We start from the raw sequence: 72089 nt of genomic DNA on the forward strand, positions 1-72089 counted from the left end.
GGGGGCTGCTAAATATGACAGGTACTCGCACCAGTACGCCTTAATTAAAGCTTGCTATAGCAATTTTTGGCATCAAAATCCGACTCGTATGACCCGTTTTAGCCTAAAATCATTTTTTTCCAAAATTGTCCAGGGAGGCATTGGGGGCTCGAGGCTGTGTGGGAACAGGCTCCAGGCCACTTCGGGTCAGCTTTAGCAGCTAGGGGGCACCTTTTGTCCTTGTGGGAGTCTTGGGAGAGTTTCCAAGCTTGCAACTAAGTGTGAGAGCCAGTTAACCAAGCCAACTCGACACTTGGTGGGTAGGCAACTGGACTTGCCATACTTAACTGGAGTAGCTCCCAGATACAAATAGCAAGCAGGTTCGATTTTCAGCTTGAGGAGTCCTATTTAAAGGTGCACACACACACACACACACACACACACACACACACACATGCTCACACACACACCCAGTACACACACACACACCTACACACACCTTGGGGAGGTGCTGCCGACACACACACAGTTTTTGAAGGAGAAGCAAGGAGGGAGGTGCTACAAAAATTCTCATCTTGAGGATTCATTGGATCAGAAAAAGCAGAGGATTCTCAACCCCTAATCACGGTAATTATGGTTTAATTACGGCTCTTCTTAAATCTCATCATTACTCTCCCATATTCTTCGTCTACTATGCCTACTTTCAGCTATAATTCCCAATAGCTGCTCTCTAAGTTTACATAGCTATACTCCATTACATAATCATCATTCAATTAGCTAAATTATGCAACCATTCATCATTCTTAATCAAGGATTAATACATGATTAGGAAAGATTCTCTCTCTAGGCAGCATAGTTAATAAATTGTCAGCCAGTAATAGTGTAGATTTGATGAAATTCATTCTTTTATCATTCAATAGTATTGTAATTAAATTATAATCAATCTTATCTCACATTAAGATGTGATTAAGGCTAAAATTAAACTATCATTAGGCCAATAAGAAGAGAATTTTCTATCACACATGCCTGCGGTAATTCTGCATCTTCAAATTGCTCTAGGAAAGCAATTGAGCTTGCTTACTTCATCTCTCTTGTAAATCAATTAGTAAAATTATGAATTTCTTAATCATCTAAACCAAGTGATTAACTTTAGAGCCAGTTCCCATAAGGCAAGTAAAGTATTAACCATAAAATTGCTAAGTCTCGAAGGAAAAATCTAAACCCTCTTGCATATGGAGGATTGTTTAATGATTCTAATCTGCCATTTGGATTGTTATGATGCTCTTGGACCTTAGCTCTTTTTCTTCAAGTTTATCATTTAAAGTAGTGAGTATAAAATGGCACCGGTTAAGAGAACTCGCTTTGGTGGTGCCCACGACCGCGAGGCGGAAACGAGCAATGTGAATGGAAAAGGAAAAGCTCCCATGGACGAACAAGCACCGGCCATCTCACGAGCCATTGACGAAGAAATGGAAGAGGTAGGTCACAATTTTATTCAAGTTGTTTAATTTAACATTGCGCATGTTTAGCTAGGAAAGAACATACCCCCAAACATGTTGGAGAAATCCGACGAAAACCTCGGCAATGGAATTCATTTATATATTAAAGTCTAAAGTAGGAAAGAAATGATTGACGGATATACTGTCTGCATTAGGAAAGAATGTCTGCTCGGGAAAATTTAGCTCGGCATGTTGATTTCTATTTCCAATGTTGACACTAGTTCTAACCCCCTCCTGATCACAGGGGGCAGAGTTCCTGGTTAAGGGCTCTTGAATCCACCACTGCTGGTTAAGCGGTGGATACCCACACCTGCTAGTTAAGCGGTGGGAACCCACGTCTGCTGGTTAAGCGCTGGGAATGTCCATGTCATGCTTTCTATGCGGTGGACATACCTAGTTGTATGGGCAGCTAGGAGACAATGGGAGGAGTAAACTCTTGCTGGAGGGGGGATGTTGTACCTCCAGAACATTGGAATTTTAATGAATAAGTTTGAGTATAATTTTTACTAGAGTACTGTCTTGTTGCCGCTTTGCAATACTGATTGAAGGGCTGTCTTAACGAACATTGTGATTCGGAGTCTAATCAAGGAATGTTGATGTTGAACAATCATTGTGGTACTAATTAGGACACACAAGGAAGTGTGAGTGTGGGGGTGGAAAGTGGGGGCTTGGCTCAAGTTGCCAATGCCTATGAGAAGGGTGGTCGCGATTGGTCGGGAACTCTCTGTCCCCATAGTGTTTAAATCGATACTAGTAATACTCATTGCCCCTAGAGCGGCGAAGTCTCAAGTGTACGTGCCTCTGAAACATGGGGAAAAAGGCACTCAGGATTTCTCTCCTCTTGGAAGGTGGGTCTTAGGATCGCTAGATAGGTTAAGTACGCTTCCCCTGTGAGGTGGAGCTAGATCTCATTGCTAGTAGGCTCGAACTCGACTCACTCTATGATGAGAGATCGTCCACTAGCTGAAACCTGAACCACTTTGTTTGATTCCTCTATAGATCTAGTGGCCACCAGGTTCACCATCAGATCCTCCGTTTGATACGGCGGGGTGGGGACCTCACACCTGGTATTAGAGCTATTGGTTTATGAATTGGAAAATGATGTTGTTTGAAATTTTAAGAAAATAAGTGATAGTAGGATAGCTCGTACTCAAAGCTTGAGCATGATGTTTCCCAGAATAATGACATTGGATTTGTCTAGTGGATTGTCTGTTGAGTGATGTTAAAGAGTTTTACTCATTGATCTTGTTGGGATTCAGTGGGTTCCACATGATGTTTTTTGAGAAGTCGTTGGTGCGACTAGTGCTGCGGGCAGGTAGCCTGTTGATGCACATAAAGTTATAATTATGGATCAAAGCTCTCGAGTAAAGTTTTTACCATTATTTATCGGACAATTTTGGATGTATTCAATGGAATTTACACTAATGGTGGAATGGTTAAATCCTTTGTGATAGATGCATAGATTAAGTAGGCTCGTGAAGCCCAAAAGTTAGATTTCTTCTTGAGTATGGAAAAGCCTAGGTTCATTTGAGAAGAGTGCTATAGTAATGAGTTTTATACCATTGGATAGGCACCGCCTGCTGCTCTCTACTCGGAAGCACAAGAGAAGAAGCTCCTCCTTAAACAAGCCCAACCTCCACTCTTTAAGGGCGAGGGGGCAAATGTGGAGAGAGATGCGGAAGTGTGGATGGAAGCAATAGACGATTACTTTGAAGCTGCAGGAACCCAACCCGTGAATCAGACCATGCTTGCGATGTTTCGCTTGTCTGGCGATGCCAAGATATGGTGGAAGCAACATTGCAGGGATTTGGATATTAAGGGAGCTTCCCAATCCTGGGAAGACATCAAAGCTGCAATAATGGGACGTTATTAACCACCTGCCTATAAAACCTTAAAGATGAATGAGTTCTTTTCACTTCGGCAGCTGACTTCATCTGTCAAAGAGTATTATGCAAAGTTTGTCACTCTTCGGAGATATGCTCCTAAGATGACCTTGGAACAACAGGTGGCGAGGTTCTGCCAAGGGCTAATCGACCCTTTGAATATGCGGTTGGAAGCTCTTAGGCCGACAACACTACAGGATGCCTTGTTAAGGGCCAAGCCATTAGCCAAAGAGATTTAGAGGACTACCCAAGATAGTCAATACTATTTTTCGAAGAGGGCCAGGACAGACAACTGGAGTAACAGACCAATCAACCTTGCATACGACCATCGTCCGGTAGTAGCTACTACGACAGCTACTGAATTTCCCAATATAAGATGCTTTGAGTGCCATGAGTATGGACATTACAAAAGCCGATGTCCAAAAAGGATTTCCCAAGCATCCGGTGCTAATAATGTACCTCTAAACGTCAACGGGTGAGATCAACCAAACGGAAGAGGAGGCCGAGGAAGAGGAAACATAGGACAAGAAAGCGGAGCTTTCGCTAATGCCGCAGTGAGACAGCCAACTGTGGGTGATGAAGCTGATGAGAGAGCAGCTTTGTATGTTGCAACTGCTAATCTTAGTGAGCAATAACTCAAGCACCAGGATCTCATCAAAGTTCAGTAGAATAAGACGCATAAAGCTAAAGACTATTCTATTATCAACGGATATCTTTACTTTAGACAGAGGATATATGTACCTAAGTAGTTAGCATAAAATTTACCCAGATGTATTCTTCAGATGAGGACATCTCAAATTCTTCACGTTGGGGAGGATGTAAGGTCTTCGACCGCGAGCTAAAAGAGCACCATTGTACCACGAAAAGATCTTAATGGAAAAAGTTACTATTTTTAGCAGTTTTTTGAATTCTGTCAGTGCCATGATGTTTAGAATGTTTTAAAGCTTCAAACTGTGAATTAAAATAGCTTTTGTAAAAATTTTCCAAAAATAGTAAGTTTTTGGTCACCGGACCCGTCTAGTTTTGACCGTCTTGAAAAACTGCACCCATACCCCGAATTTGAAAAAATACATTTTCGGACCCTGAGGGCTGCTAAATATGGCAGATACTCGGACCAGTACGCCTTAGTGAGAGCTTCGTATAACAATTTTTGGCATCAAATTCCGACTCGTATGACCCGTTTTAGCCTAAAATCAAATTTTCCCAAAATTGTCCGTGGAGGCACCGGGGCTCGAGGCTGTGTGGGAACAGGCTGCAGGACACTCTGGGTCAGCTTTAGCAACTAGGGGGCGCCTTTTGTCCTTGTGGGAGTCCTGGGAGAGTTTCCAAGCTTGCAACTAAGTGTGAGAGTCAGTTAACCAAGCCAACTGGACACTTGGTGGGTAGGCAACTGGACTTGTCATGCTTAACTGGAGTAGCTCCCAGATGCAAATAGCAAGCAGGTTCGATTTTCAGCTTGAGAAGTCCTATTTAAAGGTGTGCACACACACACACACACAAGCGCACACACACACACACACACACACACACACACACACACACACACACACACACACATGCTCACACACACACCCAGTACACACACACACACACCTTGGGGAGGTGCTGCCGGCACACACACAATTTTTGAAGGAGAAGCAAGGAGGAAGGTGCTGCTGAAATTATCATCTTGAGGATTCATTGGATCAGAAAAATCAGAGGATTCTCAACCCCTAATCATGGTAATTATGATTTAATTACGGCTCTTCTTAATTCTCATCATTACTCTCCCATATTCTTCGTCTACTATGCCTACTTTCAGCTATAATTCCCAATAGCTGCTCTCTAAGTTTACATAGCTATACTCCATTACATAATCATCATTCAATTAGCTAAATTATGCAGCCATTCATCATCCTTAATCAAGGATTAATACATGATTAGGAAAGATTCTCTCTCTAGGCAGCATAGTTAATAAATTGTCAGCCAGTAATAGTGTAGATTTGATGAAATTCATTCTTTTATCATTCAATAGTATTGAAATTAAATTCGACTCAATCTTCTCTCACATTAAGATGTGATTAAGGCTAAAATTAAACTGTCATTAGGACAATAAGAAGAGAATTGTCTATCACATATGCCTGCGGTAATTCTGCATCTTCAAATTGCTCTAGGAAAGCAATTGAGCTTGCTTACTTCATCCCTCTTGTAAATCAATTAGTAAAATTTTGAATTTCTTAATCATCTAAGCTAAGTGATTAACTTTAGAGCCAGTTCCCATAAGGCAAGTAAAGTATTAACCATAAAATTGCTAAGTCTCGAAGGAAAAATCTAAACCCTCTTGCGTAAGGAGGATTGTTCAATGATTCTAATCTGCCATATGGATTGTTATGATGCTCTTGGACCTTAGCCCTTTTTCTTCAAGTTTATCATTTAAAGTAGTGAGTATAAAATGGCACCGGTTAAGAGAACTCGCTTCGGTGGTGCCCACGACCGCGAGGCGGAAACGAGCAATGTGAATGGAAAAGGAAAAGCTCCCATGGGCGAACAAGCACCGGCCATCTCACGAGCCATTGACGAAGAAATGGAAGAGGTAGGTCACAATTTTATTCAAGTTGTTTAATTTAACATTGCGCACGTTTAGCTAGGAAAGAACATACCCCCAAACATGTTGGAGAAATCCGTCGAAAACCTCGGCAATTGAATTCATTTGTATATTAAAGTCTAAAGTAGGAAAGAAATGATTGACACAAACCATTGAGAATCGATGCAATGACAGATATCAGGCAAAGTTGTACCCCAAAGTGGTTCCAAGAAACAAATATGGTCAAAATGAAAAAAACATGGCCATAAACTAAAAAATGTGACAGACTAAGAAAAAACATGTGCAAATCTGAAAAAAATTCACCAGTGTACTAGGAAGACCTATAGGAACATATGTGCAAAGAAATTGTATCAAAATTCCTCTAAACATGGATCATGATCCATGTACCTTTTGCAAAATCAAAGAAAATCCAATGCCATATGATCCAATATGCTCAAAGAAGCCAAGCCATGAAGTTTTAAGCCATTTGAGTTTCAAAATCCACTTCAAACTTCCATATTTCTCTATGTCTGCAAAAAGATCTCAAAAAATAGCACTAGACTTGTAATGAGCCACAAAATTGGCTAAAGCCACAAAAATGGCTCACATTGAAATTCTAGTAAATGAAACATAATTTTTGTATATGACATTGAAATTTCATGAAACTTCTTAATTATGGGTTCAAGATATGAAAAAGATTGCTAAATACACAAATTACAAAAATAAAAAAATCTTTTATAAAATGAGTAAATTTTACATAAAATTGCACTTCAACACTTAACTTGGAGAAGTAAAAAATGTCGGCAGTCTTTGTATATGGTTAAAAAAAGCTAGGTACATCTATCACATACCTATTAAGGGATTTTTCAAAGAAGTTTGTGCTTGCTTAACAATGATTTGATTTACTTTCAAACAAAATAGAAAATTTTTGTCCATCTGCACAAATTAATTGTAGAAGATGGCAATGGAAAGACACCTTTAGACCTTCATTTAGCTATGTACTATTTTTTATCAACTCATATTGAGTTTTGGTCATAATTCCCTGAAACCATTTTCTATTTAGATAACTAACATAGTGTTGAGAATTTTTTTACAAAAGTTTCAAAAAGCTACAAAAGTGGCTGATTTTTTATAGGAGTAGTCTTAGCCTAAGTACCAATCCTATGATCCAAATCGCAAAAATTTTGGACCAAGGCACCATCTAGATGAACCCTACCAGATGGTATCATCAAATTTCCAAAATGTTGTCCTACATGGATCGCAATACATGAACCTCCAACCCTAAATCAAGAGAAATTTTCATAGTAGCAGCACCATATGCTAAGGAACAACCTCCCCTAATAGTTGGATTTTCAAAATGCTTCCAAACATGGATTTTGATCTATGTTTCTTTTTTCAAGAATTCATATGTTACACTATATCCTGGTGCCTATAGTAATCCTAGATGCACTGGTGAAATTTGGGGTAGTTTTGAAAAAGTTAAGCTCATTTTTTATTTTATGGTCAAGTTTACATGTTCTTCCACTTTCCAGAGGTTCTGATCTTTTGCTAAACCCTATTTCCAATACTAAATTGACCACAAGATGCCTCGAAGGAAAGCACAAAGGGAGTGGAATGTTGCACCTTGTGAGATAACAGATACCTCCTCAAATGAGAAGGATCATATCACAGAACAGGTACTCGAAGAAATACCGGCTAACATATTCATCGGAAGGTTTCAAGCCACGGATGGAGAAATAGTGAAGGCCACTATCTTCCCACGGGAAATGTGGACACTGCACCAAAAGCCAGAAGTACAAGCAGGGGGAAGGTGCCTACAATTAGACAGCTTCCTACGATTACCATCCTGGGGAACGGACTTCAGACAAGCTCATGAACTCATAAGCTCTATTCAGTACAATGGGAAAGACACTTTAACTGACAAAGATGGGACAATAGTCAAGGTTTAGATCACAACAAAAATAATCAATGAAGCTCTCCACTTGTAGCAAGGGGCACATGGTGTATTGCAAAAGACAACGACAAAGCTTTCCTAAAGCAAAGAGGTCACAAGTTGACATATCAGGATCCGATATACTCAAAAATTGAATTGCCATTGCGCCTCATATTGGAACACTTCAAAGTGCAGTGTAAGGTTTTCAGTTTCTGAAACCTTAAAGATTGTATAAATCTTAATTCCACTGATATGATTATTGAAAAAGCAATGTAGAATTGTCTGACCGTGGCAAATATTGGTATTTTTGAAATCTTAAGCACATCAAACCGTGGCTAGAAATTTTCAGAATCAGATTCCGATAAAATTTGGAAAAGTTACGGGCTCTAAAAGGTTACACTAGGAATTCAATTAGTTAAGTAAAATTGGATGGTTTCAGTAATTATTATTAACAAAGACTTTCTTATCCTAAGGTTCTAGAAATTAATGATATTACCAATTTTCATCATTAAAAATCAGTGAAAATAGTAAAAATCGATTCTGGAAGTTGAGGGGGGCTGTGTGGGGTAATGATGAACTTGCTCAGGACTAGATTTAGCAGCAGGGGACGTTTTTTGACTTGTAGGGAAGCTTGGGATGCAAGTTAATTATTGCCATTTTCTAGCCTGTGAGTGCCCAAAAACCTATAAATATGACCCTTGCTTCACAATTTCGGACAGACTCGGAGCCTTGATACTCTCTCTCTCATCTAGAGAGAACACTACACAGAAATCACTAGAGATTAAGCTCTAGTTGATTAACCTAAACGATAATTAGTCTAATCCTTCTTAATTAGCAAGGCTAGATTAATCTATTTTGTTAATAAATCAAAGATTAGGCCTATGTATACTCATAAACCCTCTCTTAATTAATTATTCTCTGCTGATTGTTGTAATTAAACTTGGTAATGTTAAGCTAATTACTTATCCTATCATATTAGGACTGAAATTAGCCAAATTAACCATGAATTAATGGAAAATATATTACTTAAACTTAGATTATGTTGAGGTAATTATCAAAGCTACATCAGATAGTCATTAAGCTAGGAAAATTATCCTATAATTTTTTGAGTAATTTTCCTAAATAATTAGGTAGAATCACACTATTTTTTGAGAAAATTAAAGAGAAAAATAATCAAATTGATTTCAAATGCATTGAGTTATTTATCAAAGGTTAATTAGATTTTATGGAACCCATGATAATTAGGACAAGCTCAAATAATTAATTTAGCTAGTTACTATAGCAAAAATACTGTGTTTTTATGACAAATTAAATAGGAAAATTTAGTGAATTGATTTCAAATTCTTTGAGTTATTTATCAATGGTTAATTATATGTTAGGGAGCCCATGATAATTAGAAAAAGCTCAAAAAATTAATTTACCTAATTACTTTAACAGACATACTCTGTTTTTAGGACAAATTAAATAGGGGAAATTAGTAAATTTATTTAAAATTATTTAAGTTATTTATTAGTGGTTAAATATGTGCTAGGAAACCTGTGATAATTAGAAAAAGCTCAGATAACTAATTTACCTAATTACTTTAGTAGAAATACTTTGTTTTTAGGACAAATTAAATAGGGGAAACTAGTAAATTAATTTCAAATGCTTTCAGTTATTTATCAGTGGTTAAGTATATATTAGGGAACTTGTGATAATTAGGATAAGCTTAGATAATTAACTTACCTAATTACTTTAGCAAAAATACTCTATTTTTAGGATAAATTAAATAGGAAATTAGTAAATTGATTTGAAATGCTTTGAGTTATTTATTAGTGGTTGATTTTGTGTTAAGAAACTCATGATAATTAGAATAAGCTCAGATAATTAGTTTATCTAATTACTTTAGAAGAAATACTCTGTTTTTTGGACAATTTAAATAGGAGAAATTAGCAAATAGTTTCCAATTGAATTGAGTTATTTATCAAAGGTTAATTAGATGTCAAGAAACCTATGATAATTAGGAAAAGCTAAATGATTAATCTACCTAATTACTTTAGCAGAAATACTCTATTTTTTGGACAAATTAAATAGAGGAAATTACCAAATAAATTCAAATTGAATTGAGTTATTAATCAGAGGTTTACTAGATGTTAAGGAATCCATGATAATTAGGAGAATCGCAAATGAGCAATCTACCTAATTAATTTAGTAGAAATACTCTGTTTTAAGGACAAATTAAATAGGATAAATTAGCAAATAGATTCAAATTGAATTAAGATATTTATTAGAGGTTAATTCGACCTTGGGAAACCTATGACAATTATGTTACCATTAGAAAATTAGTTTACCTAATTATCCTAGTAAAACTACATTATTTTTAAGGGAAAATAAAAGAAGGAATATAGTAAAAACCTTTGATATAAATATCAGAGGTAGAACACACCTTGAGAAATCCGTGATAAATACCCCAACCTCAGATAAATAGTTTAGGTATTTATCTTCAATAAAAGTAACTAATTTTGCGTATAAAATAGACAAGGGAAATTAGTAAACAAATTTATCTAATTACCAAATAAATATGTGAGGTCCAAAATCACTATTGAAGTGTGGGAAAATTACCTCAGCATAAATGGATAGTATAACAAGTTACTATCAGTAAAATCTTACCTAAATTAGACCATAAGTATAGGAGGGAAAGGTTATAAATCAAATTTATGAAAATTCCTAGAGATTGCAAATTTAGGGTAAGTAATCCATTAGCCGATATAAATTTATAATTTACTAAGGCTAAAATGGAATATAGACTAAGGATAAACCTAGTTAAAGGGCTGCCCAATTAAAAGGTAATTATGGGAAATTACTTATAGCATAAATAAGTTACAGGAGGAATATCTCATCAAATTGACTATCAACGATACCTACTTACTCCAAAACCCTTAATTTTGGATTTAAGAAAAAGAAAAAAGAAGATTATTCAATTAAACTTTTAATTGCTTAAGTCTTTTTATAAGGCTGCTGACATGGCTCCAAAGAGAACCAGGGGAAATCCTCTTACCGAGGAAGAGGATGTTAGCAACAAAAGAAACAAGGTCACTAATAACCATGAGGCTGGGCCTAGCCATAGGCCGACGGAGGAAGGGTTACGGGCTCCAGCCTAGCAGCACATGGACGATCAATCCCAGGTGGATTTCTATTTTGTTCAATTAATCTTTTAAAGTTCATTTTTAAGTTAGCATTGCATACGTAAGGGGTGAGTACGAATAAGAAAAAGAAATAATTGACCAAAAAACGGAGGGTAACTTCCAATGTGCATTTGTTTATAATGTAGGACACAATTGTTTGGGTTAAAACTGGTTGAATTAGGAAAGATATGATTGATCATCCTTAAGACATCTTGTTTCAAGACACCTCCGACTCCTTAGTATAAATTGATGATAATGATTGGCTTTCTAGCCACGGATAAGTCAATTACCCCCATGAATGTTGAGTTTCTACTCCGTATCATGTCTTGATGTTTCTACATAAGTTAGGATACCATTTTTTAATCCTAGGGGAGCCGCTCAGTTGTATGGGCAACTGGTTTGGTGTATGGGCACCCGGAACCTTGGGTGGGGGTTATCCACTCCGGATTATGAATAAGGAATGGGTGCCGTTTTTCACCCTTAGGTGGTCTTGAGACAAGAAGAGTATTGGTCATGGTTATTATGGACAATGTCTTGATTGATAGTACCCTGTCTTAAGTTTAAAGATGTCTGTTTTCTAAAAGAATGCTTTCAATGATGTCTTCAAGGAATTACTGTGATGGAACGTTAAAAGAAACCATTATTTTAAATGTTAAAACAATGTGATAATAAGATAAATGAATCTTGTGTGAGTGCGGGGTGGTAAGTGGGGATTGACTAAGGTTGTCAATCATGGACGGGTGGACTTGATTAGTCAGGTAACTATCCATCCCTGCGGACTAAAACGTTTAGAAAACTTCTTCACTTGGAAGAGGAGTCCACCAATGACTGTGCCCTCACATCTGTTAGAGGGAAAAAAGCGTTGGTTGAGGATACCTTAGCCCAATTGTGGCAGTTATAGGGCCGAAATAGTTTTTTTGAACTTTTAATACGTTGTCCCGTTTCCGCTGCGAGACAGGACTAGGTTTTCTTCTAAGGCTATAGACTCAAGCCATTGTCAACGGTAAACGTCTATTCCTTGGATTTTTCCTGTTTAGAGACTCTGATTTTTATCAGACCTAGAGACCTGTCAAGGATCCCATCCCAATCTCGGTATTGGCGGGTTGGGGATCTCACATGCAGAAGCCACCAAGATATACAGAACCGTTGTTGAACATGGCAGTAGTAATGGTAATGGGCTTGGCAGTAGAGAGAAGAGTGGTCAGCTGCAACTTCGAAAATTACCTTCTTGACAACATCGTTGAAGCAAATTTCAAGGGGAGCCAAAAAACTAAGACCTACTTGAACGGAGGGCCAATGCTGACGCGGATTGCCTATCAACAATCATTGTTACCATATACATGTGCTAGTGCTGTGTGTGAACACACTAGGACCGCCGGGGCATTTGTTTCCCTCTTTAGGAGTTTTTTCCCCCCGTGCATTGTATATACGCCCATCACTCTAGGGCTATCTATCTCTCCATGGCACACTAAGTAATACACTCTCTATCGTGTGCCTTGAGCTTCCTTCGTCTTCTCCAAGCTGTGTGTGTTTCTCTGCAACCCTAATCCCAACAAGCATTGGGGGTGATTGATGATCTACCACCCGCAAAGGTGCAGATAGATCTAATTCACAAATCTAAAAGAGCAGTAAGACCTGTGGGCCAGACCATCCACAAGACCAAAACTGGAAGCTAAACAAATAAGGCAAAGTGCAACCATAAAGGACTCTGACAACAAAAAGACAAATTCGGATGCTCAGAGTAGCTAGGAAGCTGGGTCCCAACAAAGAGATACCCCTTTGGAGTACCAACCTTCATAAGAGAAGCATGACAGCTAGTTCTCCCTGGTGTACAAGATTGAGGAAGAAAACTACCCGTGTGGCAGAAGCCATCCCAGAAACTGAAGCGAGGAGAACAATGGAAGAAGCGCAGGCATTGAGGGAAAGGATCCACCAACAAAAGCATAAAGAAAAAAGAAGCTAAAGAATAGAAGTTGATGATGAGAAAGAAGAAGAAGGACAAGAAAACATTCTATTGCTACACATGCAGATAGCGGCTCTGGAATGGATCAAACAATAGAAAAGACAAGAAGCCGAGGAAAAACAAGAGATTTCTAGTGCCATGCGACAATGGATCCATGACGAGCTCAAATAAAAGATGGAGCTAACAGAGAAAGAAGAGGCAAAGAAACCATGCATTGACGATCTAGAATCATCTAATGAATCCATTCAAACCAAAAAAGAGGAAGATAACTCACTAGGGAAGAAAGAGCAAGACACTCTTGACCACCAGAGCCAGGAGTTTGATTCTCCCAAGGACATTGAGGTACCTTCAAAGAATGCAATAAAAGAAAAAGAAAAAGTTGAAGATGTCCAAGAGCAAGGAACAGAGAAGATGTAGTCCGAACAAAAGACGGATCAAGAAACGGAGGCAACATAACCAAAGCCTACCACAATTTTAGCAGCTATAGAAGAACTGAAAGTGAAGGAAAAAGCGATAGATGAAGCTGGGACGTCAGATCAAGGTCAAAAAAGCCTACAGAGGCCAAGATCGCCTTGATCACAAGCTGTAATAGAGGAGAGAGCAAAAATGATCAACTCATTTGACATTGATGCTCATTTAGAGTAGATCAAGCTCCAGTTCCAATGACAAAGGGCTTGAAAAACCTGTGCAAGCTTGAACTCAAAGATACTAAAAGAGACACATCTAGGTAAGTTGAAAACACCTTGCAGCTAAAACAAAGAGTAAAAGAGTTGGAGAAATCACAGTGACAAGTCCTATCCGAGTTGCTAAGAGAACAGGAAAATGCAGCCTACTATTACAAGGAGGTGCAACAATTTAATGAGGCCAACTCTACATTGCAAGTCTAGAAGCAATGCCTTGAGGAGTACCTAACCAATGAAAGGGAAAATAATGAGAAGCTGCAAGGATCATAGGATGTGGTTAACAAGACTCTGACTCAGCTCTTAGCCATACAAGAGACTCCCACCTCCTCAATCGTGACTGCAAGATCAACCTCTAAAATAAGCCCTATCTCAAAAAAATTATGATTAAAAAATCATGACAGCACGACATAGGGCCCTGTAAAGAGCCAAAGAAAAAGAAATTGAAGAATTGAGGAAGCAATTGGCTGAGGCACGGGGGGACTTGGAGACTCTTAGGGCCAATATGGAAAAGCATCAACAAATAACCCAAGTGGACTTTGAGCAAGAAGGAGGATTTGAGCAACCCACATTTGAGGCTCACTGAATAGAGGTGCCAACTACAAGCAATGGAAAAGCAACACAAGAATCTGCAGATCCAGCCACAACATCCATTTTGGACTCGGCCAAGGGTGAGATTCAGTGCTAGATCTCAGAAGTCAAAGACCCCTCCCACGAGGAATATCTACAATATTATTGAAAGTGCTGGAATCGGCTGCCCTCCTTCTGATTACTCCAGATGAGGTGGTAAAAATGTTGGGCATGAGATGATTGCCATGCGATTTTTGTGGCATGAGGCTACATTATGGCAGCAAAGAATGCTACCAGACCTTGAACCAAACAGCCGAGGGGATAACAGGGATGTTCCCGTCACTACAATTAAGATTCAGACCATAATTGACAATCAACCCCTCTGGCGTAAGAAGTGGTTTGAGCAAAGATTAATAGACAAAAACCTACTACAGGAACGCTCCACAGCACCTTAGGATCGACCCAACTTATTGTCCCATCAACAGACGTCAATTCTGGGATAGCTTTTACTCTTGGCAAAGCAAAAGGCCGGCGGTGCTGAACTACCCAATTATCATAAAGCCAATCACTAACAACCCACCGATCGAGAAGTATATGGTTCAAACTCTCAAAGGGGTCATTAACATGATGAAGGAGAACCCGGATCTTGCATGCCAGATGCTCGTAAAAATTGCCAAGATGCAAATCACTTGCATAACAGCTTTCAATGATATAGAGGTAGCAAAGCATCCCTGGCAGATTTTTGTGGAAGGGACAAGAGGGATTTTGTGGAATATGGAGACAGAAATCCCAAGCAATAACGTCATCATGGGACTCTTTGCAAGAGTCAGCTTCCTATCCTCCCACTACATGAAAATTTTTGAGGAGGCGTTCATGACCAACGTCTTTGAAGTGGACTCCTCCATATCCAATCCCATGACTAAAGATCTTCCAACACACCATATAGAATATCAAAGTACTCTCAGCAAAAACCCTTTTGAAGAGTTGGCCACAAAAGTAGAGATTGAGGCAAGAGCGTAGAAGTTTAATCACCTCACTGCAATGCTCGAGAGAAGACAATAGACTACACTCAGAGATAGATTGCACGAGGATGTGCAATGAATAGGAAGGGGGGAATGTTTGGTGGACACCACGGACTGACACATAACAGGCGAATGAACACCAAACCTTGCAATACTCGCTCATTTTTTGAACAGAGCGGTGTAATTCAGCCCATGAATATGTTTTGACATACCCTCTCAGCCTCTCTAATTCTACACCCTTGTAAATGGCCGGATGGCGGTGGGAAAGCTCCCTTAACCTTTTAGTCAAAACCCTTAGTTTTGGATTAAAAAGAGATCATTAGCAAATGGATTTTTGAATGTTCACTTTGAGAGATTCTTGCTGCTACAAATTGTAATCCTCTTTTCTCCTGGACTGATAACCAGAATTCATTTCCAAATATCACATTGTGTTCCTTGTATCTCGCTCTATAATTTAAGTATAACCATTCTCAATTTTGTTGTGGTTTGTGAGGTATTGCTTGTGAGCTAAATGCATTGATTTGAAGGTTAAAATGGTTATTTTTTTATGTTTTGACTAGGGATAAGTGTTTTTATGCTTAAGTGGGACCTTTTCGAGTAGTTTTGTTTCAACTTTTTGCACATTTTTTGTGATGGATCATGATTTACGTACCTTCCCAGATGGTTACAAAACTCAATAGGATTGTGTTCCTAGGTGTTGTAATACTTCTCCTAAAGTTTTGTTGCATTCCGAATTAGTTTGGATGCCGAAAAGGCCTGATGACCTAGAGTGGTGAGATTGGATGCATATTGATTTTCTGACTAGGAATTGGTTGGTTTGCTTTTGTCGCAGTATGAGTAGCCCCCTGAGTTCACTTTGATGAGATTGACACTCTCATTAAGTCTTCGTGCCCCATCTCGAGTCGCTTCCTTGCATACTGACATTATGTTAGTACAAAAGAGCTATGTTGCAGACGTCCATTGCAGTGACCCGCTAACATCAATGAATGAATAGCTAAAATTTTTAGTTGAGGAGATAATGTCTCCATAACTTCAATGCATGGACGTTGATAAGAGTTTCAGTCATGGATCGGGTAGTTCTTCTCCTGATTTTTGAGCTTTTGAGAAATATAGGCTATAGGCCTACCTTGTTGAGCAAGTACTCCCCCTAAAGCAAGTTTGCTAGCCTCTGATATAACTTCAAACTCTTTGCTAAAATTTGAAATCTTAAGAATGGGGGCTAATTCTAGGTAACCTTTTAAGTTTGCAAAAATGGCCTCATTTTCTGCTCTCCATTTGATCCTTATTACTTTCTTTAATAGATGTATTAAAGGTGCTGCAATAAGAGCATAGTCCTTGAAAAATATCTTGTACCATCCTATCATCCCAAGAAATCCCCTTATTTCACCGACGAAAGTAGGTTGAGGCCAATCTACAATGTCCTTGACTTTATCTAGGCTGACTAAGATACACTTGGAAGATATAAACGAGCCAAGATGGTTGACTTGGGAAGAACAAAAGGTACATTTAATCTTCTTAGCATAAGGTTGATGCTGATGTAAGAGCTACAATACTTTACAAACAAGATCTTCATGATTTGCCTCATCTTTAGAATAGATCAGGATATCATCAAATAAAACCAAGACAAAATCATCCAGGTAAGGTCTAAAAATATCCTACATTAGTGGCTTGAAGCTTGTAGGAGCATTAGTAAGACCAATACACATTCCTATGAACTCATAATGTCTTTACCTAGTATTGAAATCCATCTTTGGAATGTCTATTTCTTTGATCCTTATATGATAACACCGAAAGCAAATATCAATATTTGGGAAGATCTTAGCCATGTGTAGCTTAGCTCATCAATCATAGAAATGGGATACTTGTTCTTAATACTAACTGGATTAAGCCCGTGGTAGTCTATGCAAAGTCGTAAAGAACCGTCCTTCTTCTTTTGGAAAAGGAATAGAGCACCCCAAGGAGAAGTACTTGGCCGTGAAACCTTTCTTGATAAGTTTCCTAAGTTGATCTTTGAGTTTGACTGCTTCAGGGAGTGACATCTTATATGATCTCTTTGAAATAGGTTCAGAACCAGGGATAGTCTCAATTTTTTGATCAACTTCTCTAGGATTCTTGTAAGATCCTTAGGGAACAAATTTGAATACTCTCTCAACCAATCAAGCTTAAAGTTTGAGTATGTGTCTTCTACCTTGTTGAGTTGAACCGCATAAATCTACGGACCCTTTTGTAAACCCGTAAGAAGTCTATTAGCCTTGACTAAGTGAGATTTAGGTTTGCCATTCTTTCCTTGAACTAGAAATTCATTTGCTAGTTTGTCTGCAAAGGTAAAATTACCTTGTGCATAGTGAATATGAGCATGGTTTTGTTTCAACGAGTCCATCCCTAATATCCCATTGTAAATCCCTAGAGGTAAAGTGAAAAAGCAAGCAGAAGTAGAGTATCTCCCTAGTTCAAATTCTACCTATCATGTTTTATACTAAGTTAGGAATTCCTTTTCTTTTGCTAGTTCTACAATTAGCCTTTTAGCAGGATACTGGTTTAGTTTCAATTTTCTCATGCATTTAGGAGAGAGAAATGAGTGTGTTCTTCCACAATCAATTAAGAGTTCAATTTGTTCACCTTGGCAAGATCCTAGTGCTTGAATGACTGCATATTGTTGGAGAGCACTAGTGTTCTCAATTGCAGCATGTAGAGTTGATCTCTCTTCAGCTTGGTATCCTATTGTTGGCTCTTCCATAATAATGGCATGAGTTTGAGCAATCGCTCCTCTTTAGCGTCCTCTTCATGTGTTCCTTCCTCCATAAAGAACACGTTGGCCTCTACCATTTGGTGCTACAGGAATGACATTTGCAAGTTTTTCTATGTTTCTTCTATGAAAATGATTCTTATAATGACCTAGCTCATTACACTCAAAGAAACAAATATTTGGATGCTGCGAATGAGTTACTATAGCCGCTACTGCTATATGGAAAGGTTGATAAGCCTGATTAGTAGATCTGGGGCTCCAATTGTTTGTCTTGGCGCTTTGGTTTTCAAAGCTTCCTCTTTCTTGACTCCTAGACATCTCTTTAGCTAGAGGTGTTTCCCTTAAAAGAGCATCCTAAAGTGATGTGGGTCTCATTGCTTCAAGATAGATATCCAAAGGATGATTCAATCCTTGACAGAATCGTGCTACCTGCTGCTCAACAAACATTTTTGGGGCATATCATCACAAGGTTACAAATTTGGAGTAGTACTCTTCTATCGATAAGAATAGGTGTTTTAGAGCAAAGAACGCATTCATTTTGACGTTTTGGAATGTTGTTTCCCCTATATTTGTTCATCTTTAGTAGGGCAAAACATTGCAAGCATAGTTTGATTTACAGGTTGGGTCCCTTCAGCTTCAAAGTAATCCTCCATTGCCTCCATCTAGGCTTGAGAATCACACTCAATATGGGTTCTCTTGCCTTTGAATGTGGATGGTTTGGTTTTTTTAAAGATAATTTTTTTCTCTTGTATGGTCGTGTATGGAGCATTTGACGATACCTACACAATAATATGCTTGTCGATGGTTTAATTTAAAGACTTAACACAATATCAAGTGCTTTAAACTTCCACAACTCAAGACAAATTCTAGAAAGAAACTATCATTATTGTCCTTGCCAAGTGAGGGTGTGTGTGTACTGACTGCCATGTCACTGGTTTGTGACACCGCGTTTCACCATTCTACCTCATGTTCCACCCTCGTTCTGGTTACACCCGGTTCTAAATTGGCGTTCCGTTCCTAACTCCGTTTTGAGAAGAGGACTTGTTTGGAACACCGTTTTGAAATGTTTGAGCTGCATTCTGCCCATTCCGTGCTACATTGGTGCAAGGGCCCTTTCTCTCACAGTGCTCCCAAGCTAATCTTCCAAGAAGTGAGGCAGTGACACACTTAGAAATGTTTTACAGTGGCCTCTATCACAGGTTAGTCATGTGGCGTCAAGATATGTACAAATTTGAAATCTCATTGAGAAACTAGATGAGCATATTCTTATTTTACTATGATATATACAATTGTTAGTTCTGCTAAAAAGCTATATGGTTCTTAGAGCCGGATTACCAGGGACATAGTGGTACAATTGATAGGTATTTGTAGTTAAGTTCTGACAATCCATTGTTTTATTTGAGTTGTAGCTTTTACACACATATATGCAGGGTTCATAGAATACAAGACTCTTATTTCGAGGAAAGATGTCAGGGAGAGAAATGGGTTTGATCCTATAAGTAGGGATCACTTTCACCACTTGATTGAAAACCCATCCATTTAAGGTCATGTCAAGGCCATATTTAGAGATAACAATGTAGTCATCCATAGTAGTACCAAGAAAGTAGTAAAGCTGGATAACGCGTAGCTCTTGCCCCCATCCAATCTTCTTTAGATTCGAGAAGTTCCCATCCCCTTTGGATTCTTGTCGATGGAGGAGAGAAAGCCTTCATCAAAATCTTAATCATGTTGCATCAAAAAGAAAAATTTGAAGAGAGTCAAGCCTCAAAATACATTATTTCAAAGGTCTTGAACTTGAGATACTCAAAATCGGTATCTTCTTGAAACATTGATGCTGGTAAGTTCTCAAACTTAAGTCTCCAATTCATTTTTCTAGATTTTCAACCAATGACAATTCTTCTAAATTCCTAATGTAAGCTTTGATACCACGTGTGAGGTCCCTCCCCATTACCATATCCATTTGGCAACTTAGGAGGGTATTGGATAGGTCACTAGGTCCTAATCAATTGAGGAAAACATAGTCAAGATAATAGACAAGATTTCTTATGGACAGGCTCTCGTCACCAAGTAACTTGAGTCCAAGCCATTGAAAAGGTTTCCTGGCCTTGCCTCACAGGTAAATCATGAAATAACAAAATAATCTAACGTTTCTAATTCTCACCTTCCAAAAGAGAGAAAATCCAAATACATTTTCTCCCATAGCTTTCAGGGGCACGTGTATTTGGGACTTCTCGACTCTTGGACACCATCCTTGACTGGCAATCTGATTCAATCCTCACTTTCCACCCCACACTCAAACTTTTTTCTTGTTTTCTACTTACTACCACATGATTGGTCATACACAAAATTCCTTTTTAAGGGTTCCCGTCACAAGTTTGTTAAAATAGCCCTTCAAACATTATAAAATTGGCACCAAGACAATCTTTTGTAGATAAAAACTCGACATACAACATTACATTATATTCCAATAGTATGGAGTCGTAGAAACTTATTCTAGCAGATGTCCACTCAATCTGTTGTCATTGGATGTCCATACAACCAATAGTGGTACCCCCTAGAGTAACTCTCCGGTCTGCCACCTTTTTGTTGAAATAAACCAAGTTGTCTCATTGAAATGGATCCAATCTCCCTATGATCAAAGGGGAGTTTGGACTAAGTCAATATTGGAATAAAACGAAATAAGGTTGAGAGAATTCTTTCTATGCAAACAATTCTTTCCTAATTTAGGTAGTATATCCTCAAACAATCCTTCCATATTAATACAACTTAAAGGAATTTAACAAGTTCAATTGATGCGGTTTAAAATTGGGACTTGTCCAATGTCTAGGTAGTTTTCTCCTTCCTAATTACTCACAATGCATTCAACAAAAAAGAAGTTTGTACCTGTTCTCGAACAATAACATCACTTTGTAGGATAAGTAGCACATCCTCATTCATTGGGGCTTTCCTTTGCCTTTACCATCACTGGTTTTGGCTTCATGATTGTGTAATCCACCACATCCAGTTCTCTTGGGTGCCATCGCCATTACTAGCTACTAAACTTAACTTTAGAAGTTTGTAAGCTAAAGTGTAAAGAACCCAATAGAAGTAAGGTAATTGATTTTGAGTGCTTCAATATGGAAAACTTATGGTTATGACATACATACGCTTACAAGGCTCCATCCAAGAAGTCATTCCACAACTTTTTCTTGTTTTGCACCATCCTTCTAGTGATGCCTACAATGACACCATTATCATTCCCCACCAAACCATTTGACTGTGGGTAGTAAGGTGTGCTATGATGATGTATAATGTGAATCTCTTCACAAACTTCCATGAGTAAAGCCTTCATGAACATTGGACCATTAGCAAAAACAATCTCCAAAGGTGTGCCAAATTTGCAATAAATATCAGTGTAGACAAACCCGATCACTGTTTTTTCCATTTACCCTTGTCACACTTTGAGCTTCTACCCACCTAGTCATGTAATCTACTGAGGTGGTCCGGGATGGGCAACAAGAGAGGTGACCTTTAAACACCCTCAAGGATCCCGTGCTACTCAATTGGGGTTGGGGCAACCACAAAGAGGGAACAACAACAAACCCACATTCAAACAAGTGAAGGGGAACCACCTAGTTATGGTATGCAAACTAGGACACAAGAGAGATTTTTTCACACCCAAGAAGATACTCCACAAAACACACACAAGAAATCTCACACCAATACACACACTAGATCAAGCAGAGAGTGCTAGAGCAAAGGAAAGAGAGAGAGGAATGGAACTTGCATAATACCTTTTTTGTGACTTGCAAATGGAGATCGTTCATTATGATGCTATCATAGATCTTGTTCAAAGTAACTCATGCTTAGTAAATGCTAAACATTGCCAACACACACAAACTGTCTTAGGGTATGGGAGACCTCTCAGCACAATACCCTCTTTCAATGGACACAAAATTTGCAATGAAAACACACTAAAACACTTCCTTAAACAAGATCAAATGATAGAAACTTAAAATACACAAGTCACCTTAAATTCACCAAACTGTATTGCAAAAGGGGAAGGACAAAGATTTGAACGTCGAATCATGCCTTTGATGCACCAAACCTCAGTTTATTGATGATGGAGGAACATATACAATAGTGGTTTTGAGATTTTTGAGCTCATGCTCTCTCACTTGCAATGTGTAGCTTGAAAGCTTCTCTCACCTTAAAAGTGAAACTCACAAAGTGGTTGCTACGCCTAAGTCTCTACTCACAGATAGAGTGTTGGGGTGCTATGTGAGATATTGAAGGTGATTTAAAAGACAGAGAGGAGCCTAATAATAGGTTGGAGACCTCTCATTAAGATTATTGGAAATCGTAATTTACAAGCTAACAAATTAGGATTATGTTTTTTTTTAAATATCAAAACATTGCAGGACTTCTTTGTCTGCTTGAGTCATGGATGTGGGCTCAAAAGAGAGCATTATTGATGGTAGATAAGGTGAGAGTAGAGCTTTAAAGAAGGGGAGAGAGAGAGAGAGAGAGAGAGAGAGAGAGAGAGAGAGAGAGAGTTACTATGCACATGTAGGCTTGAGGTGAGGTGTCTTTTATGGTTAGGTCAAAAGATATTTTGTGTTAGTATGTTAGTGGTTAGTGTTAGTAATTTTTCGTTAAAGTAGGATGGGGTAAAATTACATTGCATATGCACTCAAGATGCATTATATGATTTATATAATGATAAAAAGTAAGATAAGGATTAGAATATACACAATTTTATGGAAACCACAAGATGGAAAGGGAATTTTCCTCATATCTCCTCGAGTGAATGAGCGATTGTAGAACTCTGCTGGTGTAGTTCTTGTGACCATGGAAAAGTTGAATTTTACATGATCAAACTCGTTTTTTAGAGCTTGAGCTTGGTTATTTTCTAAATTTTTCTCTTTCTGTGAAAGGATGAAGAGGTTATGGTAATATCAGTTTGATTCTAGAGAGATAAATTGACCTATATGTGTCTAAAGATGATAATTTTGAGCTATGGAGAAAGGGAGAGATGGGAGTGGTGAAGAAGATGAAAGAAGCCATCAAAGTTACAGGTTGGAGTGAGGCATGTAGAGGAATGAGTGTGTGTGTGTATGTGTGTGTGTGTGGAGTAGGAAAGGAGGTGAGAGAAGACTAAGGGTTACTTTGTGGAGAAAAGTGGGCAGATTGGGGTCCACAGAAAAAATCCTATCTCACCGATGGTAGCTCCAAAAGTTGTACAAAACATTGAGGTGATTATTCAGCTTGTGGGCTACATTTGAGCGGAGATAAGCTCCGAAAAACTTACCAGAACGCCTCTTTTTAATGCCTGCAAAATTCTTTTAGTGGCTCCCTCGTTTGTTGAATTTGCACAATGCATCCAAGAGTGAGCCCCTCCTTTGTCATATCATGATACAAAGCATCCAAGTTATCTTTACACATGCATGGAGAAGTATTTTTTGTGAATAAAGAAATATGTACATGGTGGGACTACTGTATGGACTATTCATGGATTTTAGCTCACATGGTGCTAGAATATTTAGTACGTAATGAAAAAATATGGAAGAATTATGGATGAAAATGTTGAGCTATATATAGAGACACTATATATAGCTCAACAGAGCTATATATAGTGTCTCTATATATAGATAAACAGAAAAAAGATATAGGAATCATATGATATAGTCCCTCTTTTGTATTATTTTGGGTGAAAGAGAAAAAATATGCAAGTACATGGAAATTATATAATAAAGTGACTAAGGGAGTAGGAGTCGGGTTTTTTGTTTTCACAAGGGTGAGGAAAAAAATGTGGAGGTGATCTGTATAAAAGAAAAAAATATTTTTGAGACTAGAGAATATACACATTGGCAAAAAAAAAAAAACATGTGGTGCAAGACGATAGAAGAAGGCATACATAGCCTAATAAAACACACACCTAGGTATAGATATTTAAATAAATTACCAAAATAATTATAAAAAATCTCTATATTTAGGCCCTATATACAATGAAATATTTACACACAATGAGGTCATAATATACTTTTCTTTTTTATTTTATTTATTTTTTTGGTTCAACTAGCCCAATGACTAGCTAATTGAGGGTTTTTAAAGAGATATGGGGAAAGTCCCCTAACTCACACATGCCTATGTTCAGTGAAATGGTAAGGATAACCATAGTGTTTGATTGATTTGACAGGGTGAGGTAGCACACTTTGGCAATTTTGAATAGCCAAAAAATGGCTATCATTAGCCCTTCCCCGGGATGATGGTATATTCATGTACCATCATAAAAGCATCTTTTTCAAAGAGAGTGCTTCAGATTCCTTGCCACGATTTTCATTGTTTGGCCCCTTGGCATTTTGGCTTAAGTTACAATCATGAGATAGCTGCCTTCTGACAGATCTTTGGTAGATCCTTTGGTAGAAGGTGACTCAAGTAGGGCTTTAGCCGATACCCGTTTACCTTCCTAGAGTGCTCTTTACCATTCAAGTCCATGAGTTGGTAATAACTTGAATTGAAAGCCTTTTGGAAAATGTATGGTCCTTGCCATCTAGTCTCAAACTTGGCATCAAAATGATTATCAAGTCAATTGTCATACCTTAGCACAAGATCTCCTTCCTTGATGCCTTTGTCCTTTAGTTTTTTGTCGAGATTTTCTTTTGCTTGTATAGCTTTCTCTTGTAGCACTCGTTAGCTGCTTCTTTTTTCCATTCAAGTTCTACTAAGGTAAGAAGTCAATCCATCCATGCTTCTTGATTATCTTGTGCTGCTTTGCTATGAGGTCTCATTGTTGGAATGTTGAGCTCAATAGGCTGCAAAGCCTCTTGACCATAAACCAAGTGAAATGGTGTGAACTATGTGGCTTCACTATATGTGGTTCAATACGCCCACAAGGCACCATCCAAGAAGTTATCCCATAAATTTTTCTTGTTTTGCACCATCTTTCTAATGATGCCTGCAATGACACCATTAGCCTTCTCCACCAAACCATTCGATTGTGGGTAGTAGGGTGTGCTACGACGATGTAAAATGTGAAGCTCTTCACAAACTTGTGTGACTAAACCTTTCCTAGACCCTGGACCATTATAAAAAAAAAACTCCAATGGTGGGCCAAATATTAGTGTAGACAAACCTCCTCACTTTTTTGCCATTTACCCTTGCCAAACTTTGAGCCTCTACCTACCTAGTCATGTAATCAGTAGCCACTACAATGTAGAGTTTATCTTTTTTTGTTTCAGGTAGAGGACCCATAGCATCAATGCACCACTTTTCAAAGGGTCCATTTGCAAGTACAATTTGCCTTGGACCATGTAGCAATCTTCTATTCCCATTTACGTGACAATTGTGACAGCTTTTACACCAATGATGGACATCCACATATACAGGCTTGGTCAAACATACCCCGCAAGCAAAATATTTTCACAGTTAACTCTTGGGAAAAAGGACCACCACATGCTTCCTTCTGAAAACCTATTAGAATGGCTCGAATTTCCTCAATAGCTGGTACTCTTCTACACATGTGATCCTTCCCTCTTTGATAGGGGGAGCCTTCTAGAAAGAGATAGACACTTGCCTTCTTCATAAGTCTCCTCTTTTGAGATTTTGTGAAATCTTGTGGAAACTCACCCTCCAAAATGTAGCCAATAATGGGAACCAATGAATCCAATCCCTGTTATCTCAGTTTCTTGACAGTTGCTGCCACCATGATGTCTTGCACTTCTTTCTCAACACATGTAACTTCTTATTGTGCAAGTAACTCTGCATCTTCATTTTGTTTCTCAAAAATAAGATATAGTATAGCACTTCTTCAAACTCATTAAACAACCTACACATGACATGAACTTTTGTCCTTAGGCTTTCATTCTTGCATGCCCAAATGTCTGAAATGTGCTTCACAATGAGAAATGCATCCCCCTTTACCATGAGATGTTGTATACCTTGGACAATGCACATCTTTAAACGATGAAGTAGTGTGGTGTATTTTGGTTCATTGTTGCTAGTTGAACCTCGTAGATTGACTTTCTCTTTCATGACCACCTCTCCACTTGGGTTGAGAAACACTAGCTCTCCCCCTGCTTTTCCTGTGGCTCGTCGAAAAGCTCCATTAAAGAGCAAGGTAAAAGCATTAGGAATACTTTTTAGTGGTGTCAATGGTAGGGTCTTTACTTCAAAAACCTTAATCTCCTTCTCATGTACTCTATAAGTGAGAATCCCTACCAATTGTGCACGCACACTATCTTATACCTTGAAAGTGTATTGGAACTCTTGAAACGTCATAATTGAGTTTGAGATCCTAGTACTAAAATTCATTTGAGATGACACCCAAGGGAGCAACTTTTCTGTAGTGAGAATTACAAAAGGTTTTGGTAGCAAGTAGGATCTAAACTTTCTCACCGCGAACATGAGAGAAAGCATCATGAGTTCTACCTCCCTGTAGCCTCTCTCCAAAGCATTTATGAATCTACTAGCAAAGTAAATGAGGTGAATCATGGTACTGTGGGGATCTTCTTGTAGAAAAATAGCACCAATTGTTTCTTTTCCAACCTTAGAGCTAACAAAGAATGTGACTCCCAACAAGGAGGCATGAGTGTTGGTAGTTCTGACAAAATGACTTTGAGGTTACAAAAATATTCTTCAAGCTCATTAGACCAAACAAACTCGGCTTGTTTGTGTCAATTTTTGCAAGTGGTGAAGTATCTCCCAGGGTAAGTGAATGAAGCATGACATATACTTTATCTTTCAAATGAATGAGATGACCTCCTTAATGCTCTTCTACCTTTTGTAGGTGCAATGATTTTGATCTATAAATGCAAAAAGCATCAATAAAAACCCTAAGAAATTTCCAAAGAATGCTTGAAACACCATGTTCATGAAATGTTGAAAAATTGCAAGAGGATTTGTCAGGCCAAAAGGCAAGAGTCTAAAAGCATAACAACCCCAAGGAGTGATGAAGGTTGTTTTAGTGATGAAGGTTGTTTTTTTAATTGATCCTCCAATGCCATACCTATTTGGAAAAGTAACTTGAGTAGCCATCGTACACAGTATACTTCTCGTGACCAGTTACCTCATTTAGTATCTCATCCTAAAATGGAAGGGGAAGGTGATCTCTTTTTGTTGTCTCATTTAGTGGACGATAATCCACACACACCCTCCACCTGCCATGCTTATTCGGACTGACAACAACGGGAGAGACGAACTCTGAATCCTCCACTAGATAAATGAAACCTGCTGCTAGAAACTTTCTTACCTCCTTGAGTAAAGCCTGCTCCTTGATGACTCCTAGCCTTTGTAGCTTTTGAGCCTTAGGTGTGGCCTCTATCTTTAGCTGGATCTTGTGTTGAATATCATCTACTCCATGCACATCAATGTAGTCTCTAGGAAAAAGCCTAAGAATTTTTTTTAACACACCTTTGAACTCCTCTCTTTCATCCTTTGTAAGAGTTGTAGACAACATACCTTCTAACATTCTGTCTGTCGGCCACTTCTTCAAATTCTAAGCAAAGATAGGCTCAAAAAATCTCACCAAAAAGCCTTGTTTTTTATGCCTGCAAAAGTCTTTTAGTGTCCCCACGTTTGTTGAATTTGCACAATGCATACAAGAGTGAGCCCCTCCTTTGTAATATCATGATACAAAGCATCCAATTTATCTTTACACATGCATAGAGGATGATTATTGGTGAATAAAGAAATATATATATGGTGGGGCTAGTGTATGGAGTATTCATGGATTTTAGCTTAATGAGCACATGTGTCAGAATAATGAGTACATAATGAAAAAATGTGAAAGAATTAAGGATGAAAAAAGATATTGGAATCATATGACATGGTCCCTCTTTTGTATTATTTTGGGTGAAAAAGGAAAAGTATACAAGTAAATGAGAATTATATAATAGAAGTGACTAAGGAACTAGGATCCGGTTTTTTTGTTTTCACAAGGGTGAGGATAAAAATGTGGAGGTGATTTGTGTCAAAGAAAAAAATATTTTTGAGATAAGAGAATGTACCCATTGGCAACAAAAATATACTTATGGTGCAAGATGATAAAAGAAGGCATACATAGCCTAATAAAACACACACTTATGTATAAATATTCAAATAAAATACAAAAGTAATTACAAAAAAATCTTATATCTAGGCCCTATATACAATGAAATATTTACACACAAAAAGGCCATAATATACTTTTCTTTTTTACTTTACTTATTTTTTTGGTTCAACTAGCCCATTGACTAGCTAATTGAGCGTTTTTAAAGAGATATGGGACAAGTCTCCTAACTCGCACACGTCTATGTACAGTAAAATGATGAGGATAACCACACTGTTTGAGTGCTTTGATAGGGTGAGGTATCTCACTATGGCAGTTTTGAATAGCCAAAAAACGACTATCATTAGGTCACCCCCAGGATGATGGTATATTCATGCACCATCATAAAGCATATTTTCCAAAGAGAGTGCTTCGGAGTCCTTGACACGATTTTCATTGTTTAGCCCCTTGGAATTTTGGCTTAAGTTATACTCATGCTTCATGCAACAAGACTTACATGAGATATTTGCCTTTTGATAGATCTTTGGTAGAATGCGACTCAAGTAGGGCTTTATCCGCTTTACCTTCCTAGAGTGCTCTTTACCATTCAAGTCCATGAGTTGGTAATAGCTTCCTAGAGTGATCTTTACCATTCAAGTCCATTCAAGTCCATGAATTGAAAACCTTTTTGACAATGTGTGGTCCCTGCCATCTAGTCTCAAACTTGGCATCAAAATGATTATGAAGTCCATTGTCATACCTTAGCACAAGATCTCCTTCCTTGATGCCTTTGTCCTTCAGTTTTTTGTCTAGCTTTTCTTTTACTTGTATATCTTTCCTCTTGTAGCATTTGTAAGGTGCTTCTCTTTTTTACTCAAGTTCTACTAAGGTAAGAAATCAATCTATCCATGCTTCTTGATTACCTTGTGGTGCTTTGCTATGAAGTCGCATTGTTGGAATGTTGATCTTGATAGGCTCCAAAGTCTCTTGACCATAAATCAAGTGAAATGGTGTGAACTCCGTGGCTTCCCTATATGTGGTTCAATACGCCCAGAAGGAACCACCCAAGAAGTTTTGCACCATCTTTCTAATGATGCTTGCACAATCTTTCTAATGATGCTTGCACCATCTTTCTAATGATGCTTGCAATGACATCATTAACCTTTCTCCACCAAACCATTTGACTGTGGGTAGTAGGGTGTGCTATGACAATGTAGAGTATGAAGCAATTCACAAACTTATGGGAGTAAAACCTTCCTATACCGTAGACCATTATATAAAGACAAGTCCAATGGTGTATCAAATCTACAACAAATATTAGTGTAGACAAACTTGCTCGCTCTTTTTCCATTTACCCTTGCCACACTTTGAGCCTCTACCCACCTAGTCATGTAAACAACAACCACTAGAATGTAGATCTTACCATTTTTTTTCTAGGTAGAGGACCCATAGCATCAATGCCCCACTTTTCAAAGGGTCCATTTGCAAGCACAATTTTCCTTGGACCAAGTAGCAACATTCTATTCCCATTTACCTGACAATTGTGACAGATTTTACACCAATGATGGACATCCACATATAGGCTTGGCCAAACATACCCCGCCAGAAAAACCTTTTCACAGTTAATTCTTGGGAAAAATGACCACCACATGCTTCCTTCTGAAAACCTATTAGAATGGCTGGAATTTCCTCAATAGTTGGTACTCTTTTGCACACGTGATCCCTCCCTCTTTGATAGGGGGAGCCTTCTAGAAAGAGATAGACACTTGCCTTCTTCATAAGTCTCCGCTTTTGAGCTTTTGTGAAATCTTGCGGAAACTAGCCCTCCAAAATGTAGCCAATAATGGGAACCAATGAATCCAATCCATTTTATCTCAATTTCTTGACAGCTACTGTCACCATGATGTCTTGCACTTCTTTCTCAACACATGTAACTTCTTATTGTGCAAGTAACTCTGCATCTTCATTTTGTTTCTCAAAAATAAGATATAGTATAGCACTTCTTCAAACTCATTAAACAACCTACAAATGGCATGAAACTTTGTCATTAGGCTTTCATTCTTGCATGCCCAAATGCCTAAAATTTGCTTCACAATGAGAATTGCATCCCCCTTTACCATGACACATTGTATACCTTTGTCAATGCACATCCTTAAACCATGAAGTAGTGTGTCGTATTTTGCTTCATTGTTTCTAGTTGAACCTGGTAGATTGAACTTCTCTTTTATGACCACCTCTCCACTTCAGTTGAGAAACACTAGACCTCCCCCTGCTTTTCTTGTGGCTCATCAAAAAGCTCCATCAAAGAAAAAGGGTAAAGTACTAGGAATACTTTTTGGTGCTGGCAATGGTAGGGTCTTTACTTCAGGCACCTTAATCTTCTTCTCATGTACCCTATAAGTGAGAATCCCTGCCAATTATGCATCCTCACTATCTTACATCTTGAAAGAGTATTGGAACTCTTGCAACTCCATAATCCACTTTTAGATCCTAGTACTAAGATTCATTTGAGTTGACACCCAAGGGAGCTAATTCTGGAGTGAGAATTACAAAAGGTTTTGATAGCAAGTAGGATCTAAACTTTCTCACCGCAAACATGAGAGAAAGCATCATGAGTTCTACCTCCATGTAGCCTCTCTCGAAAGAATTCATGACTCTACTAGCAAAGGAGATGGGTCGCATCCTCGTACTGTGGATGGGTCGCATTCTGGTAATGTGGGGAGTCTTGTTGTAGCAAAAAAACACCAACTTTTTCTTTCCCAACACTAGAGCTAACAAAGAATGTGTACTCCCAACAATGAGGAATGAGTGTTGGTAGTTCTGATAGATGAGTTTGATGTCACATAAATATTCTTCAATCTCATTAGATCAAACAAGCTCCACTTGTTGTGTCAATTTTTGCAACGAGTGAAGTAACTTTGAGGCTAAGTGAATGAAGGGTGACATATAATTCACCTTTTGAATGAATGAGATGACTTCCTTAAGACTCTTGGGTGATGGTAACTCAATAAGAGCCTTTGCCTTTGAAGGATCCACTTTGATGCCTTTGTAAGAAAATTTATGACCAAGCAAGATCACTTCATCCTCACCTATGTGGCACTTGTCGAGGTTGAGTTAACCTCCCATGCTATAGAGTATTCTCAAGCCTTCTTCTACCTTTTGCAGGTGCAATGATTTTGAGCTATAAATGCAAAAAACATCAATAAAAACCCTAATGGACTTTCCAAAGAATGCTTGAAACACCATGTTCATGAAATGCTGGAAAGTTGCAAGAGCAGTTGTCAAGCCAAACGGTATGATTCTGAAAGCATAACAACCCCAAGGAGTGATGAAGGTTGTTTTTAACTCATCCTCCAATGCGATAACTATTTAAAGTAACCTAAGTAGCCATCACCCAACGTGTACTTCTTGTGACCAGCTACCTCATTTAGTATCTCATCCTCGAATGGAAGGGAAAAGTGATATCTTTTTGTTGCCTCATTTAGTGGACGGTAATCCACACACACCGTCCACTTGTCGTTCTTCTTGGGAGTGACAACAACGAGAGAGACCAACTCTGAATTCTCCATTGGATAAATAAAACCTATTGCTAGAAACTTTCTTACCTCCTTCAGTAAATCCTACTCCTTGATGACTCCTAGCCTTCATAGCTTTTGAGCCTTAGTTGTGATCAATGGCTTTAGCTGGATCTTGTGTTGAACATCATCTACTCCACGCACGGCAGTGTAGTCTTTAACAAAAAGCCTAGGATATTTCCTTAACACAACTTTGAACTCCTCTCTTTCATCCTTTATAAGTTTTGTATACAACAAACCTTCGAACATTTTGTTGTTGGTCACTTATTCAAATTCTGAGTGGAGATTGGCTACAAAACTCTCACCAAAAAGCTTGTTTTTTATGACTAAAAAAGTCTTTTATGGCCCCCTCCTTTGTTGAATTTCCACAATGCATCCAAGAGTGAGCCCCTCCTTTGTCATATCATGATACAAAGCATCCAGGTTATCTTTACACATGCATGGAGGAGGATTATTGGTGAATACGAAAATATATACATGGTGGGACTAGTGTATGGACTATTCATGGATTTTAGCTCAATGACCACATGGTGCTAGAATAATGAGTATATAATGAAAACATATGAAATAATTAAGGATCAAAAAAGATATTGTAATCATACGATATGGTCCTCTTTTGTATTATTTTGGTTGAGAAAGGAAAAGTATGCAAGTAAATGAGAATCATATAATAAAAGTGACTAAGGGAGTAGGATCCGATTTTTGTGTTTTTCACAACGGTGAGGATAAAAATGTGGAGGTGATTTGTATAAAAGAAAAAAATATTTATGAGATAAGAGAATGTACTCATTGGCAACAAAAATATACTTATGGTGCAAGATGATAAAAGAAGGCATACATAGCCTAATAAAACACACACCTAGGTATAAATATTCAAATAAAATACCAAGATAATTATAAAAAATCCCTATATTTAGGCCCTATATACAATGAAATATTTACACACAAAGAGGCCATAATATACTTTTTTTTTGGTTCAACTAACCCAGTGACTTACTAATTGAGGGTTTTTAAAGAGATATGGGGAAAGTCCCCTAACTCACACACGCCTATGTACACGGAAATGGTAAGGATAAACACAATGTTTGAGTGATTTGATAGGGTGAGGTAGCTCACTATGGAAATTATGAATAGCCAAAAAGTGGCTATCACTACCACCGCTAGAATGTAGAGTTCACTATTTTTTGTTTTAGGCAGAGGACCCATAGCATCAATGCCCCACTTTTCAAAGGGTCCATTTGCAATCACGATTTGTCTTGGACCATGTAGAAATCTTCTATTTCCGTTTACCTGACCATTGTGACAACTTTTACACCAATGTTGGACATCCACATGCAGGCTTGGAGAAACATACCCCAAAAGAAAAATCTTCTTCACAGTTAACTCTTGGGAAAAATGACCACTACATGCTTCCTCATGCAAACTTTTTTGAATGGCTAGAATTTCCTCATTAGTTGGTACTTTTTTGCACACTTGATCCTTCCTTTTTTGATAGAGAGATCCTTCTAGGAATAGGTAGACACTTACCTTCTTTATGATCCTCCTGTTCTAAAGCCTTGTGGAAACTTGCCTTCTAGAATGTAGCTCACAATGGGAGCCAAGGACTCCATCCCTTGGTACCTTTGTTGCTTTACCACCACTACTCTCGTTATGATCACATTGACTCTTTGGCACCACATGCAATTGCTTTCGCTGCAAGCAAATCAACAACTTCATTTTGTTTCCTAGGAGTATGATACAACTGCACTTCTTCAAACTGATTGAATAGTTTGCGGATGGAATGAATCTTTTGTCTTAATATTTCAATTTTACATCCCAAATGCCTAATATTTTCTTTACAATGAGAAGTTCATCCGCTTTACAATGAGACATCGTATCTTTTGAGCAATCTACATCTACTAGCCATAGAATAGTATATCTTACTCTGCTTCTTTGTTGCTTATGGAGTCTAGAAAACTCACATGTTTTTTCACAATAGCCACACCATTTGGAGCAAGTAGCACAAGACCTCCCCTTGATTTTCCTGTGGCCTTCCTAAATGCTCCATCAAAGAACAAGGTGAATGAATTAGGTATGCTTTTAGGTCCTAGCAAGGATAGGATTTTCACTTCACACTCCTTAATATCCCTTTCACGCACTCTATAGGTGAGAATCCTTGCCAATTGTGCACGTAAACTATCTTCTACCTTGAAAGAGTTTTGGATATCTTGAAATTCCATAATCTGCTTTGAGATCCTGAAACTTAGTGTCATTTGAGAGGACACCCAAGGAAACAAGTAGGTCAATGAGTGCTTTTTCCTTGGAAGAATTTACTTCGATGCCCTTGAAGGAGACTTTGCGACCAAGCAAGGTCACCTCATCCTATCCAATGTGGATTTGTTCGGGTTCAATTGTCCTCCTACATCATAAATCCTTTTCAAACCTTCTTCAACCTTTTGAGCATGAAGAGACCTTCAACTATAGATACAAAAATTGTCAATAAAAAACAAATAGATTTTTCAAAGAACACTTAGAATACCATATTCATGAAATATTGAAATGTGGCGGGAGCATTTGCCAAACCAAATAGCATAACTCTAAAGGTGTAGCAACCCCAAGGTGTGATGAATGTAGTCTTGATTTGGTCCTCCTTTGCAATTGTAATTTGAAAATAGCCCGGATACCCATCATATGCAGTGTAATTTTCATGACCAGCTACTTCATTTAGGATCTCATCTTGGAATGAAAGAGGGAAGTGATCCTCCTTGTTTTCCTCATTGAGTGGCCGATAGTTGACACATACCCTCCACTTTCCATTCTTTTTTGGAGTGACCACACTTGTAAAGACCCACTCAAATTTTTTTATAGGATGAATGAACCATACCACTAAAATCTTTCTCACCTCTTTGAGTAGTGCTTGCTCCTTGAGGACTCCTAGATTTTGTAGATTATGTGCCTTAGGTTTGGACTCTGGATTTAAATTGATCTTGTGCTAAACATCATCTACTCCTTGCACGTTTGTGTAGTCTTTAGTAAAAAGTGTAGTAAACTTCCTTAACACAATTTTTGAGATACTCTCTTTTGTCCTTTGTAATTGTTGTAGACAACATACCTTCTAACATTCCTTCATCTTCCACACCTTGGTTCTCTTGAGGGCCTACCTCTTCCAAGCCTTGACAAGAGGTCTCTTGGTTACTTGGCTTAAAAATTACCCCCATGACTTTGATGGAAGACTCCTCTTCAATAATGTTGCCACTACTTTCTTCCTCTGAGGTGCTATCAGTCCTCTCTTCCTCCATCTCACTTTGAGATAATTTTTTGGGGTGCTCATGTTAGCATGGATCCTTCAATCCAAAGACAACCATATTATGATTTTTAATCCTGCAAATCAATTTTTTGCTCTCCTAATCGTGCAAGGCTTGAATTTTCATTAGCCATGGCCTTACTAGGATAAATGAATAACCATTTCATTTGGTAGACACAACATACAAATAAACATCCCTCTTAATGCCAAAGGCCTCCACAAAAACATTTTTACATATGCCAAAGCACCTAGCTTTGCTATTGTTTGCCATCTTCACTTTGATTTTAGGTGTCTCATGGATGTGCATGCCTAGTCTTTGCATGATTCCTTCTGTCATGATGTAAATTTGTGCATTTCTATCTACTAGACCTTTCCTAACCATACTTCCTTTAATGTAACAATATAGAACATGTGTAATATCCTCATTCATTTCATCTTGTGAAATCTTTACAACAATGGTTCCATTCTCTTTTACATTTCTCCTAGTGCTAACCACCTTTGCTAACTCCCTCCTAACTTGTAGACACAATGCAAGAAATTGAGGCCATGAGATATCAGGGCCCTTACCTCTCATGTCTTCCAATAGGTTGTATGGATCCATACCATGTCACAAGAGGGAAGTCTTGGAGGTTGATACAATGTCAAGTCCTCTTAGCTTGGTTGGTCTCCTTCGTCTTTTTACCTTGTCCATGTTCACTTTGCAATGTGACTCCTTCTTTCTCCTTACCTTTTCCACGGCCACACTTGATGACATTTTCTTTTGTGTCCACCTCATTTGAATTTATCCCCTCTACAATATGCACATTTGAATTTGGAAAAGGTGGAACTCCTTCCACTCCTCGTGGAGGTGGAATTACCCTATTCAATATTTGTAGCTGCCTTGGATATTGTCTAGTTCCTTCACCTGCATTCATCACTTGGTAATTCAAATTAGGTCTCCCTAGATCCCCATGGGGCCAAGGACAATTATACATGCCATGTCCAGACTCTTCGCAATTCCACCAGTACAAAATTTTCCTAGGTTGTGGATCCCCCCCTTCACCTACATCTTGTGCAATGTGAATTGATAATCACCTCAGTTGTTACCTCAGGATTCTCTCTAGTTGTTGATGCTTACATTTTTCCCTTGGTTCTAGGATCCTCTATTGTAACCTCTCCCAGGCTCTCCAAAAAAGAGACGATATCTTAACATTTGGCGTTGACCCTCCATTGAAACAGTTTCAAAGTGAAAAAGTGTTTCTTTTTTTCTTTTATAGAAATATTTACACTATAATTTTTTCTAAATTGCAATCTATTCTGCAACAAAATAAAATGATACACATCAAATGATCTAGGATGGTCAAGAGGCAAGATGACAGGTTTTGGTGGCGCGAGAATTTCTCTTACTCTTTGAGCACCAAACATGAGCATCATATGTTGCTAAATATGGTTCTATCTACTAGTTGCAATGTTTATTATAATTTGTGGAGTGAAATTGAAAAGAAAAAACTCTCTTCCTCGGCCATTATCCATGGTCCATGCATGACCTAATGCTTTTATAAAAAAAAAGATGTCCAAAATAAGGGCATCCATAATGAGAGGCAAAATAAAAGGATTTACTAAAGTGTTTATCTCGGACAACCTAAGAGGACCCAAAATTCTATAAATTACTTATTGAAATTGTAATTTAGTGCTTACAATGATATGCACCCTTTGCCTTGCAATGAGAACAAATGGGTCATATAATGTTTTGTGATTCGTGCAAGATACTTGATTGCTCTAAAGGTCGAGCATTCATACACAAGCTCTCCTCAATAGGGGCACCAAATTTGAGGTGGTCCGGGATGGTGGGGCACAAGAAAGGCAAACTCTAAACACCTCTCAAGGAATTGTGTTGCTCAATTGGGGCTAGGGAAACCACAAGCAAGAGAAAGAAACAACAACTCACAACAAACAAGTGAGTGGGCCCCACCTAGTTATGGGATGTGAATTAGTATGCAAGAGAGATTTTGTCATGATGACCAAGTGCAGGCACAACAAACACACATAAACAATCTCACATAAACAAGTCACTTTGCTTTTGCCAAAGAACTTTACACAAGTGGAAGGACAAAGATTCAAAAGCCAAGTATGCCTTTAAAGCACCAAAGACTCAATTTTTGATAGTGGAAGAGCATGTACAATAGTGGTTTAAGGCACATGCACTCTCTCACTTTGCAATGTGTAGCATCAAAGCTTCTCTCACACCAAGTGTGAAGCTCACAAGGTAATGAACACGCCTAAATCTATCCTCGCTTATAGAGTGTTGGTATGTCTGTGAGATATTCGAGATGATTTAGAAGAGCGAGAGGGGTCTATTTATAGGTTGGATACCACTCATTAAGATTATTGGATATATGGATATGATGGAAAAAAACAGGCTAGTATATATATAATTCATGGAATCTGGAATAGTGTAAGTTGTCTATAAATATAGAATAAAAAGCGATATATGAAAATATAGGAAATCAAATGAGGGGGCCCTAATTTGTTCTTATTGATTTAGGACTATTTACAAGAAGTAAGGAAGAATGCATATAGAAAAATGGTAATTTAGTAAAAGAGAATGACTAGATGAAATGTATTTTTGTGATTTTTTCTTGGAGATGGTTCACACCAAGATTTATAGAGTCTTGCATGAAAGTAATTATTTATATAATAAAGTGTATGTATAGAGAATCATGATAATAGTGAATCAATGTACATAACATACTTAAGTAAATAACACCCATCTAGGTAAAAACATTTTAATAAATAGAAAAATAATTATAATAAAAATCTCTATATTTAGGCCCTATATACAATGAGATATTTACACACAAATGGGCCATATTGTTTTTTGATTTTATTTATTTTTTTGGCTCAACAAGCCCAATGACTAGCTAGCTGAGGGTTTTAAGGAAATATGGGGAAAGTCCCCTAACTCAGACACGCCTATGTACAGTGAAAGTGAGAAGATGGCAAGAGTGTTTGAGTGATTTTGATAGGGTGAGGTAGCTCACTATGGAAATTCTGAATATCCAAAAAATCACTATTACTATATATCATTGTCTCTTGTGCAACATATTTTAGTTATGCTCCAACAAATATTTTTTGTCAAAGATTTCAAGGGAGAAGTCTTTGCCTCCTTTGTAGCTCTTTGTATTACTACCACACCCAACAACACAACCAATTTTGGATATGGTCAACAACTTAGCGCTAGAATTTTCTCACAAAAATTAATATCCACACTGGTCTTAATTTATAATATCCCTACAAACAAGAATTGGGGAGATAGTGGATGCGGCTAATGATATTCCTTTTCTCCTCTCTTTTTAAAACTTTGTCCCCTTTCGAGAACTGCCCATTTGGGCTGCTTTCCTTTGATTGTATTTTGAACTGCCTTTGACCGTTCCTTGAACCACCCTTGGAACCTTTTTAATGTGGCGTCTCCCTCTCTCTCACATGATAACTCCCTCCCACTTGCATGTGCCTCCTCCCCAAGCTCTAGAGAGGTTTCTAGTGGGGGTGGGGCATTTTCTCCTCGCTCTCAAAAAATGTGGGCTCTTGGCCAGCCTTATGAAACCACCCCATGGAACGTGACTCTGCTACATCATCACGCACACGTGCCATACCGGCTAGTGGCCACTACACTTCGACCATATCATCGTAGCCAAAATTGGTCGCCCACTAGGACGCCACATGCCACATGTAGAACCAATTCAACACCTTCCATAGCCTTGAGAAATTGCCCTCTATCTCTCTCAACTTGTGCTCTATGAGAGGGCATGTTCCCTAGCCCATAAAGGCCCCCATCCCAACTCTAATTTCCCCATGTGGAATTTTGTGGCATGACATGTGGTGCGTCCACGACACCCCACCCCTTAAGGATTGCAAAAAACCCCATAAGAATCCCAAGAAATAAATAAAATTTTATTTTTTGTGCCACCTTAAACATCCTCTTTATCTCTTCTCCTCAGATACCATGGGTAGGTTGTGAAGCCATTCTAGATCCCCACCTTCTTGCCTTTGAACTTGCCGATCGTTGCCACATCTTGGCTTTGCCAAGCCCAAAAAACAAGGCCACAAATAATGTAGAAAAACATATGACAAATTTTCTCTAGTGTTTGCTACCAACTTCCTCTTGACATATCTTCCCCAGTAGGAATCTGATTGGCAAACCATCACATCATATCAACTCCACATGACGTGTACTACCTTCTCAAACCTTGTCAAGCCCAAAAAAGTCAAGATGGCACAAATTCCAATCCGGTCAATAGTGTATTTTGTTTTGGCTAAATATCGCTAATTTGGCTAAAAGCACAATTTGAACCCAGGGTTTTGGCTATAACTAGGAGTAAAATTTTATATATTATGTCCAAAAATATCAGCAGTAGCTAAGATGTATAAACTTTTATAGCCAATTTGTAATGTTTTATCTAGAGAGCATATTATAAATTAGAAAAAATATGCTAAGATTTCAAAAATTACCCCTTACATATAAAAATCATACCACAACATATTAATCATTTTGACTTAAATAGTGTCTAAGAAGCTAATTTTGTTTCTAATGCTATTATAAGCCTTGAAAGTTTTTTGACAATTTTTCTCCAAAACTTATAGTTTATTGCCAAACAGTTGAGCAAAAATCTTAGGGTCCACCCCCAAAAAAATACAATGCCGGTCAAGTGGGCACATAGCTAGCCCATAATACATTTTTGATTGACGATAACTTGACCATCCAAGATTTGATTAATGATTGAAAAGGACCAAAATGTTCCACAAAACGAGTACTTCATGTCTATGGAATCACCCTAGGTTTGGTCACATGTCCCTACATGTCCAGTTCATTAGGGATCTACAAATCACTCCAACTTTGAATTACCATATCTTTCACCTTGTAGCTTGATTTGAAAAGCCGTTTGGACCGCCATCTAGACCACCTTGAATACCACATTCATGGGCATCATTATTGCACTTCGCACACTTGAACCTACCATCCCATTTGAACCACTTTGGATCCCTTTTGGCCTGAAAAACCCCATCAAGCATACACTCCTACTATCACTTGCCAACCCACGTCTTTTGCGCTTGCTTTAGCACTCCTCTTTTCACATGTATACACCAATAGCTCTCTAATGCACACTTCACATCTTGGACCAACTTCTGTTGCACCCAAAAGTCTAGAATGGATAAATAAAATACATGTGATCAAAGATTGTCTAAACCTCTAAAGCACATTGTATGTATGTATATAAAGAAGGGGGTTTGATTTTGTTGTGATCCTTCATTCATTAGATTTTTTGAGAAATGAATAATTTGTGCGAGCTTCTTTACTATTGAGGAATTTTTTATAAATAACATACTACTATCAAGAGTTCTATAAATCATGGAGGTAAAATCATAAGTAACAGTTTATACAAACCCATCAAAATTATGGTTGGGTGATGCCCATGTTCTAAATTTTCCTCCCTACAAATGAAAAAAAGCCAATTGTCTGAGTTATTTCATGAGATTTCTCCAGGAAGTTAATTCCCTCTGGTCAATATTTTGACAATCGATTACCTCTTTGGATATCAAAGACATTGTATGTTTTAGTAATTTGTAGGAGAAATAAATTTACATGATTCTTGTTTAGTGCATTTTTGTGTGCTCCATACAAAGTCCACTTTTTCCAATAGAAGAACAAAACATGGGGGAATTATATAATGAACTACTCAGAGGGTTACATGTCCTTTGAGAATTACATAATGAACTATTCAAAGGGTTATGTGTCCTTACAAAAAACTTAATCATGAAAACTTAATTATGGGCACAAACTTTGTTGTGAGTACGTGACAACATATTTAAAACATTGTCTTGTGACAGTGTTGGTTAGTGTATGAGCATATTCTCATTGTTTTGTAAGGTGAATACCCTTAAGTAGACAAAATAGAGATGTTTACATGCAAGACTGAATCATCTTATCTTATCTCTGCATGAAATCTTGACATGAACACCAAGGTTCTACATTATTATGCATAAGATATTCCTATCCCCTCTAACATGCTAAATGAAAAACACAGTGTGGTGGGGGATCCGTTGCATTCTCCTTAATGACTACTCTTAGCATGGAATCATCACTAAAAACCCTATTCTCCACCTCTTGGGAAATTTCATGAAGCCACTTGGTTGACCTCTTGATATTGATGATATCATGTTTTTCCCTCTTGTCACACGGCATTTCGCTTGTTTCTTATCTAGAGAATTTCCTACCCCTCCCACAATAGGTGGATCATGCTTGACATCCACATTGAAACCTGCCTTTAGTGATGTTTCTATCTCTTTAGAAGTGATGTTTGTGCCCATGTCCAATTTCCACACATTTGGGAACTCTGGCCTATACATTATGTTTGGATCCACATGCGATGTGTGTGAAACGTTCATTGAGACTTTGGATCTCTAGAATGTAGTCATTCTAAGAAGAAGGAATGGGCAACTGCATCAATAGAGCTTCCTTGTATGTAAGAATTGCACTTATTATTTCCATCAATGCTTTGTAAAAATTTGATCTCAGAGTTCAAAGGGGTTCATTTTATGGCCCACATTGTTTGACCAATGGCCTCCTCTTTTACCCAAATAATTTATCCACTTATTTTACCAGCATAATTTTGTGTGGTTTCTTCATGACCTTGGTTTCTCCCTTTGTGGATCCTAGTTTCCCTTCGCTTGAGGCCTTGGTTTTTCTATTTTTTGTATGGATCCCTACAAAAGTTAATCTTCATTACGTTCCTTTGGTCGCATGATGTCTACTCTCTACGGCACACCCTGGGTGATGTGAAAATTGTTTGATTTTGTTTAACCTCACCCTCTTTCATTGGATAGTCTACTTATCTCCATGTAGATGGTTAGTTTCCTCATACATCGATGTACCTACCACTACTTCTTGGACCATCCGGGCAACTCAGGGTGGGATTGGTGTTGACCTTGCCACCACCCTCCCCATATGTATACTTAAGATTGGTCCATGACCTTTGTTCTTCCGTGTTTGATATGCATATTTATTGGAACTTTATAGAAAATCATTGGCCCTATCTAAAATGCATGCATCATACAAGCTACTGTTTTCCTTGTATCCTTCTCCTACAAGCCAGCTCCCATGCTCACTTTCAAAAACGTTTGTATGGGGATTATGTGCTAGCTTCTTTGAGATTAAGATAACCCACACACATAGAGATTCCTATCAAAAAAAATAAAGATCATTCAACACTGTATTTTCAAAAAAAAGTCTGTAATTAGAAATGCTCACCCTTGAAATGAAGTTTCCCCATTGTACAATCCATACTTCAAAGCAACTCATCTGCATATCCAACAATGATATGTTTCCCTACTCTACATGTCACTTGCACCACCATTTATGGACATATTTGGTTTTTGATGATGGTTCCTCCTTATTTGTTTATAATTGTCATTCTTCACATAAGTTAATATGTTGTTGCTCACTTCCTTTCTTCACATATCGTGTAGTATGTTTAAATAATCTCCATTTCCAACGAAATAGGAATGTGTGCTTCCTACACTCCATGATGTTTGTTGGGACACCATTGAAGATAGTCCAAAATACACACCAATTGGCCCCTACTTTATTGTCCATAAACCCATGGAAGTCAGTAAGTGAATAACCACATTGATCTCCCAAAACAATATTTGTCTCTTGGTGTCTTCCTATTGCATTTTACATGTGGCTATGGTCAAAAGCTCTTGAGCACTAGCAAGATAGAGATCATTCTCTTATACGAGGGATTAATCATTATAAATTATCCAAAATAAAAAAGAAAAAACAATTTCTAACCTTAGGTCATAAACATGACACGCCATAGTTGACCAACCTAACACACGTATGTATGATTAAACAAAATCCAAGACTTGGGCAAGACACCTCCTTTGTTACTTTGCATATGATTGACTAGATCAACAACTGGTGTTGGTCCTAGTACATACATCTTGAAGAAATAACATTTCTCCTCACACCCACCTTGAATGGAAAATGGATCGCTTGGATAAATGAATAGCGACATTTACTTTGTAGGAGAAGGATGCTATCAAAGCTTTCTTTGGTTGGCATCAATCTTCTCTTCTTGTAAGATACAACTTCCCCCACCAAATATATCAAGGCAAGGGTTTTCCTTGGTATAGATACTTAAACATGATAGTTGGAGAAAAGAAGAAAAAAAATATACCTTTGGTTTTTCACTAAAGGATTCAAGCCCTCTTAGAAACTACATAGCTCTTGATCTCAAACATCAATTGATATTTCCTCATTTTTAGTCATCATAGAGGAAAAAAGCATTCATTTCACAATATTCATTTGTATCTTTCCAAGCCCAACACTCCTTTGGATCTTTAGCGTTTGAGAAACAAGTGATCTTACTCGCTCAATAATAGATACTGGATGATCATGAATGACAAAATGTAACATCATTCTTCTGATATTAGTATCATTTTGCATCACATGGTATACTACACACCTACATGTTTGAGCACATTATTGGTCTTGCACCAAAAGTGGAACAAAGTTTTACTTCTATCATCTTATGTTAAAATTCCCATAGCAGTGTTTTTGAAGAGATGTCCTTGAAAGAAGGTGTTGTTGATTATCTTATTGATCAAGTAAAAAGGGAATTTCATCCTATGGCATTTAAGAGCACCGATGAAGTAGCTAAATCATGCAATACATTTTATGGACATGTTAGATGTGACATGATGTTTTGCATAGGTGATTATCATATTTTTGTTCCATGTGTAGAAAATCAATCGTTATCACATATTATTGCAAAAAAGAAAACTGACGTTGAGAAGGGGTCTCGTGTATTATAAAGATGAACAAAATAAGGATATCAAACTTATTTACTCAAGTGTCCATGTGAAAAGGGCATATCCAATACCTTTACACCCAAAACATTGCCATGGGAAAAAATTCACTCATTTTCGATTTAGCAGGTTACGAATCTCTTCTCCACTTCATATCCCAAGCTATCATCCCTTTTGCAGCAAGGTATGGTTTCATCTATGCTCTTCTCCTCTTTCTCTTAGAAGCCCACCACATATAAAAAGGGATTCTATGCTTACACCAAGGGACCCTCTACACAAAAAAACCTCTTTATGCATGACAATTGCTATGAAAATAGGTTGCATCTCTACAATTCTTAGAGCTGGTAGACCTTGGCAAAACATCACTTGGGCAAGGAGGTCATCTGCATTAACACATATGACCCCCTTGTGCCAACTAATTATATCCTTTCTCCATGCAAACCTGTTACAAAAAATGGCTGCATTTTGCTACTTCTCGGGGTTGGAGTAGCTTGGAGAAACATCACTCGGGCAAGGAGTCCATCAACATTAATGTGGATTCAGACTGCTTCATGCTAGCTAAGTATCTCCATTGCTCCTATAGCGTGTTACAAAATAAATCTTAATTTCACACTTTTTTTGGAGCCGATCAAATTGGGAGTGACACCACTTGGGCAAGGGGGTCGTCCCCATTAATGCAGAGGACCCCCAACTAAATCTCTCCATTATTCCTACAGGTTGTTACAAAAATGAGTTGAATTTCATGATTTTTGGAGTCGCTCAAGCTGGGAGTGGCACCACTTGGGGAAAGGGGGTAATTCCCATTAACGTAGAGGACCCCCCATGCTATCCAAGTATTTCCTACTTGGCTAGCATGGGGGGGAGGTCATCCGTGTTAATGCGGATGATACCCTTTCCCAAGCGGTGTCACTCCCAACTCTATTTTAAAGCTGTTCATTGCTCAATAGACCCCCCAACCTACTGGAAACCTTTGTGAGAAAAGGGAAGACCTAGCTCGCATGGGGGGTTCTCTACATTAACGTGGGTGACCCCTTCCCCGAGTGGTGCCACTCCCAACTCGACCGACTCCAAAAATGGGTGAAACTCAATCCATCTTGGGAACATCTAGATTCAACAAGGGAAAGGAAAGGGTTGTTGTCCCCTTCACAATAGAAAAAAAAAATCACAAACTTTTGGATGCACCCAAAATAGATGTGCACTCATGATTACACATATTATCACGTACATATTTTCACTTGCATGCTACATAAATAGACATTCAGTTTTTGAGAGGAAGTGTGTGTTCTAGAGAATTTTACATTTTACAAACTACATTGGTTTAAGACTAAATTATCTCAGTTTTGACAAGCTTTTTGGTTTTGTAGGCCTTGTGAACAAGCTATGGCTTCAAAGAGTAGAGTGCAAAAGCAAAAAAAATGTAAATAAAGGTTTGTTTTAAGAATTCCATTTCTTATATATCTTGAGTTTCAACTCATACATTGACCAAAAGATTTGATCTTGAAATGTCTTGCACTATAAGAGGAAAAATTGAGAACCGCCCTTAGTACCGCAGAATAAGAAATGAAAAAGGAGAGAGGAAAAATTGTGTTGGTGGTAGCAGCAACAAATTTGTGAGCAATGTACATGCTAATAGTCTCAGATATATCTCCAGGACTATTATTGTGTATATTGCCGCACCTTTTATCGCATAAAACATATGAAGCACCAATTGTTTTTTGGAGAAGTGTATAGAAAAAATAAACAATAGAGTTTGAATATACCTTACCTTGACAATTTAAAGTGCAAAAGACCAGTAATTAAGAAAAATTCCAAATAAAATAAAAATTTCAGTTTTGTTGTATACACATACACTCATAGAGTTTCTCTTGTGCCACATTTGGCATGGAGTTTAAGAGGGGACTACAAATTATATTCTATCTGACCAAGCCCTCCTCCTCCTCTTCCTCGTTCATTGGTAAATATGTTCGATCACCCTGACTCTATATTAACCAAAATTAAATTAAACAAATTAAAAACTCAAAACAATCAATACATTATGCTCTTTCTAGCCTTACTGCTTGTAAAGATCCGACTGCTAATTTGAATTACTCGCAATATATGTGATGGTTCTTTAGTAACCATTGCCAAGTATCAATTTTTGTGTGCCTCTCTTGATACTGGACCATCTCTCTGGTCGGGTGACTCAGAATGATATTTTTCTAAGCTGCATTAACAAAAAAAGTTCATAAACTAAAACCTTGTTTGAATTGGTTTAGACTCTAATTTTAAAAACTTACATATTTGTCCTTCCAAATTGCTTTGCCTCTTGAACCATAGTGTGTGGGAGTTTGTTTGGCCCCACCTTCACACTGTTGCCTATAAGATGAGCCCATTGTAACTTGTTCGTCCTTTTCTTGCATTGCCCCCTCGCACTCCGTATTTTCTACGCTGCCTCCGCGATAGGTTGTGTTTGGATTTGCAATCTGGTTGGCCGGTGTGCATCGTACACTTGATTTTTTTTTAATTTTTAATTTTAATGTATCCCTCCAACCATTGTGTTGCAAAACACTCACTAGGGGCATTTGGAAATTGATCATGCAACACTTCCTCGATGTAGCATGCATGATTGGGTTGTTGGTCTCTAAACTTTAATTACACATCGAGTGTATAATAATCTAAAGATGGCCCCAAAACACCTTGCTATGTGCTACACCAAAGTTCCCTTTTCCACCACATTATTCCCCACTATAAAGCCACATGATTCCCCACCGCTTCGCCTGTTACAATGCTCCTACTCTGAGAGGAATGTCAGGGAGCATTGTCAAAAGAACTACGTTGCATCTGTGGATTGTCGATGATGCTCGAGTGAAGCAGTAGTCAAATGGAATGGCGTGGGACCTTGTGATGGAAGGGGAGTGGGGCAAGTGGGCCTTGGGATGAAATGGGAGTAGGTTGGTAAGAAGGGAGTGTAGAAGCAAGTTCCATTAGTGCGAGGCTCTCGACACAGGGAGTCACTTCCTGGCTCCCCCATGGCATGGTCTGCTCAAAAATATCGTAGGCGGCAATCTATTGCTGAATGTAGCGGCCAAAAAACCCCTCCATGGAATGAAGTTACTTGTCCCAAAAAGAGAGTGTGCGTTGGAGGTCTATATCTAACACTAACCAAGGAACCTGAGTAGATGGGTCGACACATCCGTAGGTGTACGAGGGCCATGCCCGCACAAGAATCGGGTCCACTAGATGAAACGTGCATCTTGAATGGTGGTCCATTTGAGACATGAACCAAACAAAAGAATAATGATTGGGTTGCTTCCGAGTAGGTGGTTTGACATATACATTAAAGGTAGGTAAGTATCAAGACATCTTACATACATATATACTATTATACCTAAGTAGGGGCTAGTAGTGCATACCATTGGGCAATACATATCTCTATCTAATGTTATAGAGATGATCGAGCACCCAAGTAACGACACCCGTGGTTTAGAATATTGTTTATTGCAAAAAGTAGTGGAGTGGGTTTAATAGTGCTAAGTTAAGACCGTTTCCTATCAAGATTTCTAATAGCTCAATAATGGTTAATCCATAGCCAAGTCTAGAAAGACTCCATTATTAAGACCATAGTCCTTGATGGTGTCCCCCAAACCCTGTAAAAAAACATGCCAACTAAGATAATAAATCCCAGTGTTCCACTTGCCCTATTGCAATGAAAAATTTCTATCTTTCATAGATTAGAGGAGTGTTAGAAGTTGGACACACCCCACGGCATCTAACTACTCGGCGGACCATTGTTTTTGTAATTATTCATTCATTGAGAAAAACCTGATTTTTCACCTTGTAAATATTGGGACTTACAGAAGTTTCCAAATTGTATCCCAGTTCTGATAGTTAGATTGAGTAGATGGTTGATTTTGGAACTTTAGGGTTTGAGAAGTTGTAAGGTATATATACCACTTTTTGACCTTAATGAAAAAACCCTTTTGTCATTTTAAAACAAGTTTTGAAGTCTGTGAGTGAGCGTACTGTGTACGAGAGAGAGTGTGTGAGCTTCGTCTTGACGCTACGTGTGCTACGGTGGTTGGAATCTAGTGCGGAGAAGTGCAGCGTGTTGCCCCCGACTAGAGCTACGCGCCGATACCAACATTGTGCACGTACGGTCCGGCTTTGGAAGCTCCTTCTACAAGCTTCATCGGTTGTTTGGGTGAGCATACGTTATCTGATTTCGCATTGCAGCATATCCACGTGTTCACATTGAGTAGAACTACACATTAGGCACTTCAGATTTCAGAAACAAAGACCTGCAGATTTCGACCAGACATCCTATGTGTTTCTGCACCGGGTGTTTTGGGTCGTGATTTTGGTTCATAGTCCTTAGGGAGAGCGGCCTATAGGTATTAGTAGGGTCTCCTTCAAGTTATATGGTGTTTCAAAAGTGTTTAATGGGTGTTCAGCTCTAGCGAGCGTTGTAGGAAGTTTCCTCTTTTGCACTCTTGAAGGCTATGACTTAGACAATTGGTAGAGACCTCTGTAGGAATTAGTTAGGAGTCGGTCGAGTGTAGGTTGACACCTTATGCTTGCTTCCACGCACCTGCGGGTCGAGCTTCGGCCTTAGCTGACATTACTTGTTAGGTGAGTTCTCGCTGTGCTGACGTCCGTCGCGGTGTATCCATCCAACATTGGCACCGCTGCCGGGGACGAAAACCTTAGGTAGGTGACCGAGACTAATCCTTGAGGATTGGAGATTTTGGCTTGCCAAGAGTCTCTCTTTACATTTAGATAGGATCAGAGGGTGGAGGACTCTCTAGGTCTTAGAGGGAGTCTAGGAAGCGTGTGTCTGGCCTAGATCCTTCAACTTAGGTAGAGGAGGTAGACTTAGGTAGTAGTCAAGTTCTAGAGTAGGAGTTAGAATGGTAGAAGCGGTGAGAGGAGAGCTTGAGAGTCCGGAGAGGCCAAAAAAGAAACCAAAAACACCATTATCACCATTTCTTCATGATAGGCAGGAGTAGAGTAAGTAGGACATCATGATTCAGATCTAGAGCATTTCATGCATGTACACTTGCTTGGTAGAATCATTACAAGTTTGTAAAAGATGCAAAAAGACTCAAAAGTGTGGTTGAAAGCCTAATTGAAGTCCAAAAGTTACTGTGAGTGTTTCTGATAGATCTATGGAGCATCAGGAGCATTCCTGTCAGAAAAGACTTTAATTTTAAGCCAATAGATATCCTACGTGTAGGATGTCTACAGGCCAATCTGGGAGGAATTTTAGGATTTTGAGTTAACCAGTGTGTTCAGAAGGTAGGGTTTACCCTAATTTCAACTGGAAAGTGGAAATTTGGCCATATCTTGACAGGACAACGCCAGATAGACTGAAATTGCTAGACATCCTACCCAAATAGTGCCAAAACATTAACTTGAGACCAAAACCATAAGATGGTTGCATGAGTATGTCTTGCATGATATATTGAGTGACTGAAAGGGATTTCACCTCATTTGGGTAAGAAAATTGGGTTTAAAGTGGACTTTAGCACTTTTGACTGAAAAAGCAAAAACAACTGAAGTTTGGGACTTTTGACATCCAAATCAAAATCTAAGCATACCACTGGGATACTGACATCAAGGGGAAGTTGTGGGACAAATCTGGGGTCAAACATGCCAAAAAGACATCCTACGCGTAGGATGTCTTCTGAGTGATTTGGGACTCCAAACTGAATTCTGAGTATACCAAAGTGATCAACAATTCAAGGGGACCTGGAGCCTTGAGTTTAAATCCATTCTGAAGAAAAAGACATCCTATGTGTAGGATGTCTAATGCAAGAAAATAAAGCAAGAATTTGACTTTGAGCATTGTAAGGTGTTATATAGCCTAAGGTAAGCCTGCTAGTCAATTTTGGTCCAATTTGGAGTTGATTAGACTGATCCATACCATCAACAGGCCGTCGGAACAGATTTCTGACTCATTGACCAGCTAATAGGTATCCAAATCAAAAAGTAAAAGCAGTTGTAAGCTCAGCACAACAAGGTGAAACAATAGTGCAAAAATCCAGGCAAAACACAGCAGGAGACATCCTACGCGTAGGATGTCTATTGGGGCATACTGTAGAGAAAATTTGACCTGGCATAGACAGTGAGGTTCCATTTGCCTTAAGGGTTCCAGAACTTCTTTCAGAAGTGAATTTGGACCTTGTTTGCCCATTTGACGAAGCAAAGACTGAATTCAGACTTTTTCGCATAAATTGGCCAGCATTAGAGGGAAGTACTGTTTCAGATTAGCAAACCTAATCCAAAACATCAGCAGTGTATAAAATACAGTAGTGGTTGAGATTAACTCTCCAGTTATACCAATCATTACTAAGATAACCTCTAGCAGATAAATGCTTTGATTCAATTGCCGAAATTAAAACTCTTGTGTACATGTATATTCAGCAACAAAGCAAGAAGTTGTGCAGAAACTAACCCATTGCCAGGTGAGTGGTTGAATTTGATAAGTTTGATGAATTTAAGATCAAGAAGATACATTGTTAGAAACCAGAAGGTGGTAGGTGACCAAGGTAGCTTAGTGTCCAGCGAAGAGAGTGTAACTCAGGCAAGGCTAGATCCGCTAGCACCGATTATTGAGGAAGGTAGTGATACTGACACTTCGTCAGACAAAACTTTCTTCATGATGGGTAGTCAACAGCCAGGAGGTTTCACCTATGATGGACCTATGCGAGGAGGAAGCACCTCCCAAAATCCTTTGAATGATTCCAGGCTCACGATGATCTTCTTAGATGGAACAAACTCAAGAGGAGCCCTAGTCTATTCTGACTATCGAGGCCGCAAGTGCATTTGTATCGAAGAGAGGCCAGCACAAAGATTGGAGATAATCCGAGTGTATGATGATGGAGATAGATTCCGAGACGAAAAGGGGAACCACTATTGAATAGTTAGCAACCCCGAAGATTACAACAGATATGGAGATAACGTGGCAAAAGGGAAAATGGTTTCAGAAACTCAAGAACCACCACCAAACATTGATCAGCTTGGAGCTATTTTTATGTATGATAAGAAAACAACCAGGATTCCAACTTATAATGAGAATGTGGGAATCTACAAACATGAGAGTGAGGATATTGTCTCTTACTTTTGCAGCAAAGAACCATACGTAAACGAACTAACCAAAGACAAGGTTCTTTACTTATTCTCTTATGAAACTGCTACGGGGAAGGGCATAGTTTTTGTTGATAGATACGGGCGAGAATACCAACGTATTCTCCCAAAGGAAGTAGAAAGAGCAATAGGTCTAGGAGAATCAGCATATGCCCCTGAGGAAATGCCGAGAGCCGCCCACATCCCAAGCAAGTCAACAAATACATTTTCAGATGAGTATGACACTACCTCACATTCCACCAGACCGCAAGCATTCAACAACCAAGACCAACCAACAAACCAGCCATCATTGCAGGTATGGATTCGACAGAGTGCAACAATGGAACCAGACCAAAATCAAGATGGTTATCAAGCCGCACGAGGGCTCAGGAATTTGCAAGAACCACCACACTATTCAAGGTATCAAGCAAAGAGTAAGCCAAAGACACAAGGGTCGGCCGAGCCTGGAGGACCACCCATGGAACGAGTTCAAAGAAAAGAACCAACTCCAGCAAGAACCGTTAGAAATTATGGCTTAGGAGCACCGTTGGGAGAGGAACTAGCCTATTACAGAAGGCCTGAGGAGGTGTATCGACTTGGACGGGGTGATCCAATGATGAGGTTTGTAGACCATCACAGAATTAGACCTTCTCAAGTGCAAAAATGGGTAAACAAGAAATACACAGGAAACAGAGACCCAAGAGATCATGTAGCAGCCTTTGTGCGTGTAATTAGAGCCGAAGAGGTGCTAGATTTTCCTACCCAATTTGCAGGGTTTGGACTAACCCTAGAGGATGATGCTGCAACTTGGTTTGACTCTGTGGAGCGTAGAAACTTTGAGTCAATGAAGGAAGTGTTTGACGAGTTTATTGAGGAATTATCTCATAGGGGAATAGCTCATAATACCGTCTCACAAATCCATAAATTCAAACAAAAAGATGGAGAATCTGTACGGAAGGCAGCCCTAAGACTAAAAAGATATGTTAAGTTCTGTCCTGTTGAAGAACTGCCAACTCAGTCCAGAATTATGTTGATATTCATCCAAGGACTAAGGAATGCAGATCTCCATAAAGACTTACATATGAAGAGGAGCACGACGTTAAATGATGACCAAGGAGGCTTTGTACCTTGTGGACAATTGTGCGGTCTACAAAGAAGGGGAGTTTAAGGACCTTGATGACGATTCATCTTCACAGCAAAGTGGGAGCAAGTCTTCCAAGACAACATTAAAAGGAGAAATAGCGGTAAACCAGGAGCAGCTCGTAGATGAAGTGCTAAAAAGGATCAACTTGTACGCAAAACCCCAGGATAAACAGCCCAAGTGGTGTGCTATTGAAAAAAAAATGGACAAACCATGGGATCGAGGAATGTTATTATAACAAGGGATATGTGAGAGAGAGACCTTACGCTCCCCAAGCTCCAGTAGCTTCCCCTCAAGTTCCACCGATGCCTAGATATCAAGGAGGCAACTTACCAGGACCTGTAGGTGTAGAAAGACCACAACCGGTGTTGGGGCAACAACCAACCCTACCAGGTTTATGACCAGTTGGTATAAGATACACACCCATGGTAACTGAATCAGAAGAAAAGGCTTTGGTGCCTATGCATGCTTATTATGAAGATCCCAATGGATATGCGACAAACCCTGTCTATTATCCACCGGAAGAACCCTCGACACCAGAACCATGGAGCATGATAGGGAATCAAGGACCACCAACTGCTGCACAGGTTGCAGGAGAAGGAAGATATAGATTAGATGAACGAACATTGTTGTTCATAGCCAATGGAGGCATGGGCGGACAGAGACAGGCTTACCAGCAAAGAGGAGCTCAAGGAGCACCTCAACAACCCAAGGGACCTTGTTACAAGTGTGGCGGAGACCATTGGATGAGAGACTGTCCTCATGATGAAATCATTAGAGTCAATGCGTATTGCCCAGAATGTGGAATTACTCATTTGATTCCCGATTGCCCTAAAAACCCGAGCAAAGGAGATAAAACCACCTTGAACATGTTAGAAATAGTACCTTCCAGTGGAGGATCGGAAAATGAAACAATCATACTTATTCAGGCGGTAACACGAGCCCAAGCCCAAAGAAGGACGAACGAACCCATAGTAGAAGAACCAAAAACCAATGCCCAAAGTTCAAAAATGAAAAATCAGAGAAGCACTTGGAAAGCTAGAAAGGCGCGTAGGAAATCCAGGAAAGAACGAGAGCAAACAGCCCTATCCGATGAGTTGAAACATATAAAGAACAGATTGGAGCGGTTAGAGGATCTAGCTAGCTTAAGCTCACACACCACAGCAGCCATAGCACCCAAGAAAATAGCAGAGCCCAAAAGTGCAGGATCAGGAGGATCTATACTGGAAGACAAGGTAAACGAGTAGCTGGATGCGCTTCTAAAAGCTTCTGAAGCTCGACTTAAAAAGAACCAAACCCAGGAGCAAAGGTGGATCACTTATCCATATGCGGAATTAGAAAAACAGAGGTTGGATATGTGTAAAAAGATGATTGAGACGGCTCAATCATTGATGGAAGACCCGTTGGGTAAATTGGCAAATTGTCATGACGCACCAGCTCCGACCCCTATCCAACCAACAATAGAGAAAGATGAAAAAACAAAGGAAAGACTCACTAATGATTATGAGTCCAGAGGAGAGCCTATTATAGTGCCAAATACCACCGATGGGGCAAGTGACGGGGTCCATCCTAAAATATTGGCACAAATGGAAAAGGACGGTAACGGTCTAGATGATCTGTGGAAGCAAATCCGAGAGGCCAATGAGGCTAATAGGATGAGTAACCACATGAATAGCACGAGAAAAGAAAAGAACGTGATCTTACCTCCTATTGAAGAATTTGAGGCAAGATCACAAATGAACTTTGAGATACATTCACAAGGGGGAGACCAAGGATCAATTAGTTTGGGGCACAGCCAACCAGACTCGTTGATAACTTTACCCTCTTACTTGGGAGAGTACGAAGCTAAGTCGGAAGTGAGAGCAATCCCATCTCACTTTCTTCTAACAAGGTGATGGATTCACAAGGATTGATTGAGCTGTTATCCACCCCGGTGGCATGCACAATCACGTTAGCAGAACTCCTAAGGTTAAGGCCAAACATGTGGACCACAGTAGGAAAATTCCTAGAAAAATTTGGAGTGAAAGACCCCACCTTGAAGCTCCAAGAAGGAATCAGGGAGTTGGATAGACCTAACCTAAACACTAGACCAGTACCATTAAATAAGGTTCGAGAATATTGCGAGGGAGAAGATGGAAACACCACACTACCGGTAGAATTCCAAGGAGTAGTTTCCAAAGCTATTCTTGACAGTGGGGAGGGAGTTGCTATCGCCACCAAGAAAATCTGGAAAAAATGGGAAAAACCAGTTTTGAGGGCTACCAGAATGAAACTGCAATCGGCAGATGGGTTCATGGAAAAGCCTCTGGGACTCTTAGAAAAAGTAATTGTCACTTCGTGCGGAATCGAGTATGAGCATACATTTGCAATAGTCGATTTCGACAAAAAGAACAATTATAAGATAATCTTGGGATGACCATTCATACGACAACTGAAGATGGTCCAAGATTGGGTTTATGACCAGATATACCTCAGACATGGCGAGACGACAACTAAAATACACCTGAAAGACCATAGTTAAAAAGATGTAAACCAAACACCAGTGGAAGAGTTTGATTCGGCTACAGTAGCAGGATCGGAACTACCTGCATGGTTAGGTTAACCAAAAGAGCTATGGATGTGCGGAGCTTCACATTGTGGAAGCTTAAGAAAAGAGAAATGCGTCTTAGAAAGAGAAATTGAGGACAAGGAGTATATTCCGGAACCTTTCCCTGAAGATGCCTTGGAACCTCTAGAATGGGAACACATACTGGCAACATTGGATGTCTGTACCATTATCGACCGTCCAACAACAAAATTTTGCGATAAGGATGGCTACGATGTGCTACCCTATTACATGGTAAGCATTGTGCCAGAGAAAGAGACGGAAGAACCTCCAGAACGAGAAGAGTTTTACAACTCCTCTGAACAATTGGAAGTAAATGATGATGCAGAAAATGAGTGTTCAGACACCTCAAGTGAGCGTGGAAATGAAGCCGAGAATATCAAGTTTTATGATTTTGCTAATCAACACCCTAGACGCCAAGAACGCTATAGGAGGAAAAGAGCAGGAAAGAAAGCGAGAGAGAACCTGATGCCCAGGATAAAAGGTAAAACTCACTATTTGATGCTTGTAAAAGCAGAGGATTGTGTAAAAGATCAAATATCAGGAAAATTCTTAGAAAATCAAAAAGAAAGAACGCGAGAAGAAATAAAACAGGTAAGAAAAGCTAAAACCGAAACAAAATCACAAAAATCTGAAAAATAAAAAAAAGAAACAACAAAAGACCAAGAGTGGACCAAACTGGAGCGTAAACAGAAATACCAAGAACTGAAACGGTCTTTGAGAGAGATATGGACTACTGAAGAAGATAGTGATGATAAAGGGGAGTCAGAAAAGGGCAACATGCACGGTCCAGCACACTATCAGAAATTTACTATCCAAGATAGAAAAATCATCATCACACCACCAATCAGGGAGAGAACCAACCAAGAATCTTACGATGGGCCTGAAAATGCAAAAAGAATAGACCTCGCAAAATCAGGTGAAAATCCTCAGCTGGTCTATATAGCTAACGATTTAGAGCCTGAGGAGGAAGCACAGCTAACACAACTTCTCACGAAGTATAAATATGTGTTCGCTTGGTCCTATAAAGACCTCAAAGGAGTTGATCCATTGATATGCCAACATACAATTCCTTTGAAATCAGATGCAAAACCTAGCAAACAACGTCCTTATACATATAATGACACATTTGCTAAACGAATCAAGGAAGAGATTGATAAACTGATGGAAGCGGAATTCATCTATGAGATTGAACATACAGATTGGGTGTCACCCATTGTGGTAGTTACCAAAAAGAATGGAAAACTGCGGGTATGTGTAAACCTCAAGAAGGTGAATACAGCAACCATAAGGGATAATTATCCCTTGCCAATCACAGAACATGTACTGGAGCCAGTGGCCCGGAAACGGGCTTATTCCTTTCTGGATGGATTTTCAGGATACAACCAACTGGCAATAGCAAGGGAGGATCAACACAAAACATCGTTTGCCACAGAATGGGAGATTTATGCATATCGAGTTATGCCATTTGGATTAACAAATGCACCATCCACTTTCCAGAGGTTAATGACTCACGCTTTCAAGGAATACCTAAGAATATTCTTAGAAATTTACATGGATGACCTATGTGTACACTCTCTTCTGCAAGAGGAACATATTGACCATTTGCAAAAGGTCTTGGAAAAGTGCAGAACATATCGAATCTGTCTAAACCCGAAAAGGTGTGTATTTATGGTTAAGCAAGGACGAATCTTAGGACACATTGTCTCAAGAAACTGCATAACCACAGACCTAGACAAAGTCAAAGTCATTGTAGACTTGCCCAAGCCTACTAACGTGAAACAAGTGCAATCCTTCATGGGGCACTGCAGATATTATCGAAGATTCATATACATGTATGCGGTTATCGCACAACCTCTGTATCGGTTGCTAGTCAATTTCGAGTGGACCGAGGAGTGTGAAACTTCATTCCAAAAGCTGAAGGAAAACCTTATATCAGCACCTGTACTAAAGGCACCAGATTGGGAAAAGATATTCCATGTGTACATTGATGCTTCATCATATGCCATTGGAAGTATTCTAACTCAACCTAGAGACAGAACAATGGATTTTTCGGTTTGCTATGCGAGCCGACAGTTAAACAGTGTAGAAAAGAACTACACAACCACCGAGAGGGAAGGGTTAGGAATGATTTATGCTATAAAGAAATTTTGGCATTATTTGCTTGCAAACAAATTTGTGTTCTTCACGGATCATCAAGCTCTTTTGTACCTAGTAAATAAACCTTGCAATACAGGGAGAATCGTACGCTGGTTTATTATATTGCTAGAATTTGACTTCACAATGGTGGTCAAAAAGGGTAAAACCCATCTGCGAGCAGATCATCTTTCAAGGATACACAACGGGGAAGCTCCTGAAGGAGTAGATGATGACATACCAGATTCTTATCTTTTCAACATTGAAATGGTACCCAAATGGTCTTAGGAAATTGTTAGCATTCTTTCCTTCGGAAGTGAGTTTGATAATACGGGATGCACATCCAAACAGCAAACAATTTGACAAACAAAAAACTTCCAGTTGATAACAGGACGGCTGTATCATCTTGAATCTGACCTAATCCTACGATTATGTATAAATCCGGAAGAATTCTAGTGCTACCTTGAAGAGGCACATGTCCAGGGTTATGCATTTCATTGTTCAACAGTGAAAACACACCAGAGACTGAAACAGTTAGGGTTTTATTGGCCAACTATGTATGCTGATACACATTCTTATGTTACCAATTGTACAGTATGTAGTGCCAAACGACCAGTGGATCACACAACTTTGTTTCAGGTGAACATAGCACCTGCATGGAGTCAATATATCATTGACTTCTTAACCACTAGGATGTTCCCTGAGAACATTACAAGAGCACGGAAAAAAGCTATAGAGCTAGAAGCACGTGACTTTCAGTTAATTGGGAACCAACTCTATAAGTGGAGAAAGGACAATCAACTTAGAATCTATGCAAGTGAAAGCGAATACCTGCTGATTCTAGAACCTACACATAGCGGAATAAGTGGAGGCCATTTTTCGGGCGATAAGACGGCAAAAATTGTCTTAACCGCAGGAATTTGGTGGCCTACATTGCACATGGATGCCAACGAGTTTGTAAAGCGCTGTGATGCGTGTCAACGCACCAAGATACCAATAAAAATAGATGAGATTCCATTAAGGCCAATGATGGGGGCAAGGGCATTTGCAAAATGGGGCATTGATTTTGTGGGACCTATATCACCCCCTGCATATCGCACCCATACCCAATATATCATTGTGGCTACAGACTATCTCACAAAATGGGTCAAAGCCAAAGCAACACAAAAAGCTGATGCACACACCATGACACAATTTTTGCATGAGAATGTTTTTGTATGTTACGGGTTACCAATAGAAAATGTCAGTGATCGTGGAACACACTTTCTTAATGAAGTCATTGAATATCTGCTAGAGGAATTCATGGTCATACATAGGAAATCAGCACCATACCATCCACAGGCCAATGGGCAAGCTGAGGCCACAAATAAAACACTATGCACGGTTCTCACTAAAAAAGTGTCAGAATCAAGAACATATTGGGATCAACAACTACACAGGGTAGCTTACAAAACATCAATAGGAACAACATCATACAACATGGTGTTTGGCCTAAATGCTATACTACCCATAGAGTTTTTAATCCCAACTCTACGAGTAGCAACAAGATTGGAATGGACAAGGCATGAACTCTCCTCAAGGATTAATGATCTTGAAAAGCTAGATGAAATCCACTTGCGAGCTTGTTGGAATTAGGCTTGCAGAGAAACACACACAGCTTGGAGAAGACGAAGGAAGCTCAAGGCACACAATAGAGAGTGTGTTACTTAGTGTGCAATGGAAAGATAGATAGCCCTAGAGTGATGGGCGTATATACAATGCACGGGGGAGAAAACCTCCTAAAGAGGGAAAAAATGCCCCGGCGGTCCTAGTGTGTTCACACACATCACTACCACATGTATATGGTAACAAATCCCCCCTGGAGTGATGCGGTGAACGAGAGCTAGCACATGAGTAAAGGGAAGTGCCATGCCCTGAGGACAGGATCAGTCCACAAAGGGGAGTAAGCCCAAAGCTTTGCGGAAAGCTTCAAGCTTCTCACGAGACAATGCCTTTGTAAAAAGATCTGCAAGGTTGTCCTGTGTTGGCACATAAGACAAGCTGATCTCTCCTGCTGAGAGCCTCTCCCTGACATAGTGGTAATGCACCTCAATGTGCTTTGTGCGAGCATGAAAAACTGGGTTCCTCGCAACTGCCAATGCGCTCTGACTGTCAGTGTAGATAGTGTTGGTAGTGTCCTGTCCAACACCCAAATCAGCCATAAGGCATCTGAGCCATACACACTCAACCGCAGCTGTGAAGACTGCCCTGTACTCATCCTCACAACTCGAAGTGGCCACAGTAGGTTGCTTCTTGCTCAACCATGATATACATGAACTGCCAAGCATGAAACAAAAACCACTTGTGGACACTCGCGTGTCAAAACAACCAGCCCAATCTGAGTCCGAAAAATCATGTAAGTCTGGCGGCAATGATCCCCCTTTGGGATAAAACAAGCCAAGATGTATAGTGCCACTAAGGTAGCGGAAAATCCTCTTGACATCCTGCCAATGCTTAGACCCTGGGCTATGCATAAATCTGCTGACCTGCGAGACTGCAAACTGAATATCTGGCCTCGTGTTGCATACATAAATGAGGCAGCCAACAGCAGTTTGGTAAAGAGTGACATCAGCAAGATTGCCAGCATCATGTAGACTCAACTTCAAACCTGTTTCCATGGGAGTGGCAATAGGTTTGCAATCCTCAAGTCCAAACTTACATAGCAATGTCTCTATGTAACTTTACTGACACAAGGCAATACCACCATCACACTGCTTAAACTGTATACCCAAGTAATGATGCAACAGCCCCAAATATTTCATCTTGAAAGTAGCATTCAAATAAGCCTTAAATTCAGCAATATGTCTCTCATTTGGTCCAGTGATGAGCAAATCATCAACATAAAGAACCACAATGAGAAATACATCATCCTCACGCTTTACATACAATGTGCTTTCTGCTGGACTATTACGAAAGCCTCGTTTAACCAAATGAGTGTCAGCTTTCTCATACCAAGCACGAGGAGATTGCTTCAACCCATACAAAGCCTTCTTACATCTGCACACTTTGTCCTCTTGTCCTTTTATGACAAAACCGCGAGGCTGCGTTACATAAACTTCCTCAAATATGTCACCATTCAAGAAAGCAGTAACAATGTCTGATTGATGTACATCCCAACCAAAATGAGCTGCCAATGCACATAGAAAACACACAGTAGTCATACGACAAGTGGGAGCAAAAGTCTCTTCATAATCTATGCCTTTTTGTTGTGCATAACCCTTTGCAACAAGTGGAGCCTTATGGCGATCGATCTCACCATCCGGCTTGCGTTTCAACTTGTAAACCCACTTCGTACCAATGGCCTTTTTGCCATGAGGCAAATCACATAAAGTCCATGTGTCATTCTCTATAAGTGCATCATATTCTGATTGCATGGCAGCCATCCAATTTTCTGAATTCTGTGCTTCATCAAAAGACAGAGGCTCCTCAACATCATGTAAACTAGACACAGCCAAAGCATAACAATCTGATGCATAAGATGCATGGCGAGAGCCGGAACGAGTACGACTAGACAAAGGTGCATCCAATTTACTGTCACGCAAAGTGTGCACCAGCCATTTTGGCATACCTCTAGCCTGCTCATTTTCAGCCCTTTCCTCATCAAGTACATCATGTACATCTGCATCAGTAATAGGCTGTTCTAAAACATTTTCAGAAACCCCCATAGGCTGTACATTTGCCTCATTGGAACTTACATTCGTATTTCCACCACTGAAAAGAGGCAACAAAGTGTCATAAATGTCATGTGAGCTTACATTACTGTCTCTAGTACATGACAGCAAGGGCTGAACAGAATCTTCCACAAACACTACATCCCGTGAAACCACAATACGTTTTGTTTGCAGATGATACAACCTGTAACCTTTGATTTCAGCACTATAACCAACAAAAATACATTTGACAGCCTTATCATCCAATTTTCTGCGCTGCACTTGTGGCACCAAAGCGTATGCCAAACAGCCAAAAACATGCATGTGCTCAATAGAAGGCTTTCTATCATGCCATGCTTCAGATGGAGTAATAGACTGCAAAGCTTTCGTAGGACACCTGTTAAGTACATAAGTGGCACACATGATGGCCTCAAGCCAAAAAGAATGCGGCAAAGCTTGACTTTTGACCATACATCGTGCCATTTCCATTAGTGACCTGTTTTTCCTCTCAGCAACACCATTTTGCTGAGGTGTATAAGGCACTGTACATTGGTGTTTTATCCCATGACTAGCCAGAAATGCATTAAATTCATGAGACATATACTCCCCCCCTCGATCAGAATGGAGGGTGCCCATAATACATTTTGAGACATTTTCAGCCATAGCCAAAAATTGTTTGAAGCACATAAAAACTTTGGACTTCGCTTTAAGCGGAAATACCCATGCATGCCTGGAGTAATCATCAATGAATGTCACGAAGTACAGGTAATTGCCCAAGGACGGAGTTTGCATGGGCCCACAAACATCACTATGCACAAGCTGCAACCTACATGTGGCCCTAACTGAACCATCCTTTGGAAACTTAGAACGCTGCATTTTACCCAGAATACAGCCTCCACAAACATGTTTGACAGGTGCTTCAAGAGGCGGCAAAGAAGCAACCATATCAGATTTCTGCAAACGCAGCAAACTGGCAAAATTCAGATGACCAAAACGTGCATGCCAAAGTTTTGCATCTGAAATAGCCCTTGAATCTGCAACAACATTTGCAAAATTTTGTCCACACTTGTCATACAAAGTGAGCTTATACAGCCCACGGCACAAAAGCCCAGATGCAACAATTTCATCACCGAAAGTGAGATCATGAACTGTACATCTGTCATCCACAAATTTGACTACAAGTCCAAGTCTAGCAAGTGCAGATACAGACAAGAGATTCTTCTTGATCCCAGGTACATAAAGTGCATCAACAAGTGTGAAGGAACTGCCATTAGCAGCAGTGAGCACAATCTTTCCAACTCCCTGAACTGGATAAGAGGCATTGTTGGCACAAGTGACTGAATTCCCATGAGGGACAGACTCGAGAGAGGTAAACAATTCACGATGTGAGGTAATGTGCTTTGTAGCACCACTGTCAAAATACCACACATGTGAATCTGCAGCAACTGACAAGCATGCATCATGGACAGCAGGATTGTAAGTGCACTCTGCGCTAAATACCATTCTACATCAACATCAACATCACAATCTCCTTTCACAGAAGACTCAACAATGGCTGCATTTGTAGTGGAACCAGCATTTGCAGTGGAACCACCCTCTTTCTTCTTAGCCTCTTTGGCCTTCAACTTAGGACACGACTTGATCAAGTGATCATTAGCTTTACAATAATGGCAACGCATCTTCTTTTTGACCTTATCACCAGAATTGCCAGACGAAGTGCTTCCACCAGAAGCATTAGGAACAGAATTTTTTCCACTCGCAGCAGAACCATAAGAAGTGGCTACATTACTGTTACCACCCTTTCTTTGAGAAGCAATAAAAGCATGTTCAACTGCACGCTGCCTAGTCCTGTTTTTTCTAGAAAGTGACTCTTGCAACAGCAATGTGCATAATGCATCAAACTTGACAACTTCAGGATTTCCTTGGGTCATCAATCTCCAAGTACTAGCAAAAGTCTGGTAGGAATCTGGTAAGGCATCAAGAACAGTCTGCACAAGGGAACTGTCTGAAATGACTTCACCTGCAGAAATAAGCTGCTCATTGATATCCTTGACAATAGCAAGGAAAGTGTCCATATCATCTTCCTCATGCATAATCTTCGACTCCAGCTCTTTACGCAGCAAAGCAATTTTAGCCTCATTGCGGCTTGCATAAAGACCTGCTAGAATATCCCAAGCCTGTTTTGCAGATTTTGCTGAACGGATGTGAGGAATAATGGTGCGCTTCACAGACAACGCAATCAATGCATGAGCCTGCGCATCCTTAACATCCCAATGAGCTTGTTCTGCCGTAGGCAAAACAACTCTAGCAGCTGCAATCCTTGTAGCAAGACCTGCAACATCCTCAACATCGCCTACATCCTCAGAACCAGGACGTACATCAATGCCCTGCACAATGTTCCAGACACCTTTTGACACAAGAACATGTTGCATCATATAAGCCCACATAGGGTAGTTGTCCCCATCCAACCTTTCCTCAGCAGCAAACATCTTGAACACATCTGTGTTGTTGTTGTCAGCCATGGTAAATGCTGCACCTGATGTGAAAACTGCCCGAAAATAGGAGAAATGGAGTGGGAACAACCTGTGCTATATAGCACAAACCGTAGAAGACTATAAGGCACCTGTTATGCAGAAAACGGCACTAACAGAAAATCTGCACAAAATGACGAAATAGCCTGTGGAGTACTGCCTGTAGTGGAAACGGAGGCCGAAATGAGCCTCGAACGCTCGCCAAAGCTCACTGAAATCGGAGAAAGTGAGCAGGCGTGTGCTGAAGCAGCTGGCAACTAAGCCCGGGAGGACGTGACCTGCTCTGATACCAATTGTTGGAATTAGGGTTGCAGAGAAACACACACAGCTTGGAGAAGACGAAGGAAGCTCAAGGCACACAATAGAGAGTGTGTTACTTAGTGTGCAATGGAAAGATAGATAGCCCTAGAGTGATGGGCGTATATACAATGCACGGGGGAAAAAACCTCCTAAAGAGGGGAAAAATGCCTCGGCGGTCCTAGTGTGTTCACACACATCACTACCACATGTATATGGTAACAGAGCTGTCGCTTCAATCTATGCTAAAAAGAGAAGACAAAAGGAATTTTTTGACAAACATGTACGTACCAAAGAGTTCAAAACAGGTGATTACATACTTGTTTATACCTTGAAGCAACATGCCAAGAAACTTAAAAAGCGAGGGATGGGACCATTTGTGATTAGTGATCTCTCACAAAGTGGACCTGTCAAGCTTGCTACATTAGCAGGTGAAGAAATGACAAACTGGATTAGTGGGTGGCGACTGAGGAGATATCATCTACCACTCACACAGGAGATGCGCCAAAAAATTCATCAAGGAAAGCAAAGAATGAAGGAAAAAGAGAGAGTACGGGAGGAAGCTCAAGCCGAAGCACAAGAACGCATTGCAAAAAGACGGCTTTTGTGACAACAACAACAAAGTGGACCACCATTGAGAATCAATGCCATTCGATTGATGAAGTTGGAGGAGGAAACAGTGGAGCCAATAATTACAGTCAAAGTGGGCAACAATCAAGTTGAATCAATAGCTTTGCTTGATTTGGGTGCTCAAGCAAATTTGATCTCTTACGGATTATACCAACAGCTCAAAGTCACAGATCAACTTCATCCTACTCCCCCAAGTGTTGGAAAGTAGCACATCACACCCATTGAAAACATTAGGATGGACTATATTGCATGTACAACTACATCAATATATTTACCCACAAAAATTCTATGTGGTGACAGATGAAAGCACACAACACCCAATGATGCTAGGGAAACCTTGGCAAAAAGCATACAATGTGCAGATAGATTGGAAAGCAAAGGCGGTCAAAATTCAACATGAACATGAACAACAGGTGATAGCCTTTGCTCAGCAATACCATCATGATCAACTGCAAGCCATGCAATCACCAGCAACAAAGACAAAAGCACAAATGCCATCAAAGAACAACATGAAACCCGAGACCAACAACCAGGTAAAAGCCAACCATGCTAATTACAGACAGCTGAAGTCACCAGCCACAATGCAAAAATCTAGGCTACCAAAACAAGCTAAACAAGTACGGATGTGGAAGGATAGAAATGCAATGGCGAAAAAACAACAATGTGACAAACGGATTCCAACAAAGCAGACGGTTCAACCCCAAACCAAGGGCATAAAACGAATGTGGATCCCAAAGAAAATGCTTATCCATAACCCAAATGTCACTCACATTTGGATACCAAAGCAAAAGCAATTACCTGCAGTACAAGCAACAATGGAAGGCAGACAACTACATTTCAAAAAGGAGAACCGATATATGTGGATGCCGTTGAAAGACAAACCAGTGGCAAACAAAAATGAGCCAGAACATCTACAAAAATTGGCAGCAACAAAATACCAATGGAAACCCAAGGCCATAAGGCCCATAGCCATTACATCCCAGCCCATTCTATCCTCAGAAACAGCTATGACTCCATCAACAGTGTTGGCAAAGCAATTGCCTCTTGCCAAAAAGACAATTAAACATAGAGCAGTAGAGTTACAGCTGCTACTTGCAAAGAAAGTAGGAAGCCTCGACGGCGAATGCCAATAAGCATCTTGCTTATTCCCTTCTCTTGCACAACATTAATTTTTTGATGCATTGACCGAGTATGCATAAAATAGGGCCACATTAATCGGCCAGGCATTAGCACAACTTTTTCAACCTATGCACGACACATACTCTGAGGCGAAACCTTGTCGTCCGGGAGGACTCCGACTAGGAGGGGGGGAGGCATTCTAAAATGCGGAACCAATAACAGAAACAGCAAAAAAGGGCATGATTTTCGACTATTTTAAGGGTTGACGTTTGATTGCGAAATTCTTTGGAGTAACCCAAGTATATATGCCCTTATACAGCATGAAACTACAGGCATAGGGGGCCAAACGCCAAATCAAGCCCCTAGGTGTGTGTATATAAGTAGAAATAACCATTTTTCAGGCAAAATATTGGTAAAACAGAGAAATCCGGCCATAAAAATTGCATGTGAGTGTATATAATGTGTGGCGCTGATGTTTGTGATCTATTATGATTTTTGGGGATTTTCTAGGTTTGATTTGTTATTTTCCTTTTAATTTTGCTAATTTTTGACAGAAAAACTTCAAAAATACAAAAAGCAGGTGAAAAACAGTCGTAATGAAAAACAAAAAATATGGGGATGACCAGTGACTAAAGGACAACCTATGGTACAGTGGGGGTGCAATTATGAGACTGGAGCAGAAAGCGTGTTTTGGCCAGGTTTTGACCGAAATGCCAAATTTCTGGTAAATAGAGCAAACGGAGTCCAAATCAAGAAACTTTTGAGCCTAAACTGCATCTCGCAAGAAGATAGGAGCACATGTCAAATTTCATGGAAAGTGGTTCGGGGACCTCCATTATAAGAAATTTTCACCCCATTTTTAGCTCATTCTCACTATTGACTTTGTGGAGAGAGCTTCTGCCACCTAGGGCGGATCGACCTTCCAGCACCTTCTACGATGTGCACGTCTACCGGACCAGCTCCAGACATGAGAGGTAGGCTCACCACCTTGAGCTTTTCGCGCATGTTTGTCATTATGTCGCGAAAACTAGCGTAGAGGTCACACACAAAGCGAGCGGTAGAGACCTGCAAGTAGAGACGACGGCCTAACGGCTAACCCGAAAGCAACAAGACTTCATCGGCAGCTTACCCTAGTCTAGGAGACCAGTCCTGGATAGCCAAAGGCAGTGGGAAACCATTGGGAAAAACCCTAATTCCCAGAAACCCGCAAGAGGCCACCAAATGGGAAATCGGCGAAACGGCGACCAAATGCTACCAAAATTCATGGGTAGGAGCATCTCGCTCGACAAGTACATATGACCCGCATGACCAAAAAGTAACCCGAAGCGGCACTAAACCTCAGAAACGGCATCAGACACACAAAGCGTCAAAATGCACTTGCGGCCAAACCGCAAGTCCGTTTGCCACCAAACTTCATGAGCGGATTTTCTAGACCATCAACAACCAAGTCCTATGGTGGTAGACCACCACAAATCATCAAAGGTATGTAAACGCAACCACCGGTGCTTCTAGAGCGACAAATTGTCAAATGGAGCTCCAGTGAAGCCAAAGTCGACAAAAACCATACGGCAAGGATCCCCAAGGGATTGGGAAGCTATGGAGACCAACATCGAGAAATTTCATCGCCAAAAAGCACTCCAAAAGTCAGAAAACGGCTCGGAGGCTCTGAAGTCCACACAAGGAGTTATACTCTATCAATTTGACCTTTTTGTTGAAATTAGGCTCAAAAGGGACTTAGGGGGGCAAAGGGCAAGCACTGGGAGCACTAGCACTGAAAAAATCACCAAGGGACATCCTACACGTAGGATGTCTCAAGGGTACTTTTTGGCACAAACCTCATCAATTTTTGTCATGCACATGTTCTGAATGACATTTACAAGCCATGCACCAAGTTTCATCCCATTTGGACCAGATTTGACCTCATATGCATGGAAAAACGCAAAGTTAGGGCATAGAGGCAATAATGGGCCATTGAACTACCAAATCTTGTCCAAATCTCATGAAAATTTCACAACACATTCACATACACATCAACAAACAATCTGTGTGGTCAGGGAGTCAGAATGATGAAAAAGACATCCTACGCGTAGGATGTCTAATGGACCTTTTTGGCATGGAAGGGATGTTTTGTCATTCTAGATCTAATTACCTCATCATCAAGAGCCCATATGTCAAGTTTGAAGCCATTCTAATCACTTTTGACCCCCAACACCTTTAAGATACACTTTTTGAGCCCAAAAACACCTCACAGAGCCCTACAAGCATCAAACCTTATCCAAATTCAAATCCAAGAACATGGCCATGTTCCATAGGCCAAGGACAACCCACAGAACAAGTTTCATGCAATTCTGATGAAAAAGACATCCTACGTGTAGGATGTCTTCAGCATAAATTTAGCCTTCTGTGCAAGGAATGACATCATAGGAGCCAATACCATGGTGCGATGAGCCCATATACCAATTTTCAACCCATTTGGACATCAATTACTACCTATGATGGACATTCTACCCAAATTGTGACCTAAAGCCTGAATCAGCCCAAAAATCCACTTTTTGATATCTAAATTCAAATCCAAGCCTATAGCCATGCTCCATGAGCCTTACACTACCTGCATGTCAAGTATGAACCAATTCTAAAGAAAAAGACATCTTACGTGTAGGATGTCTAGATGGAAATTTTTGGCCAGATTTGCACTGTGAGCACATGCACTGCTTCACAAGTTCCTATTAAGCTTTAATTTCAATTTTCAAGTCATTTGGATAAGTAAAACTCAGTTTCGCAGCTAATATTGGAAAAACGCTAACTTTGGATTACTGAGTGCAACAGGATCTATGGCATCCTCAAAGTCACCAGCAAAGAAGAAAAGAATGACAATCAAAGATTATCTGGAGGAGGTGGAACCTTTTTTCATTCCAGAGGGAACATTAAAGCCCACCAGCACCTGGATACAAGAAGATCTGTTAGAGTCCAATGACCTAAAGATCTACCAGGGAGTGTTCAAAGACAATGAAGGCAATGTAATAGAGCTACCAATGATGCCAAGAGAGCTCAATGAATTTGTACGAAGCAAAATGGCCGGCTACTTGGAGAAAATTGACCTCCATAACTACGTCGAAGCAATACCGGCAGGGGTGGACATCAAAAGAGTATGGGAGTTTGTAACAAGCATCAAAGAGGATGGAGTGGCCAAGGTGACAGATTTACAAGGCAGACCCGATACAGAGATCTTAATCACGGAGTGGGTTGTAGCCCATGCACTAGACCTCTCCAATCAGGGAGACAGTGTAACAAAAAGAAGAGATGAAGTCAAGGTGTACAAAGAGAAAAAGGCAAATTACACCTTTGAAGATATTGCCAACCCAAAGGTGGCAATTATGAGCCAGTTGTACAACCAATACTTCCCATGTGCACGAAGAGGCCACAAAAGTACAGGATGCCGCCAGGTGCAATTGCCACAACGTTTACTTGGGCAATGACAAAAGGCACCCCAAAGATAATCAACTATGTGGCGTACATACATGACAGCTTCGTAAAGATGGGAAACAAAAATCCAACCTACATAGTGCCAAGGGAACTGATAACCAAGGTGGTTTATGCAGCACTACACGCTAAAGGAAGGTGGACTGACCCCCCATCTCAGAATGATTGGCTAAGGGTAAAAGAAGACAAGGAAGATGAGCCACAAAGAGCACCAAGGGTGGCTACGAGGTTGAAGAGACGGCTAGAGCCAGTTGAAGAGGAGCAACCCGAGCAGAAGAAAGGAAAGAAGGAGTCTGCTCAATTGCCGACCAAAGAAACCAGGTCTCAGAAAGCGGCAAGACTTGAGAGGCTGATGGAGAGTTTCCGAGCAGAAAGAGCCCTCAAGGGTGATTTAAGCGAACTCTGGAAGCCATCTCTCGAGTCTATGTTCGGATCATCCAGAAGAGTGCAGAGGGACCGCTTTGAAGATTATATCAAGAATTTTGAGATTCTTGATGTTGCAGCGGAAAACATTCCCCATGTCCCTTTCACCGAGGAAGAAGTGGAGCAGATAAGGCAGACACTGCTAGATGAACAAGAAAGCCAAGAAAGGGAAAGGAAAACAAAATCAGACAGGGACTTAAAGGGCAAACCGGCAGCTTTACCAGATAGCCCTAAACCCAACCTGCAGCCATCACCACGGCCATCACCACCGCCTAGCAGCCCTTCACCAGAAGATACGGAGGCTGAGGACAAACAAGAAGAAAACCAAGCTGAGAAGCAAGAGCAAAGGCAAGAACTTGAGCCAAAGGAAGAGGCCAAGCCTGAGTCTGAGCAAAAAGGACTAGATGAGGTCTATTATGCATTTTTGGACCTACTAGTTGCAGGCTATACAAGGGAAGAAGCCGCCACAGTCGCATTCGACTTGGCGAGGACAGGGCATAAAGAACAATTGCCAGGCATCCGGCTAGTGGAGCTAAAAGAAATTGCTACCGACACGGTAGACCTGCACCTGCCCTTTGATGACTGGGACGTGGTGATGACAAAGCTAGCTAGATTACGAGCACAATCTATTGCATCAGAGAACAACATAATAAGGCCACCGAAGAAAAGACCAAGATGGAAAGGGATTCTCTGCAGGCACAAAGCCAAGGGCAAAAAGAGAAAGAAGCTGACCTCCAGGCCGGCTTGGCAACGGCTCTACAAAAATGCCAAGAAAAGGAAGAAGCAAATGAGGCAGCAGCAAAAAGAATACAAGCAGCTGAAGAAGAGTGTCTGTAGCTCAGCAAGTCATTGCGAGATGCTGAAAAAGAACGGGATAATCTGACACTACAGCTAGCAGAAGAAACAAAAGAAGTAGAGGCCATGAGGAATGCCAAGGAAAAGGTAGAGATAGAACAAGAAGCAAGCCTAGAGGAAGTCCTTGAGCTCAAGGACCAATTAAAAGTCAAAGATCAAACCATCCAGAGGCTGCGAGCATCACCTGCTAGAGTTAGAGCTATGAGCTCGACTCAAATCATTTCCGAGAGTCAAATATATGAAGAGCACATGCAAGAACTTTAGAAGGAGCTGACTCTCGAGAAAAAGCAGAGGTTAATGATGGCTAAAGGTTCTATCGCAATGCAAACAAGAATGGCAAAAATCCCTACAAAAAGAAGTGGAGAGCATAAAGATGAAGCTCGAGGAGGTGGAAAGAGTAAACGCTGAACTGAATGACCTCCTCGTAAATATGGGCGGAGAAGCTGAAGCGGAAAAACAAACACTCCTCAGGCAAATTGAGGAGTTAAAAGGCCAGCAACAAGCAGAGGCAGAAAGATCAGGGCCAGCCACCAATGAGGGCATCGACCTCGAAAATGTGGCAGATCCTGTGGACACACCCATGCAAGAGGAAAGCATAGCAGGATCCTCTCAAGAGCTGCAGGATCTAACACAAGAAGAGGAGGAAAAATTGCGTAAGGCAATAGAGGCAAAGCTAAGAGAAAGCACAAAGGAAGCCTTGTAATGGGAGCAGAGGGTCTTCAAATCTATGACCATTCAGAAGATTGACGCCAACAATGTCAGGCTTGAGTGGCTTTAGATATCTCTCCCATATCCATTGCTGAAATATGAGGCAGCAACAATAAACAGGTGAATCAGAGAAGAGCCAACAGTCCCTCTCTACAATGCAGACACCTCGAGGCCAGAAGGAGTTAAGCTCATAGTGGATTCTCAGCCAAAGTGGAGGAAGGCTTGGCTTACCAAGTACCTAAAATACCTAATCCACTTGGTAGAGGCACCTAAACATATCAGAGATAACCTCATCTTCTATCCTCTACCAAGGGTTAGGATGTGGAAGGCACAAGAAATCTTGCAAAGAAGCCAACCCACTTGGTTGAACTACCCAAAGCTGTCGGGCGTGAAGGCAGGTGAGAGAATAAGTGTCCAATACATGGTGAAAACCCTCACAGGCGCCATAAAGTTGTTCACTGGCTCACCTGACCTTACATGCATTATGATGAGAAAAATCTGCAGAACCATCCTAGCAGCGTTTGAGACCTTCAAGCCAGGCCAGGTGACCGACAGCATATTCTTCTTCCAGGATACATACAGATGTGCTTATGATCTGTCAGGTCAGCCTTCCAAGGAGGTGATAGATGCGTTGTATCAAAGAATTATGTTTCTACCATCCTATCACCTCCAGGATTTTGAAGAAGCATTTTATACGGGGTTCTTCACCATGAATACAGATATCTTTGGCCCCACAATGTTGAATCTACATGCAAGGTACGAATCACTGCTAAAGATGCGGGAAACGATAAGATGAAGCATCTTATCAAGGCCATGTCGGGGACGACATGACCAAGGAGGGGAGGGATGTTAGAAGCTGGACACACCTCACGGCATCTAAGTACTCGGCGGACTATTATTTTTGTAATTATTCATTCATTGAGGAAAACCCGATTTTTCACCTTGTAAATATTGGGACTTACAGAAGTTTCCAAATTGTATCCCAGTTTTGATAGCTAGATTGAGTAGATGGTTGATTTTGGAACTTTAGGGTTTGAGAAGTTGTAAGGTATATATACCACTTTTTGACCTTAATGAAAAAACCCTTTTGTCATTTTAAAACAAGTTTTGAAGTCTGTGAGCGAGCGTACTGTGTACGACAGAGAGAGTGTGAGATTCGTCTTGACGCTACGTGTGCTGCGGTGGTGGGAATCAAGTGTGGACAAGTGCAGCGTGTTGCCCCTGACTAGAGCTACGCGCCGATACCAACATTGTGCGCGTACGGTCCGGCTTTGTGAACTCCTTCTACGAGCTTCATCGGTTATTTGGGTGAGCATATGTTATCTGATTTCTCATTGCAGCATATCCACGCGTTCACATTGAGTAGAACTACAAATTAGGCACTCTAGATTTTGGAAATGAAGACCTGCAGATTTCTACCAGACATCCTACGTGTTTCTGCACCGGGTGTTTTGGGTCGTGATTTTGGTTCATAGTCCTTAGGGAGAGCGGCCTATAGGTATTAGTAGGGTCTCCTTCAAGTTCTATGGTGTTTCGAAAGTGTTTAGTGGGTGTTCGGCTCTAGCAAGCGTTGTAGGAAGTTTCCTCTTTTGTACTCTTGAAGGCTGTGACTTAGACAATTGGTAGAGACCTCTATAGGAACTAGTTAGGAGTCAGTC

This window comes from Adiantum capillus-veneris, chromosome 3, assembly GCF_014529385.1.
Source record: "Adiantum capillus-veneris isolate H3 chromosome 3, ASM1452938v2, whole genome shotgun sequence".
Lineage (NCBI taxonomy): Eukaryota > Viridiplantae > Streptophyta > Polypodiopsida > Polypodiales > Pteridaceae > Adiantum > Adiantum capillus-veneris.